This window comes from Bos mutus, chromosome 3 (assembly GCF_027580195.1).
Source record: "Bos mutus isolate GX-2022 chromosome 3, NWIPB_WYAK_1.1, whole genome shotgun sequence".
In the NCBI taxonomy this organism is placed as follows: Eukaryota; Metazoa; Chordata; class Mammalia; order Artiodactyla; family Bovidae; genus Bos; species Bos mutus.
This window is the reverse complement of record NC_091619.1, coordinates 32,051,349-32,121,538: the sequence shown is the minus strand read 5'-3', so window position 1 is coordinate 32,121,538 and position 70,190 is coordinate 32,051,349. Positions and strand designations below refer to the sequence as shown.

Below are 70,190 nucleotides of genomic sequence, written 5' to 3'. Positions count from 1 at the left end.
CAGCTCTCAGGTGACTGGTGGCAGAAGTCCCACCCGACCTTGGCGTAATGCCACCCTCTGGGCACAGTAAAACAGGAACAGTTGGAAGACCTGCTCAGCTCAACGCGGCGTCGCACCGGCACGTAGTGAGGCATTACCTTCCCCGCACGTGTATCTTTTCTCTTCATAGGACGTATCCGTGAACTCCAGGAGCATGCGGATGGCGTGCGCCAGCTGATGGGTCGGGGAAGAGGGGTGGGGGTGGGGAAAGCGCTCGGTCAGCACCTGCGCAGTTTCCCCCCCCAACCCCACCCCACCCCCAACATCCTCCACCCCCAACCCGCCAACGTCCCTGCTAGGGCTGCCGAGACGCCGCATCCCGCCGGGATGGGGTGGTTAAGCAGCTCCCGAGACCTACCCCGGGCTGGCTTGCTGCCCTCAGCCCCTCTCCCCCAAGGCCAGCGTCTCCGCGGCCCCGGAGCTCGCAGGGGGCCGGCCGCGCACCGTTGCGCAGCGCGGCGTAGGAGGTTTGGCCTCGGAGACCGCTGACCAAGAGGACCCCCCACTACCTCCGCGTCAGCCGCCCAGACCGAGTGGCTTAGCCGCTGAGACCGCACTCACCCCGCGAATATCCCAGTAACCTAGAACCATAGACTTTGACGAAGCCATGTCGGTATCGCCTGTGTGCCTTAGCGCACTGGTGGTAGATGGCTACCAGGAGGGGCTTTATACCCGTCGTAGGTAGGTGGTGCCAACGTGCGTGCCCTGACTCCGCCCCCACCGTAGTCTCACCCCCTCACCCCGCCCCCTCCCCACCTTCCGAGTGTCCGCTTGGCCGCGTGCCCGCGCGACTTCTGCAGTTTCTGGCGTTGGGGGAGGATTCTCCCGAGGCCAGACCCGTGAGGAGAATGCCCGGGCCCTGTGATTGAGTCTCTGTACTTTCCGCGCGTGAAGCCGCACTCTGTTTAATAGTTCAGTTAGAGAGGAATGGGGCTGAGCCCTAGCAGTCCAGGCCGTGAGGACCCTGTTACCCTAGTTGCCATAAATATTTATCTAGTGGGGATGGGAGGTTTGGGGGTAAGTGGGCAAGCACCAGGAGTCGACAGAGGCTGACCATCAGGGAATCGCTCTCTTTGGCGTGTGCACAGAGTGTGGATGACGAGGAGTTCTGAGCTACTGGGTAGGTGCCTGGCCTGGCCTCTGCAGCACAGACACTTAGAACACAGAGGCCCTAAACCCCTTAGGCCAGGCGTGGGAAAACACATTTCCCCCTAGTTTGGGTGTAGCAAAGATGAAACTTTTTAAAAGGACAGTTCACTAAAAGAAGAAAGGAAAAAAGTACAAATGCATTGGGACAGATGAATTTATAATGTTTGGATTTCTCCTCCTACGATAACAGGCCAGTCACAAATTAACTTGGGATATAAGACCAATGCTTATTGAAAACCTATGATATGCTAGTCAATAGTCTAGGTACTTCATGTATGCTAACTAATTTATTCCAATTTAAGCTTCACAACAACTTTGTGAAGTAGCTGTTACACCAATTTTATAGATTAGTGAGGCGTAGAGAGGTAGGATGAGTTGCTGTTCTAATTTCAAGTGTCCATGGGTGGCCTAGAATTCAAAACTGCTGCTGCTAAGTCACTTCAGTCGTGTCCGACTCTGTGTGACCCCATAGACATCAGCCCACCAGGCTCTCCTGCCCCTGGGATTCTCCAGGCAAGAACACTGGAGTGGGTTGGCATTTCCTTCTCCAATGCAGGAAAGTGAAAAGTGAAAGTGAAGTCGCTCAGTCATGTCTGACTCTTAGGGACCCCATGGACTGCAGCCTACCAGGCTCCTCCATCCATGGGATTTTCCAGGCAAGAGTACTGGAGTGGGGTGCCATTGCCTTCTCCGAGAATTCAAAACTAGGTCTGTGTAATAGCCCAACGTGTGCTAGATCCTCTGCACTTGGGTATCCAAACAGTCTCACCTCATCTCAGTCTTTGCTGGGAAATCTGGGGAGCCCTGGGTTAAAATACTTTTTTACCTGGTTCTGGAAGTTTTCCCTGTTTGTAGGACTCCTTCAGCTCCTTGAAGCCCCAGAAGACAATATGTCAATATCGCCTCTCCTCATTCCCCCGAATTAACTTTGCTATTTAACTTTTGCTCTTGACAGTCAAACCTTAAGGGTCTCACCTTTGTTCTATTTTGTAAGGGAAACTATTTGCTTTTTTATTCAGTGTTACCAGTTAGGAGAGATGATTTTCTGAGGCCAGGAACTTGAGGGAATGAGATAGGCAGGCAAAAAATAGGATATTTTGGCAGTGTTAGGGTCATGGACAGATTCAACTGAGTGACTGTGGGAAGATCTTGTCTTCTTTTTTTTTATTGCAGCATAATTGCTTTACAATGTTGTGTTAGTTTCTGCGGTAAAACAGGGTGAATCAACTACATGTATATAGATCCCCTCTGTCCTGAGCCTCCCTCCCATCCCACCCCCACCTCACCCCTAGGTCATCACTGAGCACCAGGCTGAGCTCCTGTGTTGTGCAGTAGCTTCCCACTAGCTCTGTTTTACACGTGATAGTGTAAATATGTCAGTGCTACTCTTTCAGTTCGTCCTGCCCTCTCCTCCCCCACTGTGTCACAAGTCCGTTCTCTACATCTGTGTCTCTATCTGTGCCCTGTAAATAGGTTCATCAATACCATTTTTCTAGATTCCACATACATGCATTAATGTGTGATATTTTTCTCTTTCTGCCTTTGTATGACAGACTTTAGGTTCATCCACCTCACTACAACTGACTCAGTTTTGTCCCTTTTTATGACTGACTTATAGTCCTTTCTATCTATGTACTGCAACTTCTTTATCCATTCACCTGTTGATGGACATCTAGGTTTCTTCCATGTTCTGGCTATTGTACTAAGGGAACATCTTAAGGACTCTTAAGGGGCCCTTAATTCACATGTATATCAAACCTTATCTGCAGACTAACTGAATGAAAGTAGAACCTCTGTTATATAAGGAGGGGAGTCTTGTGATGGTTCTGAGATTAAAGAAGGCTGTATATCCTAAATATTAGAAGCCACAGATAGTTCAGACTCTTCACTTAACATATGAGAGGAAAAAGAGAGCCAGAGAGTGAAATGACTTGCCCTGAGTTCACGTAGCCAGTCCAATGTTCCCTATGTTACACCACTAAAGAGACGAGCTGGGGGGGGGCTCAAAATTAGCTCACTGCAACAGGAAGTGACAAAAGTACTAAAAGAGGAAGTTGCCAGGTAGAGCCTGGACATGCTTTTTAGTGTGTCTTTGCATCATTGGCCAGTGTGGCTGATCAAAACCTGCAATTGTCAGCCTCAGTACTCCTTGCTCTGATGTTCTGCCCTCACCTGTACTGGGTGTCTTGGAATATACCAGGAGAAATGTACACAGAAAGATAAAGATGTCGAGTATAGCCTTATTTTCAAATTTATTTAGAAATTAAGGAGAGTTGGGCCATAATCATTGAATTCTGACTCTGCTCCAGTGAATTCCCACTTATAGTCTGGCCCAGTGATGGATGTAGGGCTGCTGCTGTTTCATGCCCAGTGTCCTAGCTCTTCCTGATTCCCTGCCTTTGGCCTCCACCAGGGCCAGAGGAAGCTGCAAGAGAGGCACATGACAAGCTTGAGGATACCTTTATTGGGGAGGAGAGGGTCTAAACAGAGTCCTGACAAATCTAGGCATAAATGTTCTAAGCTCAGGAGAGAGACGCAATAAATAGGTGGCAACTGGGGAGACCTCTCCACACAGGCACGGTTTGTCTCAACCTCTGGTCTTGTTCATCCTCTTTGCTGTGTGAGCTGGGGTGTGGGGTTTGCTGCAACCTAGGGGCTTGGAAGAGGAATTCTCAAGGCTCTAAAGAGTATCAGATCCGCCATCTTGCTTGTGAGAAAGTCTTGGTCTTGGAGGTGTCTGAATTGCTGCCTAAGGGCTCATCTGAGGAAAGAAAAGGTTGAGGTGAGGCCAGTGCCAGATGAGGGACCCCAGAGCTCATGCCAACAGTCAGTCAGGAGCTTCAGGGTGTGCCTGTGCACGTGAAGTCAAGCCCCTGGGGGACGGTCCTGTACCAGACCTGCCACAGTGAGTACCACCCCAGGGTCGGGCCTGCTGGCTTGCCCACCGGGCACTCTCATGCTCACTCAGGGAGCACCCCACATTTCCAGCAGGGCTTGGGACCCCTATGTGTCCTCACCCCCAGCGTCCTTCTGACAGCCTCCAGCCGTGCCAGGACCCGGGGGCCCTCATGTGGACACAGCATCTGTAGCTCTCCAGGTCTCATGTGAAGCAGCTGGCTCCCTGTCATGGACCCAAGGGTCTTCACGGTCCTGGACACAAATAGAGCAGAAACTGTCAGTGGTGGGGTGGAAGGACCCAGCCCTGGATATCTGGGTGGAGAAGGGGGTGTTTGGGCTTGGAGGGCTGGGGTGACAGGAGAATTCACAGAAAGAGTGTTTGGAGGTCAGGGAGTAAGATAAACAAACTGGCTTAAACCAACTCCATAAACTCCTGGGGTTGAAGGGACAAGTGCCCTGGAAGAGACACTTGTGGAGGTGGGGGGCAGTGGTCATTGGTGCCCTTTACAGAGGTAAAGCTGTGGCACTTGGCACTCACACAGTGGAGAAGTTCTCTGCCTGTAGCCAGGCTGTGACCTCCTCAGGCCTTGAGCTAAGTCGAAGCATCGGACCCTAGAACCAGGGGAAGTGGGAGTCAGAAACCATCTCATCTCAGAGCCACCCACAGCCCCTCTCATCAGGATCCCTTCTCTGGGCTTTCATCAAACCATGTGTCTCACTCCATGTTTGCTTGTCCGACAAGCACAAGGCTTGTTCTCTGCTCTGGCCCCACAATAAACGTGATAATACTGATTCAGTTGAACCAGGGCCATCTCCTCCACTTGTCAAAGAATCCTCCCTGCCTCCACCTCTGATTCAGGCTTTATAGCTTCTGAAGTCTAGGCATGGAGGTACCCGAGTGGGTGACTCGCTCTGGCTCCTGGGGGCTCCCGACTCTAGGGGCTCCAGGATGTTGCTGGGGATGTAGCCACTCCGTCCCATTGCATTCTTCACCAGCCACCACCGCTTGCTCTGGTCCAGAACCTGCCAGGGAGTCACTACGTCAGTGACCCGAGCCTCTCTCCAGCCAGCCTTCCCCTCCTCCACCGGACTTTCTCTCTCTGGGCCCTTCCCAACCTTCCTTCACTTTCTCCAGGCCAATCCCTCCACCCCCCATGCTCCCAATAGCTCCCATCAACTGCCAACCACCGCCTCCTTTTCTCAGCTCAAGTCCATGCCTCACCTCCAGTACCTCTCCCTGGACCACCGTCAGTTCCTGTGGGTTCCTAGCTTCAAACTCATAGAGGACTTGCATTTTCAGGGCTGGCTTGACAGGTCCGGGTCTGGAGGGCACAGGGCTGGGGCCATGGTTGTGTGTCTCCTCTTGAGCAAAGTGCGAGGTGCTCCTTAACCTAGGGCTTTCCCTACTGGCCCCCCAGAGACAGAGTCAGGATGGCTGGAGAGTGGGGCCTCAGAGATCCGGCCCCTGTCTCAGCCCAAGACATCTCCCCCTTGGAGTCTAGCAATGACTTTTGGGGTTTCCACAGAGCTTGAGGGCAGGTCACTTTTAGATGGGCTTGGGGTGTGGGTTTCTATAGGCAGAAGGGGTCTAGATGTTGGTGATTTCTCAAGACTCTTCTGGCAGTGGAGTCTTCTGTATCTGAGCACTCCTTTGAGTACTTCATACTCAATCTCTGAAAAATCAGAGCTACATGTGGGGAATACTGAAAGAAGAGGGATTGTATCCTAGGAAGGTAAAAAACTGCTTTTTCACCCAAAGTAGGGGAGAGATGTGCTTGTGCGTGTCTGACTAAAAGAGAGCCTAGAGGTCAGTGAGGCGTAGAATCTGCAGATCCGCAGGATCAGCCTGGTCCTTCCCTCCCCAGAACCACAAGGTCCTGACAAAGCCCAGGGCATACCGGATGGAAGTAGGGTCTTGGTAACTTGAGAGCGCCTGTGGGGGCAGAACAAAGTGAGAGCAGGACGTCAGCTGCATGGTGGTGGAGAGCAGGGGTGTGAGGCCACAGGCCCGCCCGCGCACAGCTGCCTCACGTCCCTTCGCCTGCCTGCTTTCCACACAGAACCCACCTACCACTTAGGAGTCACGTGACCATGGCTGGACTGAGACGGTGGAAACTAGCCAGAGTCTAGGGCTTTGATTCGGGCTCTGTGCTAAGCTCCCCTTACCTGGTAGGAAGTTTCTGGAAGTCGCCAACCATCATAGAATGTGGGTTTGTAGGGCAGGGGCTCGATGCCTGTCCAGTTGGCCCTAGGGAAAGAACAGGGCTGAGTCCACTCCGTGCCAGACTGTGGGATGTGGAGAAGGCGGAGAGGACAGCAGCTGGCCTGGGGGATCTTCTAGGTAATGGAGAAAGTGGCCCGTGTGCACAGATGAAAGGCCCCAGGACACAGGAGCCCACAGCTAAGCACGTACAGGTCCCACGGCACAGGTATCTGTGGGCCAGCCTCACCTCTGCCCACGAATGTGCAGACATATCAACACCCTAAGAGATGAGTACTTTAACTCACTGATGGGGAGTTTGAATGAAAGTGGCAGAACTGCAGTGTTAGGGCTGGAAGACACTCCTGGGGTCTAACCTATTTCGGTTCCCCAGCAGCATATCTTTCTTTCTAGCTGGTTCGTGTGTGGACCTCCCCCTTGTGATCACCACAGGGCACTCTGGCTGGCTCTAGGGCGGGGGCTGGCACTTGCCTCTCGGCCTGCCCCCTCACCCATTGCCCGGGACGCCAGAGGAGCAGCACTGCCTGTGGCCTCCAGGCTGGCTCTGCTTGCCTGCCTGGGGAACGCGGAGGCCCTCCTGGAGGAAGTGTCTCCCTGCCTCCCAGAGACTGATGGGAATGCTGCTTCTTTGCACTGTGCACACACATTCTGAATTGCGCATGATTCTCACTTATCCGTGTTTCTTTCTATGTTGATCTCCTTGATAGCTGTCTCTAGAGTATAGTGCAGAAGGGACAGAGGAGGCAGTGAAAGTGAAAGTCACTCAGTCATTTCCGACTCTTTGAGACCCTATGGACTGCCTATACAATCCATGGAATTCTCCCGGCCAGAATACTGGAGTGGGTAGCCTTTCCCTTCTCCAGGACATCTTCTCAAGTCAGGGATCGAACCCAGGTCTCCCAAATTGCAGGTGGATTCTTTACCAGCTGAGCTAAAAGGGAACCCCTAATAAATATGTATTCAATGGGAACAAATTATTCCCTCTTCTGAATCTTTTTTATTGGCTCATTTTCTTTCTTTCTTTCCTTTTTTGATACGGGCCCTTTAAAAAACCTTTATTGAATTTGTTATAATATTGCTTCTGTTTTATATTTTGATTTTTTGACCGGGAGGCAAGTGGGATCTTAGCTTCTGGACCAGGGATAGAACCCTTTCCTCCGTGCATCAGAAGGTGAAGTCAACCACTGGACTGCAAGGGAAGTCCTCACTGGCTCCTTTTCTTTGCCTTAAAAACATGCTCAAGTCTTCCCTTGACTATGCTTTTAAAGATGCCATCCTATTATCTTATCTTTATCAAATTTTTTGAGGATGTGTCCATAGGCCCTGCCTACATTTTCTTACCTTTGGATCTTTCTTTATTCCTTACCACATGACTTTTACCTCTGCCATTACTCTGTTGAAACTAGTTCTTCTAAAGCCCTGATGATTTCTGATTGCCAAATCCAAATGGCCTTGTGTGATCTGTATCCTTCTAGTCTATTACCACAGAATTTAGTGTCATTTATAGTTTTGGGTTGGAGAAGGCAATAGCACCCCACTCCAGTACTCTTGCCTGGAAAATCCCATGGATGGAGGAGCCTGGTAGGCTGCAGTCCATGGGGTCGCTAGGAGTCGGACACAACTGAGCAACTTCACTTTCACTTTTCACTTTCATGCATTGGAGAAAGAAATGGCAACCCACTCCAGTGTTCTTGCCTGGAGAATCCCAGGGACAGCGGAGCCTGGTGGGCTGCCGTCTATGGGGTCGCAAAGAGTCAGACACGACTGAAGCGACTTAGCAGCAGCAGCAGCAGCATAGTTTTGGGTGAATTTGCTTCAAGCCAGATAGTTTGAATAAAATTTGCCTGAAATTGAACTCTTTTGAAGGTTTTTACATCTCTTTAGTTAATTCTGTTCTCTGTGTTTCTGTCTTTCATTTCATTCATTCCTTAATTTTTGGTTGTTTTAAGAAATGAGAAAACATGTCAGGGCACACCTGACGTCAATCTTATATTTAAAATGATAAGCAGAAACAGAAAATAGAATAGAGGTTACCAGGGGCTGGGGAAAGAAAGGAATGGGTAAAGAGTTTTGTTTGGTTGTTTAATGGGTATAGAGTTCCCATTTGGGATGCTGAGAAAGTTCTGGAAATGAATAGGAGTGATGGTTGCTCAATATTGTTAATGTACTTAAAGGCATTGACTTATACACTTAAAAATAGTTAAAATAAATTTTATTCTATGTATATTCTACCACAATAAAATAAATAGATTATGTTAAGTTATATTTTATGTCTTTAGATGAACTGGACACAGATGTCCTTTAATGGGGCTGAACTGAAAAGCAAAACAAAACTGCTCATTAGGCAAAAAGACTCCTGGAACCATTGGCTTTTCCCCCAGTTGATTTCTCTTTCTAAAACCCTCTTCTCTCTTGGTTTTCATGCTTCTGCTTTTTTGTTTCTCCTTTTAAACTCTCCGGAATTTCTCTTTGCCTCCTTTACCTCCTTATCCGTTTCTTTTTGCCACCTCAAAGTTTTCCGAGGCCTGTTTCTCGTGGGGAGAGCAGGCCATGCTTATTAAAGTGGGCTCTGCTTACTTTACTGCAGTGCTTACCTCCAGGGGGTCCCAACTATTACATCTGTACTGACTGTTGTCAAACCCTCGTAGCCAGGTTAGACCTCTCCTTGCAGGGCCAGGCCACCCAGTCTCTGCAGACACCTCACTCGGGGTGTGCTAACTGATTTCGCATCCCACCCGCTGCGCTCATCAGCTTGCCTTGCTGCCCAACTGCCTGTGTCACTGTTCCACCCACATGAAATATCGCTTCTCTTAGCTCCTCTGCCAGTTGGTTGCAAATCTTATTGATGTTACATTTGCAACATCTCTTATGTCCGTAATTGTTAAAATCTGGGCTACATTGAGACAAAGTTTTTACTTCGTCCTTGACAAAAATGAGAAAAATTTTAGTAGAAGGTTGCCAGTGCTCCTTTCTTGGGAAGAACTGTTCTATTTTCTGAGATAATGCTTTCCTGCAATGGTGGGCGATGGTAAGTGTATTGGTTTTTTTTTTTTTCCCATTGTGCTTAGCCTAATTAAATGTTGGGAACTCAAGGTAGATTTCCCTGATTTGTTTTTAGAAATTTCGTAGAGTAGAGGTTACCAGGAGCTGGGGAGTGGAGGAATGGGTATAGTTTTAACGGGTATAGAATTCGTTTTAAGATACAATGTAGAGCTTGTCACCTCCTGCCCTACACCCCCATGTTGCTTGCCTCCAATTCATTCAGGCCTTATTGTCACTTACTGGCTGGTGGTCCAGGCTGTGCCCAGCCCTTCCCAGAGGTTATTCTCTGACGGGCTTAGACAGGACTGCAGCAGCTCGATGGCCTTGGTGGTGAGGAGGGGTGAGATCACTCGGGCTGCTAAGTCAGACTCAGGGCACTGGGTCTGGATCTGGGGAAGGATGAAAGGTGTCAGGAAGCCTGAGCTTCTTCGGGGCCAGGCAGGAGTGGGAAAGGGCTCGGGGTCCCTGGCTTCCTACTTTGCCCCAGGCCTGCTCCTTCCTGCCCTCACTGGTGTCCTTGGCTCCAACCCCAGCGCACCTAGTCTGCTGAGAGGTGCTTGCTGTGCACAGTGGGGTAGTGTCTTGGGGTCAAGGAAGAGGGTATGCTGGCGGTGAGCAAGGAGCAGACCCGTACCTCCCTCTGCCCCCTCCCTCCCACCCTGGCCTGTCTCATCTTAACTTCAGCACGTCCCTCTGTACCACCCTGTTCCCCCTACCCCCACCAGCCCTGCCCTGACTCACGGAGTCCAGAATTTTGAAGATGATGTGTACAAACTCAGGGGCACTTGTATCCTGCAGCCTGGTGGCCAGCCTTCCCTGAAGACACAGGGTGAAGCCTGTCACCAGCCTTCCTCCCACCCCACCTTCACTAGGATCCCAGGGCCCCATAACTGTTCTGGGCCCTGGTGGGGAGCCTGGCATTCTCCCAAAGTAACCCAAGAGTGGGGTGGGGCAGTTCCAGGGGGAGAAGCTGGAGCAGCATGGGATGTCCATGGAGAGAAGAGAGAACAGGATTGCTCGGTGGTGGTGGGGGGGTGGTGGTAGGGAGAGGGGAGGGAGAGGAGGGGATTGCTGAGGTAGGGGAGGGGAGGGAGGGGGCGAAAAGAGCTGGGAAACTTGTGGGGAGTCACGTACCAGGAGGTTGAAGCTATACTTGATCTTCTGGAAGCAGTCGATGTAATGTACCTCTGTTATCTCTATAGCAAGAAGGGGATAGATGGTGGGTCATGTATCATCCCAAGACTTCCCCCCCTCCCCCGAACCCCGACTCCTCTCCCCTGGCCCTCCTCACTCACCTTCCTTATTCTTTTTCTTTTTCTTCCTGTGACTCTTCTTCTTACGACTGGTCTTAGACTGGGCCTCATCCAGCTTCCCCACAAACAGCTCGATGTCCCTTAGGACATGGTCCAGCACCTCCTGGGGCCCAAACAACCCCTGGCTGAGTGGGCAGTTAGACCCACCCTGGAACTCCCAATCCTGCCTCCCTCCACCACAAGCCTGAGCCTCAGGCCCAGCCCAGGGCTGACCAAGCCTCTGTGTCCCCTCTTAGGCCAGGCCCTGCCTTGGTGGACCTGGGGCCTGGCTCCTTGAGGCGAGGGAGACAACTGGTGTCTTCCCTTTGGCTAGACCACAAAAGCCTCAACAAGCCCAAGACAGTCTGCAGTTACCTTATCCCATTTTGGGTCCTCAGGGGATGGGGACCTCCTTGAAGGAGACAGCGAGAAGATGCTTGGCTCTCGGATGCTGGTGCGGTGTGGCAGGGGCCTCGGAGACGGTGGTGGAGTGTCTGTAGAGGAAGGGGACCATGGCCCAGAACTTCTTTGATGGGAACCTTTCCTCCCACTGGCCCCCACGCCCAAACTCACTGTGCTCTGGGCTCATCAAGTAGTGCTGTTCTGGAGGGGGTCCCCACTCCAGAGGACGTGCCTGCTCCTTAGGGAGCGGCCTTTCCAGAGAAGACCCCCTCCATCGGTCCTGGTCTGGGCGAAGGGCTCCCAACTGGGGCCTGTCAAGCACATGACAAGGACACAGCTTTGACTGGGTTCTTGGGGCAGAGGCTCTGCCCACACTTCTGCCCCAGAACCCAGGGGGTACCACTGCCCCTCTCCAGGAGCCCCACCAGCCTTGCCCCCTAGTCTCCATCCAAACCCTTCCCTGACTCTCCCCAGCATCATCGGCCTGCCCTCCGGGACCAGTTGGTCCCACATCAGTCTCTGAGGATAGTCTCCAGTGGCCCCTGGGCCCAGCACTCATTTGCGCCCTGCTTCCAGCCTCGCTACTCCCCAGGTCAATGTCTGTGTTATTGGGTCACAGGCCCCTGAGCTCCGCCAGGTATGCGGCAGAGTCTAGCCCACCCAGACCTGAGCTCGAGGGTTCTGCAGGTGGGCGGGGGCACAGGCTGCCTACCTTTGCTCTACCTCCTCCTCCAGAGCCTTCTCCAGGCTGGTCTTCAGTCGCTCTGCCTGGAGGAACCGGCAATCAGACAGGCTTGGGGGATGGGGGAGGGGAGGGGTTAGGTTGGGGGTGGTGATGGTTGTTAGATCTCACCCCCACTTCCTGGCACTGGAAAAGCAGAGTGCTAGTGCTTCGCAGGTCTGAATCCTGCACGGTGATGGACAGGACAGAGTTGTAGGAGCCGGTGTTGAGCGCCACGTCCATGACCTTGATGCGGTCCAGGCGGTAGGACTCTAGCTCCTCCTGGGCCAAGCAGACAGACTGGCTGTGAAGTCCGTGAGAGCCCGACAGGCCCCTAGGAGCTCCTGACCTGGGTTGCTCCACCCTTCCAATGGCTTGGGATGGGGTGTCCTTTCCCCTGACCCCTGTGCCTCTATCTCCTGTTTCTTCCTAGTCCTGGGTGTGTATTGTGTGGGGAAGGGTGCTTGCCATGTGGGGCATAGTGGGATGGTGTTCATGCCCTGGGGCTTGCTTTCCCACAGCCCAGGTTAGCTATGACCCCTTGCAGGGAATGGTGGGAGGCTGACCTTAGTCTCGATGTCCAGCAGTTGGAGCCAGCCATCCCTGACCTGCAGGAGCAAGTCCTGGCTCCACACCCGGCCCTGAGCGTCCATCTCCTGCAGCTTCTGCAGAGCATCCTTGGGCTCCTGGATTCTCTGTGTCCCCAGCTTACATGTCATCAGGTGCTGAGGGGACAGGAGGAGATGGGCTGGGAGAAGATTTGGAGAGGGGGCTCACAGGTGGGGATGGACAGGGGTGGGGGTGGGGGAAGGGCAGCAGAAGGGGATGACATGTCTCTGGCCTCCTCACTGGGGAGGCCCCAGGCAATCCCCATAAAGTAGACTTCAAGAGACAATGTGAGGTCTGGAGGCAGTCGGGCAAGGTGGGGACTGACGGGCTGTAGGAGGGGATTTAGAACTCTGGAGGAAGGACAATCATGGCCTGTAACAGTCTAGATGGTGGTAAATGTGGGGAGGGGGCGTGGGCTTCAGCTATCCAACATATAAGTCTCAGCTTCTCCAGGTAGGTTACAGGATGCTCAAATTCTGTCCCCTACTTTTCTTTGCTCTCTTTGAGAATCGCCCACCCAGCCTGGTCCGTCTCTTCCCTGACCTAGCCTTTCTGACCCCATGCATGCTGCGCCCCACGCCCAGCATGCATGTCCCCCTTCTGATAATCCATTACCTCCCAGCCTCTCAGGAATAAGTCAAGCCCACCGCCCTTCTCCCTGATTCTTTCCCAGAGAGGTTCATACTGACCTCAGTCTCCACTTAGGCCCTTGTCCCCTGCTAGTCTGATCACTACAGCAGGGTTTTGCTGTTATTCTCTCTTCTCAAGGATACTCTTCGCTTCTACCATCCATGTTCAAAAGTCACAGTCCTGTCCCTTGTGCTCACCTCTAGGCCCTTGCTGGGAGGATGCCATCTGCCTCCTGCCCCTTGACCCCACTGCCCTGTCCTCTGCATAGCTCCCAGCTCTTCTTCAAGTTCACTCGGCCAGCATATTCAGGAGCCCTGATATCATGGGCAAATGCCCTGGCACCCTGGACATACCTCCCCTGCTCTTGCCTCCTAGACCTAAACAAAGCCAGTTCCCAATCCTCATTCCCTCCATGAAGCCCAGGGATCTTAGTCCCAGCTCAGCTGACTGGGGAAGGCTGACTTCTTCCAGACGGTTGCTCCAGCATCCCTCCCTGCCTTTTCTCGGGGTGAGTGCTAAATCTACTGCTGTCTGGGGGTGGCTTCTACTCAGACCTTCAGCCTGATGCAGTGTCTGCTCTTCCCTGCCACACCCTTCCAATCTGAGCTTTCACGTGGTGTCAACAGCTGTCCTGGCAACTAGATCTGGCAGTGCCAGTGTCATTCTCCCAGGCAGTGCCAGAGCCTCCATTCCAGGCTCCAAGCCGTGCACAGGAAGCTCAAGCCCAGATGGCTCCCCTCTCAGATAGTGGTCCTTTCAAGTCCCTGCACAAGGACCGCTGGCTGACCTCACACATTCTGTCCTCCAGCTGTACCAGATCCTGGGCAAAAAGCAATTTCTTGGGGCAAGCGATGAGCTGAGAGACAGGAAGGGGCAGGATCGAGTGGTGGATCCTGGCCCATCCCTCTGCTACTTGGGGATGGGATGCCCACTGGCTTAGCTTCCTCTGCCCATGCCCAGCTGCCCCATCCTCCTCCCCTGCACTTAGCAAATGCTCAGGTAGGCTTGCTGGACCTGAGCCCACCTATTCTGGCCGGGTCAGGCCATTGGCTTCTATGGCAGACTTATCTCAGATATCTGCTTTTTGTCAGGGTTGGGGGCACGTAGGAGAACTTGGCTTGAATCAGGAAATTGTATGGGGCCCTAGGGTTACTCACCTCCACCCTGTGCTGCAGGTGAGTGGGCTCTAAGGCGATTTTCTGCAAGTACTCCTTCCGGTGCACTGCCATGGCATGAAGCAAGGGGGTGAGGGCAGAAGAAGGAGTTGAGACAGGCACAACTATAGGAGGTGGTCAGTGTGGGGAGGGAGAGACTGGACGCAGGGGTTCAGGGAACCCAGAGGGAGAGAAGGGGACCACTTACAATAAATGGCTCTGCTGCTTGGCCGGGACATTCTGATGCTGCTGAGATGACTCCCTAAAACCCAAACTGAGCAGAAGAGACAGCGATCAGGACTGGGGAGAGGGATGAGCAGGCAGAGCTGGGTGGAAGAGCTGCTGTCGCAGCCCATCCCTGACCTGGGTCTGGGGCTCAAACCACCGTTCCTTCTGGATCCGTCTCCAGCCGAGACCTCTGCAAGGAGCCCTCCATCTTGGCTGGGCCTCGGAGGCCCCCAGGCAGGCTCCCAACTTCCCATTATTTGGCCAATAACGCTCATCCTGATGGCCCCAGGGAAGCTGTGTGGACAGGTACCTGGGACCAGATCCCACCCTGGGCCTGAGTGTAAAAGGTGCTGGATGGGTGTGCCTGGCTTCTGGAGGGGAGGCATGAGGGTCAGCAGCCTTCCCTGTCACAGCAAGCCTCTTGTCCAAGCCTGTTTCAACTCTTCAAATTGGGAGGAGGCCAGTGTTGGCTCTTATGCGGGGGAGCCACTCAAGAGGGGTGTACATGTGTGCGTATGCACACACATATGTTTGCACGTTTATGATGGAGCTCTGTAGGATGTGTTAGTGACTTGAACTTCCCTAAATGTCTTACTAAATCTCCTCTCTTTGCCTTTCCATACTTGGAACCCTCTGCCCAGAGCCCCTCCCCACCCAACCCTGTAAATTCCAGCTCAAGGGAATAGATGTTTTTTCAAAAGAAGACATACAGATGCCCAACAGGCACATAAAAAGATGTTTAACATCACTAATTCTTAGAGAAATGCAAGTCAAAAATCACAATAAGCTATCATCTCACACCTGTCAGAATGGCTATTATCAAAAAAGCAAGAAATAAAAATGTTGGTAAAGAAGAAAAGGGAATCCTTGTGCACTGTTGATAAGTTAAATGCGATGTAAAATGGTGCAGCCACTGTGTAAGATGGTACGGAGACTCCTCAGAAAGCTAAGGACAGAACAATCATATGACCCAGCAATCCCACTTCTGGTTATTTATCTAAAGAACATGAAAATATTCATTGAAAAAGATATCCACACCCCTCCATTCATCATGGGGGCTTCCCAAGGGGCACCTTGGTAAAGAATCTACCTGCCAGTGCAGGAGTCCCAAGAGACGAGGGTTGATCTCTGGGTGGGGAAGATCCCCTGGAGAAGGAAACGGCAACCCACTCCAGTATTCTTGCCTGGAGAATCCCATGGACAGAGGAGCCTGGGGGGCTACAATCTATGGGGTCCCAAAGAGCTGGTTGTGACTGAGCACACTCACAGGCATGTTCATCCGGGCCTTTACAATAGCCAAAATATGGTAACAACTTAAATGCCCATCCACACGTGAATGGATAAAGAAGATGTAGTATATACAAAGGAATATTAGCCTTTCATTTGCAATAACATGCATGGACCTTGAGGGTGTTATGCAAAATGAAATAAGACAGAAAAAGAAACACAAATATCGTATGACTCCACACTTATGTAGAATATAAGAAATAAAACAAAATAAATGAATAGACTAAACCAAATGAAAATAGAGATAATAGGTACAGAGAACAGAGTAGAGGTTACCACAGGGGAAGGGGCAGGAAGGAAGGTGAAACGGGTTAAGGGGATCAACTGTGTGATGACGGACAAAGTAAATTTCGATGGTGAGCATGTTATAGTGTGTACAGAATTAGAAATATAATGTTGTACACATGAAACTTATATAGTGTTATAAACCAAGGTTAACACAATAAAAAAATAAGTTAAATATATTACAGTTTAAGGATCACCTCCTCATTGAAGCCCTCCTTGACCACCCCACTCAACCCTGCCCATCTGCCTAATGCCACACCGAGTCTTATAAGTTCCTCTCTAACAACAGCACCACCCTGGTTAGTGCTGTGAGCCTAGTGTCAAGTGCCTATGAACTTTATGTCATTTAGTTTTCACTACCATCACTTATGCTTCCCTGGTGGTTTAGGTAAAGAATCTGCCTGCAATGTGGGAGACCTGGGTTCGATCCCGGGTTGGGAAGATCTCCTGGAGGAGGGCATGGAAACTCACTCTAGTATTCTTGCCTGGAGAATCCCCATGGAGAGAGGAACCTGACTGGCCAAAGTCCATAAGGGTCGCAGAGAGTCAGACATGACTGAGCAACTAAGCGCAGCACAGCACAGCACCGTCACTTATACTTCCTTCATCCTATGTGCTGAGTGCTCTTCTACAGATGTTACACCCAACAACTCATTTAATCCTCAGAACAACCTTGCTGGGTGGGTCCTGTTATTACCCCTCTGACCAGATGAGGATGATGTGGCAGTTCAAAGAGGATAACAGGTCTGAGATCACAAGTAAATATTTTATAGAGAATGAACTCAGCCTGGGTCTGACTACAAGCTCCATGCTTTAACTGTTTATGTATGCGCCTCTGTCACTGGGCTGTGCCCTCCTGAGAGTGGACTTATGTTGCTCCTGCTGTTCCCCCAGTACCTTCCTAGCATAGAGGGAGTCTAGAATATATACATATATTGAAGTGGAATGGAGGTAAATGAGATGTGTGGGGGTGTGGCAGGAGTTAGCTGAGTGTGTGGGTCAAGGGTATGTGCTAATGATGTGTGTATGCATCATGGACAGGTGTCAGTTCTGTGATGTCCTTGCATTTCCGTGATGCATCCGAGTTGTACAGAAACCCTGGAATATCCTGGGCAAAGTATCAGAGAGCAGCCCACGCCCCTGTAACTAGGCCTGCTATGAAAATAGCAGAAGATCTGATAAGATGACTCAGTGTTGGGGAAATGAGTTGCTAGTAAACAAGGGATTGTCTATGGGTCTGTGTTTTCCACGTTTGGAAGGATCCCTTTCCTCTCCAAGGGTAAGGGGTTCTAAAAGCCTGCTCCCTCTCTCCCCAGCTGCACCCCACAGGCTGCAACACTTCCTGCTTCTAGAGCCAGAAGATAAAGAAGAGAAAATGAACTTTGTTTCTTTAGCACCCCTCCCTACCTGCCAGCCCCTTCACACAGGATGGTCCCTGTGGGTCTTATTGCAGCAAAACAGAAATGAGTGAGCAGCCTGTGGCACATTCCAGCCGAACAGGCCTACAAGAGTTAAACAATGTTGGTTATTCTTTAGCTGTTACTAGTAACAAACACTTGTAGCTGGACTTGTCCTCCACAAGGCTGATTACTCTCTGACTCCATATAGATTATACTCAGCACCTGGCATTCCTCTCCCCCTCCACTCTCATGTAGCATTCTGCATTTCAGAAAGAAGGTCAAGGGCTGATAACTTCAGGAACACAAGACCCGGTTGCTGAGTTGCCTGATGGCAACTGTGGCCGTTTTGAAATGTTGCAAAAGAAAAAGAAAATGCAAGGCCTTCAAGAGGATATAAAACCTCTCCCTATTCCCAAGAAAGGGGGGCATAGTTCTTGAGACGCTAGCCTGCTGTATTTCCCTTTTGCCTGGCAAAAATAATGAAGCTCTTCTTTTCTACTTCCTCCAAACTCTGTCTCCTTATTTCTATCTGGCATCGGTAGACAGGGAGCCAGGATTTTGGCAACAGTCTCTCTTGGCAGGTCCAAGCAACATCTCCTGCTCCACATCACAACAACGAGGTGGGATGGGGATGGGGGATGAAAGGTAGGGGTGGAGGAACGGGGGCTGACTTTGGTCTGTCTTGCCTCTGGTGGGGGGTAAGAGAATCTGTGGCAGCCCAGTTTCCCCATTTATCCCCCAAGTTTAGGGAGCTGAAGCAGGGAAGAAGTTCATGTCTGCATCACGGGCCCTGGAGAGAAGCAGCCCAGAGGTGCTGCTGGAGCCCGGCCTGCCCCACGCTCTGCTCCCTGGCCCGCTAGCCTTCAGCTGAGTCCCAAGCCCTCCTTAGGGCCACCACGTCGAGAATGGGCTGGAGACCTTGGCCTGGGAAGCCACCGAGCTGTCCCCACTATGTCGGGACCTCCTGCGGCTTGGCTGGGCCCTGATCTTCCTGAGGGCCAGGCCCTTACCTGGGCTCCAGTGAGGCCTGGAGGCTGGTGCCTCCGAAGGGGCAGGTGTCTGAGCTGGTGGCCTGGCGCTGGTGGTGGGAAGACGGTGGCTTCTCTGCTAGTGGCGCAGTCCCGGGCAGGCGCCCTGTGGTCAGTTGAGCCCTGAAGCAGACCAGTCTTATGGTGCGGAGGCCGGGAGGCAGCCACACCTGTGCTCTTTGGACTCTTAGTGGGTGGGGCGGCCTACCTGCCCAGTGCCAGAACCCAGGCCTGTGCCATGCCTGCGCCGACAGGTGTCCCTAGCTTAGACAGAGCCCCTTGCTTCCAGGCTTCCTGCTTGACTTGCCTCTGCCATTAGCGTAACCCTCTTCCCTCTGCCTGTGGGTGCCTCCCCTGAGGCCCCAGGTCAGCATCAGGCACTGGGGCAGGGAGCAGGAGAGGGCACCCCGGGCACAGGTGGGTGGAGGTGGACCCAGGCTTGGGGGCAGTGTGGGCTGGCACGTGTGCCTGTGTGTGCTGCCCATGGGGGTGTGTGGTTATGGGTGCCCAAGTGGTGCCTGTGAGCAGGATGTGGGGCTCATAAGAGTTGATGGCGGTTGGGAGCTGGGACCACTATGGGCATTAGGTGGAGGACTGAGATTTCTTCGCAGCAGGGCCCCCCTCATCCTGCCTTTTCTTCTTTCCCCTCTGACCCAGCAGGGAGCCCTTCCCTCACCATTCTCCCTCTTCCACTCTTTGCTCCCCACCTGACCCCATGCCCTCAGACTTCTGGTTGAGCCTGGGCAGCTTCAACAGAGATGTGAAACTGAGACCCTACCTCTGTCCCTGTATGTGATCCAGTCTTCATGCTTCATGATATTTAAGAGCCTTCCTTGGCATCCAGGCTGCCTGCCCTCTGGGGGCTCACAGTCTAACAAGGGAGGTAGGACAGAAACAGGGAGTGAGGCAGGAGGGGAGAGTCAGTCAGTCAGTTCAGTCGCTCAGTTGTGTCTGACTCTTTGTGACTGCATGGACCGCAGCATGCCAGGCTTCCCTGTCCATCACCAACTCCCGGAACTTACTCAAACTCATGTCCTTTGAGTCAGTGATGTCATCTAACCATCTCATTCTCTGTTGTCCCCTTCTCCTCCCGCCTTCGATCTTTCCCAGTATGAGGGTCTTTTCCAATGAGTCAGTTCTTCACATCAGATGGTCGAAGTATTGGAGCTTCAGCATCAGTCCTTCCAGTGAATAGTCAGGACTGATTTCTTTAGGATGGACTGGTTGGATCTCCTTCCAGTCCAAGGGACTCTAAAGAGTCTTCTCCAACACCACAGTTCAAAAGCATCAATTCTTTGGTGCTCAGCTTTCTTTATAGTCCAACTCTCACGTCCATACATGACCACTGGAAAAACCATAGCTTTGACTAGACAGACCTTTGTTGGCAAAGTAATGTCTCTGCTATTTAATATGCTGTCTAGGTTGGTCACAGCTTTTCTTCCAAGAAGCAAGCATCTTTTAATTTCATGGCTGCAGTCACCATCTGCAGTGGTTTTGGAGCCCAGGAAGATAAAATCTCTCACTGTTTTCATTGTTTCCCCATCTATTTGCCATGAAGTGATGGGACAGGATGCCATGATCTTTGTTTTCTGAACGTTGGGTTTTAAGCCAACTTTTTTTCACTCTCCTCTTTCACTTTCATCAAGAGGCTCTTTAGTTCTTCACTTTCTGCCATAAGGGTGGTGTCATCTGCATATCTGAGGTTATTGATATTTCTTCTGGCAGTCTTGATTCCAGCTCATGCTTCATCCAGCCTGGCATTTCACATGATGTACTCTGCATATAAGTTAAATAAGCAGGACACAATATGCAACCTTGATGTACTCCTTTCTCAATTTGGAACCAGTCTGTTGTTCCATGTCTGGTTCTAACTGTTGCTTCTTGACCTGCATACAGATTTCTCAAGAGGCAGGTCAGGTGGTCTGGTATTCCCATCTCTTTAAGAATTTTCCACAGTTTGTTGTGACCCACACAGTCAAAGGCTTTGGTGTAGTCAATAAAGCAAAAGTAGATGTTTTTCTGGAATGCTCTTGCTTTTTTGATGATCAAGAGGATATTGGCAGTTTGATATCTGGCTCCTCTGCCTTTTCTAAATCCAGCTTGAACATCTGTAAGTTCATGGTTCACATATTTTTGAAGCCTGGCATGGAGAATTTTGAGCATTACTTTGCTAGCATGTGAGATGAGAGCAATTGTGCGGTAGTTTGAACATTCTTTGGCATTGGCTTTCTATGGGATTGGAATGAAAACTGACCTTTTCCAGTCCCGTGGGCCACTGCTGAGTTTTCCAGATTTGCTGGCATATTGAGTGCAGCACTTTCACAGCATCATCTTTTAGGATTTGAAATAGCTCAACTGGAATTCCATTACCCCCACTAGCTTTGTTGGTTGTGATGCTTCCTAACGCCCGCCCGCTTGACTTTGCATTCCAGGAAGTCTGGCTCTGGGGAGGGTGTCGTGAAGGAGGAGAAGTTTCCACACAGTAGGAAACTGTCTCACAGAGGGGTCTGTGGGGAGTTTTAGAATCTCAGAAGGCAACATAACTGGGAGGAAAAAAACCCCAAACCCACAGAATACACGCCTAACTGCAACTGCAGAAGAGAGAACTTTCCCGTGAAAGGCTCTAACCTAACTGCCTAACGCGCAGCCTCGCCGGCTCAGAGAACAAAGGATTGAGCAAATACCAAAGGAGAGCTAGCTGCATACAGGTCCCTCGCTACCTGGAGGCAGAGAGGCAGGCTTTCGACAGCCAGAGCCAGAGGGCAAGGGGCTGCTGCAATCTTGTCCCCAGAGAAGGCTGTGAGCAGGCTCCCAGCTGCTAACCACATCTTCCTGAGATCCTGGATGGTTGACATCCGCCAGGAGGGTCACAGCCTGAGATTAGCTCTCCATAGGAGACATACGGCACATCTGAGATGGTGCTCTTGCAGCACACCCAGGAAACTGAGTGACTGGGACCAGGGAGGTGATTAAGACACACAGCCCACCTGGGACAGTGTGCTCAGCAAGCACCTGATCGCCTGAGCTGCTCAACCTGGACAGGGCACAAAACGCATGCCCAAACCACAGAGACTGAGCCAGAACTGTGTCTGAGTGTCTCCCGTGGAGGTACGGGTCAGCAGAGGCCTGCTGCAGGGGCAGGGGCTCTGGGTGCAGCAGACCTGGGTATGGCATAAGCCCTCTTGGAGGAGGTCTCTATTAATCCCACCATAAAACCACCAGAACTTACACAGGACTGGGGAAACAGATTCTTGGAGGACAAAGCCTTGTGTACACCAGGACCCAGGAGAAAGGAGCAGTAGTAACCCCACAAATTGACCCAGATACGCCCCTGAGTGTCCAGGAGTCTCCGGCGGAGACATGGGTCGGTGGTGGCCTGCTGCTGGGTCGAGGGCACTGAGTGTAGTAGTTCTGCAAGGGACCTTTTGAGGAAGTTGCCATTATCTTCACTACCTCCATCATAGTTTGGCTCAGGTCAAGCAACAGGGAGGGAACACAGCCCCGCCCATCAACAGAAAATTGGATTGAAGATTTACTAAGCATGGCCCTGCCCATCAGAATAAGACCCAGTTTCCCCCTCAGTCAGTCTCTCCCATCAGGAAGCTTCTATAAGCCTCTTATCCTTATCCACCAGAGGGCAAACAGAATGAAAACCACAATCACAGAAAACTAACCAAACTGATTACATGGACCACTGCCTTGTCTAGCTCAATTAAACTATGAGCCATGCCATGAAGGGCCACCCAAGATGGACGAGTCATGGCGGAGAGTTCTGACAAAACGTGGTCCACTGGAGAAGGGAATGGCAAACCACTTCAGTATTCTTGCCTTGAGAACCCCATGAACAGTATGAATAGGCAAAATGTTAGGATACTGAAAGATGAACTCCCCAGGTCAGTAGGTGCCCAGATGCTACTAGAGAAGAATGGAGAAATAACTCCAGAAAGAATGAAGGTATGGAGCCAAAGCAAAAACAACACCCAGTTGTGGATGTGACTGGTGATGGAAGTAAAGTCTGATGCTGTAAAGAGCAATATTGTATAGGAACCTGGAATGTTAGGTCCATGAATCAAGGCAAATTGGAAGTGGTCAAACAGGAGATGGCAAGAGTGAACACTGACATTTTAGAAATCAGTGAACTAAGATGGACTGGAATGGGTGAATGACCATTGTATCTATTACTGTGGGCAGGAATCCCTTAGAAGAAATGGAGTAGCCATCATAGTCAACAAAAGAGTCCAAAATACAGTACTTGGATTCAGTCTCAAAAACAATAGAATGATCTCTGTTCATTTCCAAGGCAAACCATTCAACATCACAGTAATCCAAGTCTATGCCTCGACCAGTAATGCTGAAGAAGCTGAAGCTGAACGTTTCTATGAAGATCTACAAGACCTTCTAGAACTAACACCCAAAAAAGATGTCCTCTTCATTATAGGGGACTGGAGTGCAAAAGTAGGAGGGGAAAGAAGGGAGGGAAATACCTGTGTTTGTGTGGTGGTGGTCTCATGGTCAGAGACCCGGCTTTGTAGGGTTAAGATCTGTGTTTGGAGAGTCCTGTGGTCTGGGAGCAGAGCCTGTGTCTAGCTCCCACCCTTGGCTTCCTTGGGGCCATCCCAGGAGATCTCAGCCTACTCCCCTACCCCTACCCCGGCCAACAGAGCCCTAGCTGGCCTGGAGTCCAGGGATAGGATCTTGTCCACAGGCCTTCCAGCGGAGACAGTCCATTGGGCAGCCAGCGTTAGAGGCCCAGGGGTCACAGGGCTGCTGAGCCAGCCCTAGCCGTGGCCTCATGGATCCAGCTCTCCTGACCTCCCCTGCTGCTCTGTTCCATGGGTCTGAGGTTCTTGGTCCTTCAGCTTCTCTCAGGACAGGATAGCCTGTCCCTTCCTTGCCTCCCCCAATCCCAGCGCCAGCCCTGATCAGAATGCCCCACCAAGACTGTGTTCCTGTCCAGCTCAGGCTGGACCCTGTCCTTCCCACAGGTCTCTCCATGCGTTTTAGGGGCAAGCACTGCAGGTACTCTCACAGAGCCTGGGAGCGGAGGCTGGGAGAGGGGCCTGGCCCACTGCAGATATCCCTGTGAAATCTTCAGGTGGAGAAACAAGGAGCTCCGCTTGCATCCTCAGCATCTTGCTCCTTCAGGGCCCTGTAGGAGTGCCCTTAGGAGCAGGGCAGGTCTCCTCAGACAGGATCCCTTGGCAGCTTGGGTGGGGCTGGGCCTGGGGCTGCTTCAGTGCCAAGCATGGTGGAACCACTCCAGGGAAGGGGGCTTTTGGAGCGATGGCGAGGCCAAGCCCCTCATCCCTGGGGACCAGGGGGACATAACTGATGCTTCCACAAAGAAAGCTCCAGGTGTCAAAGAAATTCTTTGGCAGAGTAATCCTGACTGGGACACCAGGAGCCCAGACACAGGTGTGAGGGGAAGGGATTAGAGGCTCAGAGGCATCTCCTTGAATTACAAGGCTGTGAAGCCTGGAAGACCATATTCATTCATTCATTTATTCACTTATATATTCACTCCACAGCTATATACTGAGGACTTCCTGTCTGCCAGACACTGTGTTACATGCTAGGGGACACCTTGGAACTCAGCTTGAGTTCAGTATCTCCCTCCAAACCACCCAGCCTCTCCTCCCATGTTGCTAGCTCAGCAAAGGCACTATCACTGGTCAGGTGTCCAAGCAGGGCACAACCTCTGCACCTGGCCCATCACCCCTCCTGCGAGTCCCATCTCCTTAGCAACTTCTTAAGCAACCAAAACAACAACACCAACAACAGGTCCACCTTCCTCCCATCCCGCCTCCGCGTCCTGAGTCCTGCCCACTGTCAGACTGTCTGCCTGTGAGGGCACCGTAGTCTCCTACACCCCCTGCCTCCAATCTTGTTCTTATTAGTCCCCCTCATCCTTGCAGGCAGGGGATCTTCCTTAGCTGGAAATTTGATCATCCACTCCTCTGTATAAAACCCATCACTAACTCCCCACTGATCTCAGGACAAGATCCAAATTCCTTATCACAGCGCTTAAAAAAGATGCAGAAATTTATTAAAACTTTGGAGATATCTAACAAGTTATTGGACAAATTCTTATTATCTCTAGGAAATCTAGAATCTGAGGGATTGGATTTCAGAAGATTTAGAAAGAATTCCTTCTAAAAGCTTTCAATATTATATTCTTCATTAAAATGGGACTTGGACCCACTTTAGGCATCCTTTTGACTCTGAACCATCGCTTTGATAAACTAGTCCGCAGCAGCACATGAAATGGTGGCTAGATGAGAGACTGGCATTCTCTCTTACCCAGATATAGCAAACAGCGCCATAGTTCCAACTTAACGGAGTAGGAGCTTTGTGAACTTGAGGCTCCAGCCTCTGGGTTCAGCCCTTATCTCCCCTCACTTCGTGCTGCTTGTACTTTACACTCAGCTTAGAGACTGACTCATGATTGGTTCCTAGATGCGTCATGACTCGGTAGGCAGGCTGTTCTCTCTGCCCTTGGGAAACGCCCACTGTCCTTCCTGTCTACCTGTAAGCCCCACCTTCTCTAGCAGCCTTCCCACTGCCTGAGACTGGTGGGGACCAGGCCCTGGTTCACACGTCCTCCACTACTGCATGTGGCACACTGAGGGAAAGTCCACATCAGAGACCTCAGGGGAGAGGAGGACCTGTGGACAAATTCATGAACTGTGGCCCCCCAGGCACAAAAGACCACATACTGTTTTGGGGGCATCAGGGAAAATTTCCCAGAGGAGGGGATGCTGGGGCCAGAGCTTAAAAATCACACATGAGTCAGGCCCAGAGACAAAGTGGGAAGGGAATGCCAGGTGGAGGGAGTAAAAATCCTGTTGGATGCATGAGTGAAATGGAGTGGTAGACATTGGGAGTGGCCAGTGTGTGTGTGTGTGTGTGTGTGTGTGTGTGTGTGTGTGAGTGAAGATGGTGATGGCAGGTGATAGGGAATATCTGTGTCTTTATCACCTGGTGGTAAGTGGAGTCACTGAGTGCTTTGAGTCACTGAGTGTCACAAAGATGTGACAAGGATGTCGCTGTTCCCTGCCCCAACCCCCCCCTCCCCATGCTCCCGACCCCTGGGAGAACCTTGCCACTTGCTGGTTCTCAGGGCCTAGAGAGAGGCTACTGAGGCACCAGGTAGAAATGGACCCAGCTGCACAGGGTTTAGGCTGAAGGGGCCAAGGAGCCCCTCCAGGCTACCCTGGCCTGGCCATGGAAGCAGTCCTGGGCTTCTTGGAAACTCCAGAGCAGACCCTGGTCAACAGGGGGCAACTCTGGAGGACTCTGGGGAGCGAGGGCTCTGGTTTCATGAAGGGCGGAGCCTTTCCGTCGCTGAAAGGCTCCGGGGGTGGAATGTCAACTAGGAGCGTCTCAGGCTCACGGAATGGATGCCACAAGCAGAGTCCAGCCAGAGGTCTGACTGGCGCCCTGCACAGACAAGGCACGGCCTCCACGTCAGATCAGGGGTGGGGCCCGAGTCATGGTGGTCCTGGCTGGGGCTGATGGGTGGTCCCGGGGCTGCCAGGCAGTCACAGAAGCAGTGCATCTCAGCTGCCCCCAGCACTGGCACGCAGGGCGAGTTGCTTCTGTGAGCCAGACAGAGGAGTCAGCAAGAGCCATGATGTCCCTGTACTTGGCGCTTACCTTCTGGGGGTCAGAAGAAACAAGCATGCTCAGCGTGGGGTCCAGAGTGTAGAGGGAGGAGCTGGCCTCCCTGGGAGAGGAGGGGTCTGAGCCGGCCCGGGATTTCTGCACATACACGGCCTCTGGCCTGGTTCCCAAGAGCAGCTCTGTTGTGTTCCCTGCCTCCACCTTCACCTTCCTGCTCCACAGACGCAGAGGAAAGGGGTCTGCAGCTGGGGGAGGCTGGGAGCGGGTGGCTTGAGGGTAAGCACTGTGCAGCCAGGGTGGTGTTGGAGGATTAGATTTTCTGGAGACAAGGCTGGGCTTCAGGTACTCCTGGAAACAGCTCCATTCAGGGGCTGGGAGGCTGGGGTCGGAATCCCAGGGCCCACCCTCATCTGCCCTGTTCGCCCTGAGTTCCTCAGTCTCCTAAGCCCCCACACCCCTAGCCAGTTCTCAGGCCTTGTTTCTCCATCCTTCTCCTAACTGTCCCTGGCAGCAGGATGGCCCTCTAGATGACATTCTCAGTGTCCCTCCCCCACTTCTGGGCAATGGGTTCGGCCTTCGTCCAGCCTTAGATGGGGTGGGTGACTCCCACACATACCTCCTCATCCCACCCCTCTGTTTTGCATCCCACCCCTCATCCAGGGAGATCCGTGGTCCCAAGGGACGAGATTCCTCCAGCCTCCTCTCACCCAGACAGCCCTGGCAGAAAGGCTGACAGGACGCCTGGAAACCTCTTCACCAGAGGCCTGACCCTTGGACGGTGATTCAGAGCAGGCATCCAGAGAGGCTGGGGTGGAGAGGAACCTCAGGCCAGGCTGGGGAGGGCTGCTTAGCAAGCGGAGCCTCAAAGAAGGGCCTATCCTCGGTGATCTTAAGGGAGGGGATGGATATATGCCTGGCTCACTGTCCCACAAGGGGCAGCGCCCTGGGTCATCCTCCCTGGGCCTGGTCTGGCTGCCTGCTATGGGTGTGCAGGGGAGGGCACTCATCCAGCGCCTCCATCATGCACTTCCGTTCCTGTCCGCGTTTCAATCCGCTGCCCGGGCGAGCACAATGCAGCCATTCATAGTCTATTATTCAGTGAAGGGGTTGGGGGGGGGCGGGGAGTTCATGGCGCAGCACAAGAAGGCAGGCCACACAGTAGTAGATACTGTGTAGATACTAGTTTAGTTGAATAAACAAATAAACACATAAATTGAGATCATATAAATAAAAACATAGAAAAAAATCTAAAAACACACATAACCTTATAAATAGAAACAAAGCATTTCAATCATGTAAATCTTAAATATAGCTAATGTTTGTGATGTATTAGGTGAAAAAAGCTTGTTATGAAATGGTAATATTCAGTTTTATAAACAATTTTAATCACGAAAATCTAAACATAAAAATAAACATCAGTGTTTGAATCTAAACACTTTCTTGGCATCTAGTCTGTGACAGGCACCGATGTGCTGATGCTCACACCAACATTTTGAAGTAGGCTCTGTTATTTTCATCTCCAGGTTAGATATGAAGAAACTGAGGTGCAAAGAGGGGAGAGGCCATTTATGCCGCGTCACACCCCTGAGACGACAGGACAGCCATTTGAACCTGAGCAGCTTGTCTAGGGTCGCACAGAGTCAGACACGACAGAAGCGACTTAGCAGCAGCAGCTTGGCTTGAAGAAAAGGTACTGAAAGAAACAATGTCAGATCTCTTTAGGGTTTTGGGGGTGGGGGGCGGCTTCTATGTGATTTCTTCTCTGTGCTTTTCTATATTTTTCAACTTTTTCCCAAAAAGCATGTTATTTTTTAATCAGTGCCTCTCCTTTCCCTCTCCACCCCACACAAAATAAATGGGAGTTTTAAAAGTAACAAAACAAGACAAAATTGTCCCAGGAAAGTGCTGCTCCTGCAGCCCTGGGACTCAGTCCTGCCCAGAGCTGGCTGTTGGAGGGTGAGATCAGTGTCCTGGGACCCCCACCAGACCCTGGGAAGGCCAGTGGGAGGGCTCAACCCTCCCCTCTGTGCCACGTGGTCCCTGAGGGTCCCAAAGGCCTTGGGCTGTGCCCCTGAGGAATCTCGGGTCTCTTCATGGAGGCCACCCAGAGCGTGGGCTGGGTCCAGGCCACACCCTGGTTGCCCTTGAGAGGCACTGGACAGATCGTGCTGTCCTTCCCGAGCCCTGGGGAAGGGCCCTGAGCGTGTGGGGGTGGGGTGGGGGACTGGTGGGGGAGTCTGGAAGCCTCTCTGTGGTTTCCTGGCCCTCCCACCCCCACTACATATTCCCACCCCACGTGGTTCCTCCACAGGGAGCAAGGCTCCCTTCTGCAGCACCCAGCTGCTGTTGGGACCCTCTTAGTGACCAGTCCCCATTACCTCACCAGCAATGTAGGCTGTGTGGGACCCTATACAGTCCAGAGCAAGGGACTCAGGGCCAGAAACACTTAGTTTGACCCTAGTTCTGGCTCTTAGCTGTGTGGCCTTGGAACCTGAGTTTTCTGAGCTTTGTCAGAAGTTTGTCAGAAGAGCCGGTGATGACTAAGGATTACATAAGATATCGTAGGTCACAAGTCTGGAGCAGGAAGGGGCTCTGTAAATCTGCCTCCCAACTCGGGCCTCCCTGTAAGTGCTGCTGCTCCCAGCTCTCCCTGCGGAGCCATGCAGAGTAGACTCCACGCGTCCAAGGGGTGTCTCCCCCAGCAGGCCTCCCCAAGCTCCCGCAGCCACCCCAGAAAAGCACGGCACAGCGCCAGGCAGGCTGCCACCTCGGTCTCTCTAGAGCAGTGTCTCACATACCTGGTCTGTGGGGATCCCTGGGCAGCATGATTGAACACTCCAGCCATGGAGAGTCCAGGAACAAGTCCCAGAATCCAGTTTTACAATCTCCCCAGTGGTTCTCATGGGAACCAATTGGTGAGACCCTTCCTTAAGCGTGTCACCTGGAAGAGGCCCGTGCTGGGCTGCTGCTGTCTGACTTGGACCTGAGAGGCTGTCCTGTCTGCTTCCCCTCTTCCCCCTCAGTCCCCTGGGTGTGCCCCGTGGGGTGTGCTTGTGCCACAGACAGGGAGCATCCTTTCAGAGAAATAATCCACCATGCTCTGCTCTGAAACTGGATAGTGGCTCAGGTCAGGAACCCTGGCCTCCCCATCTTGGACCCAGAATACTTGTCCAAAGAGAGGCCTGAGCCATAGCCTCGCAGGGTTCTCAGAATAAGCCTGCTGACTGTGGCAGGCTGCCCTCCCCAGCAGACTGGCAGGGCCACAGCCCTGTGAAAAGAGCACAGAACTCAGGCCAGCAGAGACCCTGCCCTGAGAGGCCTGCCCTGGATTCCAGAACAAGCCTCAGAGGAGGGGCCAGCTGTGGGGCAGCCAGGAGTGGGGGTGGGGTGGGGGGAGGGAGTGGGGCTGCCCCTGGGCTCGTGACTGGGATCCAGAGCCTGCAGAGAAGGTCCTGGGCCTCTCTGGCCCTGAGGCTGAGTGTGTCCTGGGGAGAGTGTGGACATCTGCAAGGCACCGGAGACAGCTGAGCCCCCAGAGGGGCAGTGGCTTCCTTGACTCAGGACAGGCACCCATTGCACTAGGCCCTTCAGTCCTCTCAGAATGTGGTCCTCTAGGCTGGAGGGGGCTTTAGAGAGACCCACCACCCCTTAATTCCTGGCTGCCTAAAACATTCCCTCAGAGACCGTGCTCACCGTCAAGGCAGTCCCTGTCCCAGCCAGCCAACCCTGACCATTGGAACATTCTTTCCTAAGCCGGTGTCAGGCCTGTATTCCTGGAACATTCACCCAGGGTGTTCCCTCTTTTAAGGTAAGTTCTTCACACGTTAAGAGTGTGTTATCATGCTTTCCTGGAGCTGCCTAAATAGTCATCGGTGCCTGAACCCTTGGGTTCAAATGTAACTCTTGGAATCCCAGTTTCCTCATCTGCAAAATGTAGACTATGGCTCCTACTTATTGAATGAGTGTCCCAGGCTTGCTGCTGCTGCTGCTGCTAAGTCGCTTCAGTCGTGTCCGACTCTGTGTGACCCCATAGACAGCAGCCCACCAGGCTCCCCCGCCCTGGGATTCTCCAGGCAAGAATACTGGAGTGGGTTGCCATTGCCTTCTCCAATGCATGAAAGTGAAAAGTGAAAGTGAAGTCCCTCAGTCGTGTCTGACTCCTAGCGACCCCATGGACTGCAGCCCACCAGGCTCCCAGGCCTAGTGCTGCACTAAGCAAGTCACATGCTCCACACAGCGGTGATTTAGTCAGGTTTCCTGTCTCTTTGCCAGCCTTCCTGGCCGGGCTCCAGGTTGGCTGGGAAGGGGTGTGGGCCCCCTCTGCTGGCTAGTAGGTGAATTGCAGACAGGACAGGGTGGAATCATAGGCAGTTATTGTGGGTGGGACCTCGAAGGTGGCCTGACCCCGCTGAGCAGTTTTGTTGTTGTTGTTCAGTCACTAAGAAGTGTCCGACTCTTTGTGATCCCATGGACTTCCCTGTCCTTCTCAATCTTCCGGAGTTTGCTCAAACTCATCCACTGAGTTGGTGATGCCATTCAACCATCTCAGCCTCTGTTGTCCACCTCTCCTGCCTTCAGCCTTTCCCAGCATCGGGGTCTTTTCCAATGCGTCCTGCCTGTGAGTGTTTGAGGGTCTTCTGTGGAGGTGTGAGCTAGCAGTGGCCTGCCACAGGGACAGGGGGACTGGCAGCAGCAGTCTTGGGAGGCACAGCGTGTTGGCATAAGTCCTCTTGGAGGAGGTCGCCATTAGTCCCACCACACAGCCGGTAGCCCTACCGTAGAGCTGGGCATTTTACAGCTGAGGAAACTGAAGCCGGGGCTGCCACCTCATTGGGTAGAATTTGCCTTCATGGCTCCTGGCCTGGGGAGCTTCCCACCCCCAACCTCTCTTGCAGGGGAGCTGAACGGTTCAGTCCTAGTGGGCTCCCTAGCTCCTTCACCTCCATTTTTTTTTTTTAAATCCCATCCACCCAACTCCTTTGGGGCTGCAAAGAGGAAGGGCAGGAACCCCTGTGGTGGGGAGGACACAGGGCAGAGGCCAAGGTTCCTGCTATGTCCTTCCACCAGCAAGGTGCAGTTCCAGGGAAGGTCTTGAAGGGCAAGGCAGGGGTCATGCGGGCTGCGGCATCCATGCAGGGAACACTATCCTTGGGGAGGACAGAGGCCCCAGAGATTGGGCTCCAAACTGAGCCTGTTCCTTCTCCAGTGTCCCCATCTCAGTCTGTGGTCCCCCCATCTACTCCCCACATCTAGGACTGAGTCGTATGTTTTCTTGCTTGAAACTCCAGAATCTGCTATGATTTTCCATCCCTGCTGCTATTGCCTTAATTCAGACCCACCCCCACCCCCTTTATTTCACCACAGCCTCCCAAACCTCCCTACGGATGCTCCCTTCGCTGCTTGCCAAACTTTGCCTAACAGATCTGCCTAAAATTCAGATGTACACACGTCACTTCCCTGCTTATAAATCCTTCAGTTGCTCCCTTTGCTTTAAGGGAAAAAAAAAAAAAAAAAATCAAAGTCCTTATCTTTGCCCGTGGCACTTGAGATTTGCTTTCTGCAAATCTCCTCTTCCCACCCTGAATCCATGTGTAAAGAAGAGCCCAGAAATCCAGACCTGGCTTCACTTTCTGTCTCCCCACCTTTGCTGCCTGGTTAATGACTGGGTGCCTCCTTCCCATCTCACCTTCAACACGCCCACATCCTGGCAGGGTCCCTGGATTCCCCTTGCCTCTCAGCTGGTTCAGCTGTGGTCTGGGAGGACACACAGCTTCTTCTATCTCTGTCAGAACCCTTAACGCGAGATACTGGTGAAGACCTTCATTTTCTCTTCTACTAGACAAAGTACTTCTTGAGGACAGGGTTTTGTGTCTTTTTCTGTGTAAGCCAAACCCGTGTCTGCCACCTAACAGAGGATCACGGAGTGAGTGAGTGAAGATAGACAGGAACCAGAAGTCAGGAGAGCAGAAGTGACTGGGAGAGGAGGGAGTGACCTGGAGGAGGGTAATCAGCATCCCCTGCACACACATTTCTCCCAGGTCCAGCTGCACGTCAGGGGGCCTCCCCTTTCCCGCCTCTCCTTGACAGCTGGTGCCGTCCAGATACTAGTTTTGTGAGGGCAAGGGGCCTGGAGGATGATCAGGGACCTACACTTTAAACTGAGAGCACCCTTCCCCTCCCGGGGGACCCTGCCAGCCTCCCCGCAGCCCTTGGGGCTGGTGGGAGAAATGGAAACATGAGGTGCTGGGACTGATCACCTATCCCACCAGCACTGAGTATATGCACTGGCTGTGTGCACGGCCTTGTGCTGAAGCCCTGAGTCTGTGCACATTCGATGTGACTATCCTTCGTCTAGCTGCAGATGGAACGAGGGTGGGCACAAGCCACAGGGGACAGGGATGGGCTCTGGCTGAGTGCTGGAGCGTGTCTGGAGCTGGGGTGCTCAGCCAGGAGGTGAGACTTGACTGGATCTTGAAGCAGAGAGAAAAGGGCCATAGCATTGCTGGAAAGGGATAACCTGCATCAAGGCCAGCAGTCAGAACACACTGGAGAGTGTATTCCAGGGGCAAAAAAACAGATGCTTTGCTGGCACCAGGGTTTGGGGAGGGAGTGGTAGGAAGTCAGATGGGAAAGGGACTTTGGAATCAGGTCCTGAAGGACTTTGCCCAGCCAAAGAGTTTGGACTTGAACAGTAACTAAGGTCAAATGGTGAGACCCACAGGACAGCGGGAAGGTTGGGGCTGGGGTGGTCGTTGTCTTCAGGAATAACGCCTGGCAGAGTGGCCAGGCAGCGCCCTGCACTTTCCTCAGGGCTATTTTCTCCGAGGCCAGCAGGGGGCAGGACAGACCCACGATGTTTCCTGAGGTCTGGGGTGGGGTGGCCCTTCTGAGAGTGGGGAGGAACACCAGGTTCAGAGAGTTCAGAGGGAACAATCCAGCTGTGCACAGCTGTGTGTGCTTGTGTGTGTGTGTGTGTGTGTGTTGTGGGGGTCAGGGCAGGCCAGCTCTTTCCCTCAAAAGGCCCGTGCGTGGCCTCTGAAGCCACCGAGTTCGGGTGACCTAACAGGACAGCCCTGCCTTGGGCATCCACCCTTCTAGGGCACGTGTCCCAGCCGAGTCCAGCTCTCCAGCTGTGCCCCTTGCTTTTGGTATCCCCAGCTCCTCCCCATAATGAGGGAGCCCCAACCTCAAGAGTATCTGAATTGGGCCCCCACTGAGGGCACCCCAACTTCTTTGGAATCAACCCAAATCCAGGAAAGTACCTACGGAAAAGGAAGGCCCATTCCCAAAAAGGAGTGGGGAAGGTTGTTAGGAGACAAGCAGAAGTCATTCTGTGGGCATCTGACAAAGGTTTGCCCAGTGGCTTCTATGTTAGACAGGACACGAAAGGGCAGCATCCCAGCCCAGAGTTCCTGGTGCACAGGGTCAGTGACTCCCAAGACCTAGCTGGTAAGGGCTGAGGGGGTAGGAGTAAAGTGCCCAGAAGTCCTGAGGAGCAGAGGATGCTTCTGCTCATCTAGCACTTCAAAAGTTTTGACAAAGGAGGTGATACTGGTGTGTATGCTCGATCTCTGTTGTGTCCGACTATTGCCCTGGACTATAGTCTGCCAGGCTCCTCTGCCAATGAAATTTTCCAGGCAAGAAATACTGGAGTGGGTTGTCATTTCCTTCTCCAGGGGATTTCCCAACCCAGGGATCACACTCGCATCTCCTGCGCCTCCTGCATTGGCGGGTGGATTCAAAGGAGGTGATACTGGAGGTAGGTCTTAAAATAGTAAGATTTTGCCAGATGGAGAAAAAGGAAGGGCATCCGGAACAGGGAAACCAGCATAGCAAAGACACAGAGGTGAGGCTGTGATAAGAGAACACTGATGAACAGTTATATATGCTCCCACCCCCAGCTCTATTGAGATGTAATTGACATGTAACATGGTATAAATTTAAGATGCACAACACAATGAATTGATATAGGTATATATTGTAAAATGATTACAGTGGCAATTGCAATTAATAATTATTATTGCAAAATTACTACCACATAAAGGTAGTTAACCATATGCTTTTTGTGTGGCACTCCTCCTGCTATAATATTTATTTATGTTTCTAATCCTCACATCAACCCTCAGGGTGCCATGATGCCCACTTTATGGATGAAGAGACTGATGGCCAGGGAAGCAAAGTGAGAGCCCTGATAAGAAACTTAGGAGCTGACCTACCAGTCAAGAACCATGTGACCCTACTCTGCCTCTGTGGGACTGGAGTTAAGATGGGGGTGAGTGGGTTGCAGGAATATCACAAAGACGAGAAAAGTCTTCCTCCTCCAGAGGACCCCACCCTTGGTCTTAGCATCCCTGGCCAGGCTGTGAGACCTTCCGGTCAAACACTCTGCTCTCAAACAGCTATGTATCTGATCGTCTTGTAGCTTTTGCTTTTCCTTTTAAAAAAAGTTGTTGTTCTAATTGTATTCTTGTGGGTTGGAGATTTTGTCCAGGCCTGGGTCAGAAAGAGAAGGAGGAGCCCTGGGGTGGAGGGAGAGGAGAGGGGGCTGAACCATACCCCAGGGCAAGTCAACCTGCCCCTTCAAGGCTTGTCTCCCTGCCTGAGAGGGTAAGGTACTGAAAGAGCAGAGCTCCCTCCACTGACATCTTCTTCCAGATGAGAGACAGGCCTGCTCCTACGGGCCTCCCCTCCTCTGTAGGGGCCCCTCCAAGCCTCTGCTCTGGACCTTGGGACAGCCATCCTCACATCCTCTGAAGGGCCCTTCTTAGAAATCACCCAGAGCTTCTAAACTGGGAGCTCGAATCTTTTCCTTGCCAAGTGAAAGAGAAAGTCACTCAGTTGTGTCTGATTCTTTGTGACTCCACGGACTGTAGCCTGCCAGGCTCCTCTGTCCGGGGAATTCTCTAGGCAAGAATACTGGAGTGGGTAGGCATTCCTCAAAAATCAATTTACATACATATATTAAATCATTATGTTGTACACCTGAAACTGTGTCATATGTCAATTATACTGAATAAAAATCATTAAAAGTTATAAAAATTTTGATAAATACTATAAGATCAAGGGAAGGCACATAAAAATTAAGAGTGTTCTGTCCACCCCTGCTCCTGCTCCCATCCTATTCCCCAGGGAACCACTCTTAACAATTTCTTTTTATCCCTAAGGCATGTTCCTTATAAACAAGCATATATAGATACACATCACTGTATTTTTTTAACACAGTTGAATCATAACTATATTATTTTATGGCTAGCTTTTTTTCTCATTTAATGTCATATTTTGGGCCTCCTTTTTATGTCAATGTCTGTATATCCACCCATTTTTTGTACTGACTGCAAAGTCCTTGTAAAGACTCAAGTAACCAGTTCGTTTTTTTGCTGGACATTTAAGATGCTTCCAGTTTTTACTATTACAGATAGTGCTGAGATGAACAGCTATATTTGTAGATTAATTGCCTGCTGATTAAAATTTGAATATTTGTTACCAAATTGACTTCCCAAAACACTGTAACAACCTACAATACCATCAGTAGTGTATGAGAATACCCATTTTCTTGCATCTTTACCAATATGAGTATTGCTGCTGCTGCTAAGTCGCTTCAGTCATGTCTGACTCTGTGCGACCCCATAGACGGCAGCCCACCAGGCTCCCCCATCCCTGGGATTCTCCAGGCAAGAACACTGGAGTGGGTTGCCATTTCCTTCTCCAATGCATGAAAGTGAAAAGTGAAAGAGTAGTCGCTCAGTCGTGCCTGACTCTTAGCGACCTCATGGACTGCAGCCCACCAGGCTCCTCCATCCATGGGACTCTCCAGGCAATAGTACTGGAGTGGGTTGCCATTAAATCTTTATTGATTTGATAGGTGAAAAATAATATCTCATTAAAAATTAAGTACCTTTTAGAGTGAGTTTGAGCATATTTTCCTATATTTGTTGACTATTTTAATTTCTTCTTCTCTTTTTGTGAATCCCATGTTATTGATGTTTGACCATTTCAAGGGAGGTCTATGCATCATTTTCTCATTGATTTGCAGGAGCTCTTTGTATATTAAGGAAATAAGCATATAAGATCCATTTTATTATCTGCTATATACTCCATATTTAGAAAAAATTTGTTAAATAAAGATTGCTAATTTATGACTTCTTTCTCTATTTTCTCAATCTAATTCTGGTACATGGACCCTCAGAATGCTTATCAGCATGAAATGGTCTGCATTGAGTTGATATGACTCTGGCTAAAGCAAAGTCAGAGTCCCAGAAGCCTCACTGTTAATCCCAGAAGCCTCGCTGTGGCTAAATGTAGGCTGTCTGTTGGCTTTCTGAAATATTTTAAGTGGCTTGAGGCACCGTCGGGCTGGGGGCCCCGGCGTGGGAGCCGCAGCCGCAGCCCTGGACCCGGCAGCGCAGCTCATTTGATCAGCAGTGTGGTCTGCACCTGTGCACATCCCTCGGTCCAGCTGTGAATTCTTGTGTTCTTGTGAGTGGGCTGAGTGTTTGCATATTTTCCTCTTTGTTTACAGGCAGTTAGGGGTGTGGGTCCCTCTTCCCTTAGCAGAAAGTCCCTGAGCCTGCTCCCAGGCCAGACTCAGTGGGACATTACTGGTGCTGAGTCCTGGGGATGGAGGAGAGCATGTGGAAAGCAGGAAGGCGAGCAGGAGGAGGCTCCCAGCTGGCCCCAACCTCTCTGGCTTCTCCGCATTCTTGGGGGAATCTTCCCAGGGACACATTCCATTCCTTTGAGGGACCCAGGCAGGATAAGAGCTGGTTTGCAGGGCCTGAGATTGGGAAGTGGGGCTGCTAGACACCAAATATGAAGGAGTAAGGGGCAGAGATTGTGGAGGATAGAGCAGGTGGTGACGGGAGGCCCTGGGCAGGGGGAGGTGGGTTTCAGGCTTCTGGGCAGCCCCTCCCTGCTCAGCCTAAAGGTGGTTTCACTGGGGTTGTGCTGTTCCCTCCTGGTCCTGGGGTATGTGGGAGGAGGCTCTGAGATCCCAGTGGGAGCAGGGGCTGGGGGTGGGCAAGGGTGGCAGGCAGAGCAGGGAAGGAGAAGCTTGGTAGAGCCTCACAGCTGACTTAGAAGCCTCCAGGTTGGTTTGTTTGTTTAACCCAGGGCTGACTTTTATGAGACCGCCACATTCCTGGGGATTGGCGAGAGCGAAGGTGATTAATGGGGTTGGCTATGGTAGCGGGAGCAGCAGAAGGCGGAAGAGGCAGCCAAGAAGAACCTGAGTTGACACCCTAAAGCCCCAGATTCCCAGTGCTGTGGTGGACACCCCGGAGGGTAGTGGTGGTTCTGTGGAACCCAGCATCCCATCGCGTCCCTCCAGGGCTGGAGAAGGAGAGATGTCCCTTCTCTTCCAGGGCACAAGGCTGGGCCCTGTTCTCTGCCTGGCGAGCTGACCTGAGGTTGGGAGGGGACAGAGCCAGGGCAGGGCCAGGGGCAGGTCTACCCGCGTTCTGTCCTGGAAAAGCGCCTGAGGCATGTGACTCATCCCGTGGAGCCTGAGCTTCCTCTGAAAACAGGGCCAAGAGGTAGCTAGCTTATAGATAGTGCCTGGCTGCGCTTTCCTTAACCCTCCTTATCTTGTGAGTGCCCTCAACCAATAAGACCTGGACCCAAACGGAGTCTCTGGGGAGACATTGAGAAAGTACCACCCTTTGTTCGACATGGTTTATGTTGGCCTGCAGAAGATTATTCACTGAGTAAATATACAGATCTACCATGATGACAAATTTGAATGCTGCTCTGGTGTACAATGCAAGTCAGTAGGCGTATCAGCTGGTTTCCCTTTCATGCCTGTCAACAGCCAGTGAAAATGTTAGCAGATAGGGTAGGGGGCCCTGGAGAAAGAGAACCAGGCATGGCTTTCTTGACATAAGAGAAGCCATTTTTGTCCTAAGCCATTTTGGTTGATCTAAGTCTGACCACAGTGCTTGCCCTTAAACAGGTCTTGGTAATGAATGATCTTAAGGGAAGTGAGGAAATGCAGGAACAAAGGGAAAGCAGTCAAGAAATAATAGTTCAGCCATAAAACAGAGTCCTGGATCTTCCTCAAGGATATACATCGCTATCTGATGTCCGTCTTTGAGTTCTGCAGGAACTAAGGCCCCCACGCACGTGGAGGGCAGAGTGAGCATGCTGACTCTCCTGACTTCAATCAACTAAAGCTTTGATTCTGTCCATCTTTGCCCTAATTCTACACTGGATTGTTCTCTTCTCAAGACCCTTCATCAACATACATGTACCCTTAGCTTAAAAAACTTCCGCAATTTGCTGTTCAGGGAGACACTGCTTTGGGAAAGATCTCCAGTGTTCTTGTTGTTCAGTCACTAAGTTGTGTCTGACCCTTCACCCGTGGACTGCAGCATGCCAGGCTTCCCTGTCCTTCACTATCTCCTTGAGTTTGTTCAAATTCATGTCTGTTGAGTCAGAGATGCCATCCAACCATCTCATCCTCTGTCACCCCCTTCTCCTTGGTTGCTGCAAGTAATAAATCCTTCCTTCTCCAAGTCTTTGGCTTGGTTGTATCCTTTGGTTTGACACCTACCAAGAGGTGAACCCAGTTTTAGGTAATAGTGACACTCAGAATATGGTGGTGAAGAACAGGGCACCAGAGCCGGAACCAGAGAGATTAGGAGAGGGCCTGCCTCACTGGAGCTGACTGTGCGTTGGTTCTGCCTCTGCGAACGGGGCCTGGCAGGATGCCCTGCTCCTCTGGGGACTGGGTGACCCTGGTGTGTTGGCTCAGCAGAGGGCTGAGGGGCCCTTCTTCTCCCAGCCAGGCTCTGCCCATCTGAGAAGGGCTGGGAGAAGGAGTCTGACTGTAGGCTGGTTGTTCTCACCCAGAACATGGGTGGGTCTTGAAATCCCTTTCAGTTCTCCAGTCTGACACCTGAATCTGCCACTAGATCTGGGTCTGGGCTGTCCAACTCTACAGTCAACTTAGCGGGCTGGGTTCAAAGAGTAGGCCTAGGACATAGCTGCTGTAGGGGGAGAAGGTGGGTCCTTCAGGGTTTCAGCAAAGGCCTAGAACCTGAAGTAGACACAGGGCCCCCAGCTGGAGGTGAGAGAGGAGGTAGTTGAGGGTCATTGACATGGCACATGTGTGTGTATATGTGTAGTGGTGTGCACGCATGCATCTGCATGTGTGTTTTTATGTGGATTTGTGTGTGTACATCTTTAAAAATAACATTTGTCCCATTTTCCTGTTTTTCTAGAGCCGGCCTGCTTGGGGCAGTCTGTCCTGGAACTGCCAGGGCAGTGTGTGCGTGTGTGTGTGTGTGTGTGTGTGTGTGTGTGTGTTGGGGTAGATGTCATCACTGTGGTTCTTGGTAAAGTCACAGCAAAGCCTTCTCAATTTCTTTGGTGTTGTTTGGGGAATTTGTATGCCTCTGCCACCCATGAAATTAAGGACTTCTATTTAATGCATTTCCTCAAAGAATGCATGCCCTGAAGACTTGTCTAGGTCAGAGATGGCCTGTGGGTCCCAGAGATAGAGGGAGAATAAGACATGACTCCCACAGCCCCAAGTCCACGGCCGGCGGTACAATGCAGAAAACAGGGAGGCACTTTGAGGGAGCCTCCCTCAGGCTGCAGAGGGAGCAGGGGATGCTTGCTCTTCCTGGGATGGGCAGCAGGAGGCGCCACCTCCTACACTGTATAGTGGATGAACATCAGCAAGGTCCCCATGAAGGGAAGAGGCACCGTGGCTGGAGATCCCACTTGCACCAGAGGTGTGAAAGAGCCTGGGCTGTCAGAGAACTAGAGGGAGCGTGGTGGCCAGACCGTGGGGACAAAGACCGTGGAGACAGAGATGCTTGTCTTGAGGGTCACTTCTCAGTGTTTCCAGGGCCTGGCTGAGGGATTGGGACTTTAGTCTGTGGCAGGGGACCCCCACTCAGCTGCCTGCAGGGCCCGGATAGGGGGTTGGGGTGTGAAGATGCTTGTGCAAATCATTGCTCTGAAGTGGGCAGGTCTTTTCCCCAAGGTGAGCCAACAGGCACAGTCAACATGTCGCCGAACTCAGTCTTCAGAGAAGCTGGAAACTGAGATTTTTATGTGGTTTCTTTTATTTTTAGATGTTAGTAATTAATCCAGATTTAACACTAAGCAAAACAATAACACACATGCAAGCCTAACAGGAAAGGTCTGCCAGCTGGATTTGGCTCAGAGGCCACAAGTGTGACCTCAGGCTGGGGTGGGAGGGGAGGTACCGGAGGTTCGGGGTGGGAGTGAGGGGCCAGGGTCTGCTCCCCGTGGGGGCATCTTGGAACTGCTATAAGGAGGGCAGGCTGCAGGGAGGCCAAGAGATCAACTGAGAAGCTGAGAGAAAAAAATCTTCCTCTTTATTCATTCATTTACTGAATGTTGATTGGGCACGTGTTCCAGGCAGACACTGTTCTGGGCAGTGCTGCTAAGGGGATACCCAGAGGTGGAACTCCATCTTTGTTAAATATATATATTTATGGGTGTCCCCTTAGCAGCACTGCCCAGAACAGTGCCTGCCTGGAACACGTGCCCAGTATGTGTGTGTGTGTGTGTGTGTGTGTGTGTGTGTATGGAGAAGGCAATGGAACCCCACTCCAGTACTCTTGCCTGGAAAATCCCATGGACGGAGGAGCCTGGTAGGCTGCAGTCCTTGGTGTCGCTAAGAGTCGGGGACGACTGAGAGACTTCATTTTCACTTTTCACTTTCATGTGTTGGAGAAGGAAATGGCAACCCACTCCAGTATTCTTGCCTGGAGAATCCCAGGGACAGAGGAGCCTAGTGGGCTGCCGTCTATGGGGTCGCACAGAGTCGGACACGACTGAAGTGACTTAGCAGCATATATATATATATATACAGGCTTCCCTTGTGGCTCAGCTGGTAAAGAATCTGCCTGCAATACAAGGGACCTGGGTTTGATCCCTGGGTTGGGAAGATCCCCTGGAGAAGGGAAAGACTACGTACTCCAGTATTCTGGCCCGGAGAATTCCATGGGCTGTACAGTTCATGGGATTGCAGAGAGTCAGACACGACTGAGCGACTTTTCCTTTTTCATATATATATATATATATATATATATATATATGTATGTATGTATGTATGTATATTACGGGCACTCCCCTGGGCAGGGGCTCCAGCATTCAAGCTTGCACGCTGATGTCTTTGCTTTTTGGGTTCCTCTGCCTCCTTTAGCTGGATTTCTCCACCAGCTGGCTGAGGTCTAGGGTGTCTCCTGTTCCCTCCCAGGCATTCTCTCCTGTCTTTGGGGGCCCCGGGGTTTATACTTTGGGTCCCAGGCCAAAACCACCTCCATCGCAACCTCTTTTCTGGATTGTGCCCCCTCTCCAGTGGGTAATCCCCACTTCCCTTCTGGAGTTTACTGCGGCCTCTTTTGGAAACTGCAGGTTCTCTGAAAGCTCCTGTTGTGCTATGGCTCTGCCCTCCACACGCATCCTCCAGCCGCTAGATCCCAGAGGGAGAGGAGCCTCCTCCCAGTCCCCGGCCCTCTCATCAGCAGGACAATAGCAGAACTTCTCCTCTGGACCCAAGCAGAAACTCTCATATCCATGCAGCTGGCTGAGCAGCCAGCCTGGGCCTGTGCTAGTCTAGCAATGTCCACATGGGACCTGGCGTCTGTCCTCCAGTCACTCCCAGGAGAGGAGAGTAAGGCCTGGCCACCACCCACAGAAAAACCACTTAATGCCTTTAAGATGGTCCCCAGAAGCCAATGAGGGCTATGCGACAGCAGAGACCCAATTCTTAGGGCAAGGCACTTGACCTTCATGAGCTCATGGAATCTCACCACAACCCGTTAAGCCTTGTTATTGTACCATTTTACAGGTGAGGAGACTGAGGCTCTGAGAAGTGAATAACCAGCCTGATATGGCATAGCTGCTTTTTTTTGTTTTTTGTTTTTTTTTGACCAGGGGGATTGACTGCCAAGACCACTTCCTTCATGGGGTTGAGGCATGCCCCTCAGTCTTGGGGGTCGGCTAAGGACCAGCCTGAGGTGGTGGTGGAGGCTATTTCAGGGATGGGGTGTGAGAGCTGGGGGGCTGCCAAGGCATATCCCCATTGGCTTCTGTTGGACTTTCTCTGGAAACGGGGAGCACTTCAAGCTGACTTATGTATTATTTGTGGGCAGGCCTGACTGCTGGAGGGGTCTGGCAGTACCCCCACCCTCCTCAGGCCCTCGCCCAGCCCTCTCTCTGATATCTGAGTCCATGGCTCATGCCTCCACTGTCTCCTTCTAGACAAAGGATAAGCACTGGATTAGGAGCCAGGGGCCAGGAATTCACCTGTGACCTTGACTTTGGGTCTGCAAAATAGGCATAAGCACTGATTATCCTGCAGGGACTTAGTAGAGATCAAAAAATTGAAGGTTACAAAAGGAAACTGCTAGAAAAATTTCATGGCATGATTCATTCATTCATTCTCCAGGTATTTATTGAGCACATAACCTATGCCAGGCCATGCATTAGATTTTAGGGATACAGTCCCAAAGAAGACAATTCTTATCTGCATGGGGCTTAGCATCTAGAGGGGAGACAGGCATGAAATAGCAGCACAGACAAATACTTAAGTACCAGATGAATTGTGCCTTACGAGATTATTTAACAGGATCAAACGTGGGATCAGGGACATTTTCCCGAGGAAATAAGATTTAAACTGAGGGAAGCCTTGTACAGGGCAGGTAAGGGCCTCTGGGTACAGGGCATGAGAGCAAAGTCCTGGAGCGGGGAGTAAGCCAGAGGCTTGTGACGGGACATGGAGGGAGGCGGATGTGGACTGACAACTGATTAGGCATGGCCTTGTGAGGTATCAGGTGAAGGCGTTTAAGTGACCTAACAACAATTAACCTTATCTCCAACCCCTGTCTCCTTGTCCTGGGTCCCTGGAGCTTCTCCCTGCCTTCTTTGCCCGGAGTATCTCCACTCCAAGTGATGAGAAATTGGGCTTGAGGAAGAGGTCTCAGGCCCCTACCCCCCTCCCTGAGCCAAGGGGCAGCTGATTGAAAGCAGACGCCTTGCCCCGGTGGGGCCCTGGCGGGAGCGGCGAAGCTGGCTCCCCACTGCTGACCTCAGACCTGCACCGCTGGCATGTCCTGGCCGCAGACTCTCTGTCAGCAAAGCCGCATCCGTCCTGCCTGGAGACGGTCACTGTGGCTGCCCACACCCCCAACCCAGCAATTTCTCTGCCACGGTGAGAAACCTCCTGTGCTCCTGGGCCAAGGCCCAGCCTCCTCTAATTGGGCCTGGAGCCCTGGCTGGAGGAGGAAGAGATGCCAAGAAGGTTCTTAGAAAGGCACGAGCCTGGGAGAGGTCCCTATCACCCCTACCCGCTTCCTCGGCACACCTGTCTCAGGGTCATGCCAAGTGGGGGCTCCATTATTCTTTGTGCCTTGGGCTACGCTCTGTGCTAAATGCTTTACATCCTCACTAAATCCTCACAAACAGCTCCATGAGGCACGTGACAGGCTCACAGAGGGTACTTGTCACATAGCTGGTAAGTGGCAGAACTGGGGTTTGGACCCAGGTGAAGTGAAGTGAAAGTCAGTCAGTTGTGTCTGACTCTGTGACCCCAAGGACTGTATAGTCCATGGAGTTCTCTAGGCCAGAATTCTGTAGTGGGTAGCCTTTCCCTTCTCCAGGGGATCTTCCCAACCCAGGGATCGAACCCATGTCCCCTGAATTGCAGGCAGATTCTTTACCAGCTGAGCCACAAGGGAAGCCCAGGTACTGGGTTCTAAAGGCGATGACTCCAGTGGGCCAGTGGGCCCTGGCTCTTCCTGTCCCCCTCAGACATTCCTTGTGTCTGCTGCTCCCGAGGGAGTCCAGCTCAGGTCCAAGCTGCTCAAGGCCCAGAGGTCCCTGAGGATCTTAGCACAGGGCACTGAAATGGACCCAGAGAATGCTGGAGCCACCTCTGGGCCGTGGGAGCCCCTCTCTTGAGCAACCTGAGCTCTGGACATTGTTGAGGGCAGTGTGCCCGAATCACAGTTTGAACCATGCCCAGCCGTCCCTTCTGGGAGAGGAATTACAATTTGATGGTTGCCCCTGAATCCCGCTGCCCAGGAGCAGGTCCTGCTCACCTAGCTTCTGAGGCTGCTGCCTCCCCAGGTCCTGCTATCGCGTTCCCCAGCTCCTGTTGTGTACCTGGAGGAGTCTGGAATCTCCAGAGATGCCTCCTAGGTCCCTCAGCAAACCCGGTGCCACCCTGACTGCCCCGCGCCCTTAGGCAGCCCTAGAAGTGCACCCTCTTTCCTTGACCCCCACAAGGAGCCCACCCCCCCTCACAGACCCACATGCTCTCCCGTTACCCTGGTGTCCCTGGTCCATTTAGCCCTCTTTTGTCCAAGCCAGCACCTCTGCCTGACCCCCTCCTTCAGATAGGTCTTTTTGCTCTCCGTTGGTCAGTCTGTCAGTCAACAAGCATTCACTGAACCTTATGGACATATTGGCAAGAGCTCAGGAGCTGGAGCCAGCTGCTAGGGATACTGTAATGCAACTCTCTTGCATCCCTGGTTCCAGGAGCTCACATCTGTGGCTTCCAGGGTGTGAAGAGAAAAGGCTCCCCTGCTGCCCTGGCCTCAAGATTGGCTTCTCCCTGCTGCCAGTTACTGAAAAAAACATTGATCTGGCAGGATGCCCCACAGAGACCAATTTTTTTCTGTTCCATGTGAAAGTTACCAAGTTGGTGGTCTGTGGGCAGGTGAATCGGCACTGAGGCTAACCGTGGAAGGTGGCCGAGGTGTGCGGCTTTTGGGGATGCTCAAACACAGAGGAGTAGTGAGATTGTTTGTGTTTTAGGGTAGGAAAAGGAGAAGTAGCCCCAACCCCAGCAGGGATCCTGGGGAAGGAAAAGGGACTGAACTCCCGTCTGCAGGGAGTGGACCCAGAAGTCCTGCAGATGCAGCACGGGATGCCCACGTGTAAGCGTGAGCAGCATGAGTGTGGGGAGCACCTCAGCAGGCAGGGCTGGCGGCACCTGGGCCCATATGTGGAGTCGCACCCCTGGGAGATCCATGTGGCCTGAGAGTATAGGACGGGCTTCTCCTTCTGCCATGGGGGGATAGTGTCACCAGGCACCGGACTGGTCAGGATCCCAGTGCTCCTGGCCCCCTTTGGGGAGTTGGACCTTCCACCTCTCCCTTTGGAGCACGTAAGACTTGGGGTTCTTGGACAACGCAAAGGGAGAGGAAGCTTCCAGAGGAAGGCACAGACTTCCTTCAAGTATAGCAGGTTGGGTCTAGATGGTTTTAAGTAAAATTCAAAAATCAAAGAAATGCAATAGTATTTGCATTCTGTTGCCACACATAGCGGTTACTAACGTAGCAGCTTCTGTGGTCCAAAAGCTTACAATGTGCCAGATACTGTGCCAAACCTTCCATATACATTATTCTAGTTAATTCTCAAAACAAGATAGCTGCTTTTTTTTTATTGCCATTTTACACAAGAGGAAACAGAGGCACAGAGAGGTTAATCAACTTGCTCAAAATGACACAGCTAGCAAAGCTATGAGCTGGTTCATAATCCACATTATCTCTCACTCCAAAGTCTTTCAATCACAGATCCCCCTGCATCTGGGTCTAAGGGTTCCGTGCATCTGTGGAGGCCCGGGAGATCTGGGCCTGCAGGGAAGAACGCTGGCATCCGGAGGCCTTGGGGCCTAACGAGAAGGGGCCCCTCTCAGGTGCCTGTCTCCTGCAGCAGCTGGATCCCATTTCAGTGAGGAGGGCCATCTTTAGAAAGCCACCTTCTCCTGGGCCGCGAAGGAACAGGGTGACCACAGCCCGTGAACCCTGGGGGCCCTTGAGTTCCCACTGCCTGCCCGGCAGGGTTTCACAAACCCGTTGACGTTGACAGGGCAGCCTGTGAGGAGGGAGCAGGAAGCCTGGGGGCCCTGTGGTCTGCCAGCATGGCTCAGAGTTTCCTGGGCTGAGCCCTTCCTGCGGGGCCCTCTTCAGGGCTCTGCCAGCAAGTGCCCCCTGTCCTGCGGCTCTCTGTGGCCCTGTCTGGCTCTGAGAGACAAAGCCCACTGACCCCAGAGTCCCTGAAGGGCCAAGAAGGTCCTGTCCTCTGCATGCTGAGCCTTGGGGAGCTTTGCTATCCTGGCCCTGGCCTCAGGGTGTCTGAAGCTTCCTGGGGACCAACATTGTGAGGCTGGGGCAAGGACTGTACTACATGCAGTCAGGAGTCCCAGCCTCCACCCTCAGCTCCAGTGCTGACGAGGGCTGTGACCTCGGGCAGGTGTCAACATCCCTGAGCCCCCTTCCCTCATCTGCTTCACAGGGTGTAAAACCCTTGTTGAACAGGAAAATGCTCCTCAAGTTTTAAGGGCTCTCTCACCTGGCTGTGGCCTGATCTCAGGATCTAATGGTTCTCCCTTATGGAAACTCTGCCAAGTCTGAATCCCCAAGTTTCCACAGAAAAGGGAGGAAGCATTCCAGATAGTGGACAGCCTGAGCAAACACTCAAGGTCAGGAATGCAGACACACTCACACGCGCGCACACACGCACACATACACACACTAAGCTCTTCGTGCCAGGCCCTGTCTTAAATATTTTACATATGTAAACTCATTTAAACCCACTCCAGTGTTCTTGCCTGGAGAATCCCAGCGACAGGGGAGCTTGGTGGGCTGCTGTCTATGGGGTCGCACAGAGTCGGACACGACTGAATCGACTTAGCAGCAGCAGCAGCAGCAACAGCAGCAAACTCATTTATCTCTTGTTGCTGCTGCTGCTGCTGCTAAGTCACTTCAGTCGTGTCCGACTCTGTGCGACCCCATAGACAGCAGCCCACCAAGCTCCCCTGTCCCTGGGATTCTCCAGGCAAGAACACTGGAGTGGGTTGCCATCTCCTTCTCCAATGCATGCAAGTGAAAAGTGAAAGTGAAGTCGCTCAGTCGTGTCCGACTCCTAAGTGACCCCATGGACTGCAGCCTACCAGCCTCCTCTGTCCATGGGATTTTCCAAGCAAGAGTACTGGAGTGGGTTGCCATTGCCTTCTCCCTTATCTCTTGTAATATCCCTATAAAGTAGGTACTAGCTTGCCTCCATTTTACAGATGAGGCAATGGAGGCTTGGAGAAGTAAAGTAACTTGCTCAAGATCGCACAGCTGAAAGTGGGGAACCCAGATTGTAACCCAAGCAGTCTGCAATGAGAGCATGAGTGGAGGTGAGGGCAGTGGGCCTGGAAAAGATGGGAGAGACATCATGGATTTGGCCGCATCTATCTTGTCCTCTCTAGTAGGGCCAGTGCTTGGTATGGAGTCTAGCACACAGTGGGTACTCAAAGATGTTCCTAAAACCTGGGCTCCGCAGAAGGTGCTTATCTGGGGAACCTGAAGTTCTGCACGATCGGGGGATGCTGGACTTGCTGGGTGGGGGGCAGTATGGGCCCAGGGCTGAAGCCTAGACTGTCTCATTGCTTCTTGGCTTGAAATGGGGTTCCTGCCCAGGCCTGTCCTTCTCAAAGTGGCTGCTGGACCCGCATTGACATGAGGGCCCACCAAGTGGACAGGCAGGAATTTTAGCTTAAGTAGCTCCTCAGTCCCCCTCTGGGCTCCTCCCCTTGGGCCCTGCCTCTCCTCCCTTCCCTCCTGCACTGGCACACTTGCTGCCTTCCTCCCTGTGGGATGTTCTTTGCTCCTGGAGCTCAGGGTCCAGGGTGGGCCGGAGCCCTGGGGGGACACACACAGACTTGGTGGAGGGTGTTTATTGCCGGCAGAGGCTGCTGAGAGACCAGCCTGTGTGCGGGGCTGGAGAGCCAAGGGGCTGGTGAGAAAGGAAGTTTCTGTATTCTGTGGCACTCAGACCCCACCAGGAATGTGGCTTTGGGCCAGGATCCCTCTGGGCAAGAAAGGATGACTCAGCAGAAACAGCATCCTGACCCCACAGGATAACTGGAGCCGCTGTGTTGGGGGTGGGTGCCAAGTGGCAGGGCTGGTGAATTCATGATCCCACCACTTCAGCCTGCATCTCCACCCTCCACCCAGCCCGCCTTCAGATGCCCTTCTCTGGGCTGGAGTTTTAAGACTCTCAGAGTAAAAACCTTCAGAAAGACTTGTGTGTGTGTGGGGGGTTACCCCAGCTCTTCCCATTCCTAGGGATGGAATTAAGAAATGATGGGTACGATGCAATCTGCGATTGAGGCCCCTAGGTCTGGTCGTGGGAAGATGCCCAGCACGATTCAGGGTGGGGGGCACTGGGCAGCGGAGAGAGCTGGCCTGGGCCGGGCACCGGGGAATTCCAGCCCGAGAGCCAATTGGAAGCACATGTGTTTAGACAGCCATGGAAACCCGCAAAGCTACTTCTCTGTTCCTTGAGTCTAGCTTGTGAAAAACGAAGCATCTATTGCCAGGAACCCTGAGAAATGTCTCCCTTTGTCAGCGGAGGCCTTCATAGCACAGGCCGGTCACTACTGGGGACTGTAATGGGACTCTAATTGGTGCCATCCTCCTACCCACTTGCACCCCAAGTCCTGAGCAGAAGTGGATGATGGTGGCAGTGAAAGTGAGGGTATTGTTACAGCCCCAGATGCTGCTGCTGTTAGCATTTATTGTTTCCCATACATACTGCTAACCATCTTTACCTGTTTAATCTCATGCATTCCTCATAAATTCCATACGAAGTAGATATGTCCTGAGCTCCTAATTTTAAGAAAGCAAACAGCTTTGCAAAAGATTAACTTGCCTGGGGTCACCCAGGTACCGAGTGGCAGGATAAGCTTCTGAGGCTGGGATGTTAATGATTTGCTTGGTTTGTGACCCCCTTCTTCTGTCCCTTGGGGGAAAGAGGAAGTCAGAGTGCTGGCGGCTCTGCCCCCTCCCCTGGGTGCCACATAGTGACAGAGGGTCACCAGGGTTGACCCGTGGAAACACTGACCCCTTTCTGGGTGCGTTGCAACACTCGGCGGTTTCCTGCGCAAAGCATCACGGGTCTTGGGGTCTGGCAAGCAGTGAGGATCCTGGGATTTGGGGCTAGACGACATGGGTCTGCCCTTGACTTACTAGCTCTGTGCTTTGACACTTTATTCTGTCCCTCTGTGACCCTGGCTGTCACACCTGTAAAGTGAGAAAGAAGAACACAACAATTTGCCCTCCATTTATCTGCCCAGTGAGATGAAATGTAGACCATTAGGCCATTGCAGCCAGAGTAACCAGCCAGACAGCAAGCACAGGGGCTCCTTTGGGGTCCAGCGGGTGGCGGTGAGGGCGGGGATGAAAGAGGGGGGAAGTGGGCGGGGCTGGCATCACACTGCTCAGCTCCTTGGTCAGGAGAGAGGCGGGCAGAGATCAGGAGTTACTTTCTTAACAGATAACACCTGTTTTGCACTCATCCACCTGCCTCACAGAGGTCTCCCGGAGGTGAGGACCTGCAGTGGAATGGCTGCATCTTCCCAGGAAAATCCCATGGGTAGCACTGGTCTAGGCACCAATGACAATAATCAGTCCCTTACAAGTGCCCTGTTTGCTGACTACCCTGTGGATGGAATCTCTTGTCCTGCTGTAACGTGGGCTTCTGTTAGTAGACTGGTTCCTGTTGCCCCAGCAACACAGCAATAGTGGAGGTGGCAGCAAACGGCTGTTAAATCACTTAATCAGTTGTGGCCCATGGGCACTGTGCCAACCAGGGGTGGTTACAGCTTTGCCAGACTTAGTCACCACCGCCTGTAACTTAGAGAAGGCAATGGCACCCCATTCCAGTACTCTTGCCTGGAAAATCCCATGGGTGGAGGAGCCTGGTGGGCTGCAGTCCATGGGGTAGCGAAGAGTCGGACACGACTGAGCGACTTCACTTTCACTTTTCACTTTCATGCACTGGAGAAGGAAATGGCAACCCACTCCAGTGTTCTTGCCTGGAGAATCCCAGGGACAGGGGAGCCTGGTGGGCTGCTGTCTATGGGGTCGCACAGAGTCGGACACGACTGAAGCGACTTAGCAGCAGCCTGTAACTTAATGTGGCTGACATTGTTGTAAACACACACAAAACAGGCAAATAATAAGTTCCCAACAAATACATCTTGCTTGCTTGATTTCAGAATCATGAGGGCATTATATTATGTCCCTTACAGTTTTATCCCTGAGTCTATTTTGTTATACTCAAGACCTTGGCAAACCAGTAATTTCCATAGGATGTGTTTGGCCAGGCTTCCCCCCAGTCACCCCTTTCCTTGGCTCTTCATAAGGATTTATCAATAACAACATACCCATTCTGTTTAGGCTGTTATTATGGTTCTATCCTGAAACATCCTGTAGTGGTTATTTTTTGGAAACATCATTTGGTTCATAATCTCTTAGCAACAGAACTTGAGGGCTAACGGCCGATGCAACTCCAGGCGAGATGATTGTGCCTCCTGCGTGGGCAAACAAACCCACAGCAGCCAAGTCAGTGCACCCTCTGATTATGGGTTTCGTTGTTTTAGGTCATCGAACGTCACCGACACCCACCATGAGCCAGGCTTGCTTTGTGACATGGCTGAGAGCATATGCTGTGACAGCCATGCGCCCAGGGCCTTGGAGAACTTTCAGTCACCAGGTGCCCAAGGCTGTAGTCATAGACGTGTCTCCTCCTGGTGCAGGTCCCAGAGTGTGTATTTGACTGGGAAGAGGAGGGAGCAGGAACAGTGACCCCTCGCTCTGTGCATGTCTGCACTTTATGTCATCACAACCCTTCTGCCCAGCATTGTCAGGACTGTCCTGCCGTGTGACAGCTGAGGAAGTGGCAGCTCGAGCATATGAAGCCACCAGCCATGGTCACAGGTTGTCAGAGGCAGAGGTAGGATTGTAATCCAGACCTGCCCAAGCTCCCAGCCTCCATCCTTTCTTTCTCTCCTTCCATCTTGCTTTTTATTTTTTATTTTGATAATTAATACTCCTAGAGCAAGGGCTCCTATTGCAAACATTAAACCACAAGCATGGCCTTTGATTCTTTGAGCCCAAATTCACACATCTAGGAAGAGAAAAAGAAAACTGTGATCCATATACATGGATGAAAACCAAAGGCTCATGGATAATCACATTGGAGTGTTTTTGTTTCTATTTTCATTTTTATGTTTTGGCCACTCCACGCAGTATGCAGGATCTTATTTCCCTGACCCAGAATCGAATTCGTGATCTCTGCAGTGGAAGCTCAGAGTCTGAAGCATGGAGCCACGAGGGAATTCCCTCACATAGGAGTTTTAAAATGTCTACAGCTTAGAACCCAGAAGCCACAGGCCTTGCAGGTCCTTCTGGATGTCCCTCAGTGTATCTGCACTTTTCTTGAGTTGAGCAACCTTATCAGCCTTCAGCTTTTGGTTGATTACACTGGTTAACCCCTGAGCATTAAGGACACACGGACAATTGAGGAAGACTTAATTCTAAATGCCACGCATCTCCTTCACCATTGTGACACCAGATGAATCCTGGATAGATTTTTCATCATGGATTCAATGAGATCAGTCACATGTCATCCAACAGACCAGTTGGTTACCCTTTTAGCTTGGTGATTTCACAGGCACTTTCCACTACCACCTTACATGCTGCTGCTGCTGCTAAGTTGCTTCAGTCGTGTCTGACTCTGTGCGACTCCATAGACGGCAGCCCACCAGGCTCCCCCATTCCTGGGATTCTCCAGGAAAGAACACTGGGGTGGGTTGCCATTTCCTTCTCCAATGCATGAAAGGAAAAGTGAAAGTGAAGTTGCTCAGTCGTGTCTGACTCTTAGCGACCCCATGGACTACAGCCTACCAGGCTCCTCCGTCCATGGAACTCTCCAGGCAAGAGTACTGGAGTGAGGTGCCGTTGCCTTCTCTGACCACCTTACATTCTTCCTTCCAATTTTCACTATTATTGTTCTTTCCCATTTCTGGGCTCAGTTCCCAAACAGAAATGCTGGCCACATATATTCTACTCCAAACAGCTACACTTGAGTCACCGTGTTCTCCCCAAATCCATCCATGACAGCTGCTGGAATGAATGCCAAGTTTTCAGCCATAAAATAGTGAAACCTTTGACACCCACTTTCAATCACATGGTGCTTGAGTCATCCACTTAGTTTCCAGGTAATATATATGAGGATATCCACTGGGTTGGAAGCCTCACTTATGATGCAATTGGGACTGTACTTGATGATTGCAGGGATAATGAATTTGAAGAAAACATTCCTCCGCACCGGACTGAGATGACTCTCTCTCTCTCTCTCGCTGGTGGACTCCTGCGGTTATCCCCATAGTCACAGGGTGATCTGTTCTCTGCTGCAATTTTAAGTGTCTGAAGAAAGATGTTCCCATGCTGCAGATGCATTTCCAAGCATTCACAAGGGCAAGTTCATCAGCCAGGGACTTTCCCAGAATGCTGCTGGCACATGCCATACCTACTTGTCCAACACCCACTGCAATGATTCTATTGTTTGCGACTGTTGCCTCCTCTCCTGCAGCCATGCAATCAGTTTTCCCTTAAGAGTTGCCCTTGTTCACAGGAGAGAGAAGGCTCAGGAGACAGTTGTAATTGTTGTGCAGAGGATGACTATTGTGCAATGTTAGCCGTGTGCTCAGCCTCCCCTCTTTCTGTTCATCTTGTTCATGCATTCAAGTCCCTAGGGGCAGCTAGGACTTCATTCGACGTGTGGTCTCCCTAAGGCTGTTCTCCAATAGGCAGCACACGAGGGCCATTGCCACATACCAGTTCCACAGGTCAAAACCACGCACAGAGTGTGAACCTCCTGCAGCCACTGACCCCAGCCTTCACAGGCAGTGTGGGGCTCATAATCCTTCTTTCATTTTGCTTACTTCCCACAGCCCAGACCATGGTTCTCCCTCTGTGTCAGATAAAAATAAAAATTAAAATAATTAGCTACCACATATTACACTGAGCTGGAAATTTGATTTACATGCTTTTATTTACTCTTTAAAACCTTATAAGGACATTTACAGTTCAGGAAATTGGGTGTCAGAGTAGTTGAGTGACTTACTGTAAGTCACATAAAGCAGGTTCTTTGGCGACACCCACAGTCACCCTCCACCCTTCCTACGGCTCTGTTACTCATGAGCAGAGGTGGAATTACTGAGAAAACTCTTGATGCCTATGCTCTGGGCCCCCTTACTCATACCTACCCCTTCCAAGCCCTAGAAGTCTATTCATAGAGCCATGTGTTTTGTGAAATTTGAAAAAATAAGATGTTTTAATGTTTATTTTCCAGAGGAAAGCCTCACTCAGGTTCCACAGGTCCTGGACACCCTGTTCATGAGTGTATGGCTTAAACATCTTATCTAAAACTTCGCTCCTCCTCTGTCTCCTTTCCTGACTTTACTTGCTCTCCTTGGCACAGTCACTAGCACACCATGCACTTTATGTGTTTATCTTGTTTACTGCACATCGCAGGCACCACTCACGAAGTGTTTTGGGGTGAATGAAGGCAGCCATTGTCCTTACGAAAAAGCTGTTCTGTGTAGTAAGTTGTTCTCATGTTATAGACAGTTTATAAAGATGGAGGAAATGGCTTGCTCAAAGGCACCCACCACCAAGTCCAATCCCCACTCTCCTGATCTGAGCTACCTTTGGGCTTGGCCCTGTCTAGGTTGCCTCTGTCTAGGCCATGACATCATAACTTACTTATAGACCAGACATCATTTTATTGGTGTTTCATCCTTGACTCAACTCTCTTGCAACCATCTCCCCCTACCCTCCAAGCCCTACCAACCACCTCCCAAATATCCATCAGACCCAATCACTTCTCCCCACAGCCCCCACCATAGACAGGGTCTTCATCTACCTCCCACTGGTCTCCCTGCCTCCGTGTCTTCCCCTCAGCTTCCAGAGGCTGATCCAATCAAGTCACTCTCCTGCTGGAACTATCCCATGAATTCGTATTTCTTAGAGGTCAGATTTGAAATCCTCAGCATGACCCATGAGGCCCACGGTGGTTTTTATTTTTTCCAGTTCCTCAAACTCACCATCTCCTTCCTGACTCAGAGCCCTTGTACATGTTCCACCCACTTTTGGTGCCTTAGCAGTCTTCCTCTCTTCCCTCTCCATCTTTCTACTTAATTTCTACTCACCCTTTGGGTCTCAAAGCAGCATCATTTCCTCAGGGCTACCTTCCTTGTCCACCCACACTGGGCGAGAGCCCTTGGAATGGTTTTCACAGCTCCCTGTATATCTCTGCAAAGAACTGATTGCAACTATCATTAAATAAACAACTGTATTCTCTTGCTGGGTTTGATCTGTCCTTGTGACCCCCGCCTCCATCCTCTTCTCCAGACACGGTGTGCCTTGCTCACTGCTGTATCTTTGCATTGTTTGTTTCATGTTGGAGTGTAGTTGATGAACAATGTTGTGTTCGTTTCCTGTGTACAGCATGCATTGTTTGTTTGGCTTAAGGCAGGGATCCCCAACCTCTGGGCTGCGGAGAGGTACCTCCTGTCAGGTCAGTGTGGCATTAGATAAGAAATAAAGTACACAATAAATATGATATGCTCGAATCATCCTGAAACCATCCCCTCATCCCCTCTGGTCTGTGGGAAAATTGTCTTCCATGAAACTGGTGTCTGGTGCCAAAAAGTTTGGGGACTGCTGGCTTAAAGGTTAAAGACAAGTGTTCCTCTCTCACATATACCCCTCAAGGTGAGTTTTTCTTATCAGCTGGCAACAGTGCTCCATGTGATCCTTCGGGACCCGGGTCCTTCCTCCAATGGCTCTGTCATCCTAGGAATTGTCACCTGCATTGTGGGGGCTGGATCATTGCCACATCTGGGTTGGAGTCAGCAGGAAGGGAAAGAGTTTTCTTGGTCTTGGTTTGGTTCCAGATATCTATTACTGGATAACAAACCACTCTGAAATAGTGCTATAAAACATCAACTATTTCATTATTCTCATTGATTCTGTGGGTCTGTGAGGAACGCTGGGAGTTGGGGCAGAATTCCTGGACCGTGGCTTGTGTCTGTACTCTACAATGTCTGGGGCCTCATCTGGGAAGACTCAGATGGCTAGGGGTGACTCAAGTGGTAGGGGTTGAATTGTCTGGGGGTGTCTTCACTCACCTGGTGCTTGGCTAGAAGACTGGGCTCAGTGGGGCCTGTTCCAGGGCACTTACATGTGGCCTCTCTAACTTGGGGTCCTCACAGGAGTTGGACTTCTTTTACTGAGACTTGGGGCATTAAGAGCAAGTCTTCCCACAAGGTAGAAGCTGCCCAGTCTTCTATGCCGTAGCCTCAACAATCACATGACTTTCCACTTTCTTCTGGGATGAAGACCACCCAGGTTCAGGCAGAGCGGTCATAGACACCTGTCACTTGGTAGTTGAGAGTCAAAGAATTTTAAAACCATTATAGCCAGAGGGGCTAATACCAGCTCCACTCACATTCCCCTGGTGAGAATGTAGTCACATGAGTGCATGTGTGCTTGTGTGTGCTCAGTTATGCCCGACTCTTTGCAACCCCACAGGCTGTAGCCCACTAGGCTCCTCTGCCCATGGGATTTTCCAGGCAAGAATACTGGAGTGGGTTGCCATTTCCTTCTCCAGAGGACCTTCTTGACCCAGGGATCAAACCCACATCTCTTGTATCTCCTGCATTGGCAGGTGGATTCTTTACCAATTGAGCCACCAGGGAAGCCCGTGCAGTCATATGGCCCTTTCTAAATGCACGGAGGTGGGAAATACTATCCCCAGATGGGCAGCCATGTTCAGCTTCAAGTTCATCATAGTGGTAGAGGGAGAATGGATTTGGTGGACTGTTTCCTCTCTGCCACGGTCTGTTCCTCTGACCAACCAAGCGTGTGTACACCCCTCTTCCCACATGCAATACATATCTCTTCAGGAAAAAAACCAAAATTCCAGTGATTGAATCCACTGCTGCTTGTTTATAGAACAAATCACTGACTGGATGTCTGTAGTGCCTCTGTGTTCACTCCTCCATTAGGGATGGTCCACTTCTTAGCCTAGAGCCTCGACATGAGCTAGTTCTAAGTGGGAAGGCAAAATCAGCTAGTTGTGGCCTGTTGAATGGAGCGAAATCTGCTTTCACCTTTATCTCAGTACTTCATTCAATCTATTTACAGAGTGGGAACATCAATAGATGTTCATTGAAAAGAATATCAACTAAAATTAATTCCAGATGGATCAAAGATTCAAGTGTAAAAAGCCAGCCCATAAAATGCTAGGGTTCAAAGAGGGTAAGATCAGACAGCTTACAGAAGAAAATAAACAGAAGGCCAAAAGTGGTATGAAAAGGCATGTTCTCGAGGATGTGGGGAGAGAGAAACTCTCACATGCAGTTTGTTGGTGTTTGAGTTGATCATTTTTAGACGGGGGTTGGCAATATCTTTCGAGGTGTCAAATGTTCAATATTTTTTACTTAGAAGCTCCACTTTCATGTATGTATTATACAGATACACAGTATTCCCACAAGTGAGCAAAACTATATGTCAAGAATGTTCCGTGTAGGCTTGTTTAGAATAGCTAAGCCTCTGGAAACCACCTAAATACCCTTGCATGGGAAACTATCAAATAAAGTAGAATCTCATGCAGCTGTTAAAAAGAACACAGGAGAATTAGCAGTACTAACACAGAAAAATTCCAAGGAACAGTGATAACTGGAAACGAAAGGCATGTTGGATAACATTATGCATAGTGTAAGCTCACATGTATAAAGAAAGAAAACAAACTAATATATTCATTTGTATTAAAAGATACCTGGAAAGATTCATAGAAAGTTTTAACAATGGTTACTTCAAGGGGGAAGTGAGTTTAAGGCTGGGGGAAGCAGGAGAAAGTTTACTTTTGGCTCTGTATCTTCTCCACTACATGGATTATTTTACAACATCCATGCATCACTTCTATAGGAGAATCAAATTCAGAATAGTGGGATTTCTGGTGGCTCACACGGTAAAGAGTCTGCCTGCGATGCAGGAGACCTGGGTTCGATCCCTGTGTCGGGAAGATCCCCTGGAGAAGGAAATGCTACCCATTCCAGTATTCTTGCCTGGAGAAGTCCAGTGACAGAGGAGCCTGGCAGGCTACAGTCCATGGGGTTGCAGAGTTGAAGATGACTGAGCCACTTCACTTTTCTAGGGAAGAAGGGAAGGGCATGGTGGAGAGGCCGTAAAGGCTCTTTAGCTGTATGTATAATGTTATGTTTCTAAAAGAGATTGAAATGGTTAATATGGTAAATTTTGTGTTAGTATATTGTACCACAGCAAAAAGAGGAAAAAAATGTGACAATCTGTTCATAACAACTGATAAAGCTGGATACTAGGATGCTCATTATATAATCCCTCTGCTTTTTCACATTTTAAAAACATTTCACAACTTTTTTTTCTAAAAAGATTCACTCAATAAACAAGATAAAATAAAGGGAAAGAAAACCAGAAAAGTGAAGCGAAAGGGACGTCTAAGCAGTAAAAGAAACAATCTCATGGTGCACACTTTTAATAATCAGCTTGGTGAATTCAATGACAGTCTCAGCAGAGACGTGCACACTAGCATTTCCTGTTCTGAGCTCAGGATGCTGAGATGTCAAGAACACAAGAAACATGGCTGGCATTGCTCAGAAAAAGGAAATTTGCCACTGTGTTGCAGAGACTTAAGAGACTGTCACAGGCACAGGCAAGAGCTGGCGAGGACCTGGGCCGTATGAGCTGTCTCCTCTCAACCTACAAAGCTGTGTGGCAGCCCTGCTGTCGTTTCCCAGTTGCCCCCGCTCCTTGCCCCTTCGCCCGCTCCTACCCTGGGGGTCTGGGCAAGCAGTGGACTCCCCTGCAGGTGGGCACACTCTTCCTTGCCCTCGGCCCCTGCCCACCCTGCAGGGCCTAAATCTGCTGCACCTGCAGTTCTTTGATCCTTTTTGGTTTCCTTTCTTTTGAAAAAATTGACCACAGTGCCGTTCTGTGATGTTTTGAAAACCCTCTTCCTGTGAACTTGAAACGCGGGTGATAAAGAAGTAAAGGGCAGAGGGCTGCGGGTTTCACCAGAGGCCTTTGTTCTGGGCACGGAAGCGATATCTCAGGTAGACAGAGGTGGGGTGAGGGCCTGGAGTCTGACCTTGAGGTTCCAAGGGCTGCCTCGGAGGGGCATTGACATCCAGGGGCAGGTGGCTGCCCAGGGTGCCCTGTGAGGTGGTGAGCTCCCTCTCCATTGCTGCCAGAGGGCTGTGTGCTCAGTCACTCAGCCGTGGCCGACTCTTTACGACTCCATGGACTGTAGGCTAGGAGTCCTAGGCTCCGAGTTCTAGGCTCCTAATCCTAGGCTCCCGCTAGGCTCCTCAGTCCATGGAATTTTCCAGGCAAGAATATTGGAGTGGGTTGCCATTGTCCCACCTAGATGACACGTGTCTAGGGTGCCTGGGAGGATTTCTTCACAAGGAGGTGGTCTAGTGCCACCAAGTTTTCCTTCTAGCTGGGCCCATGATTCTGGGCAGGGCTAGGAGGCCCGGTCCTGCTGTCTGTCCCTCCACTGACCTCAGCCATGCAGAGAGCAGACCTGGGCTGTGACAAGCCTGTTGCTGCTTCTCTCCAGAGGGGCCGAGGTGAGACACTGCCCTTCCTACAGCTCCACTGTGTGTGTGTGTGTGTGTGTGTGTGTGTGTGTGCGTCGCGCACCCCTCAGAGTCCTGCAGAGAGAGAGACTGCTTCTGGGTTCCAGTCCTGGCGGGCCTCCACGAGCTGCTGAGCAAGCCTCTCATTGGTGTGGTGTTCAGATGTCCAGGGTTTCTGGGCTGGATGTCCGGGGAGTCTGGCTCCTTAGTGGCCTCGATTTTGTGTTCTCGTTGCTGACTCTTGGAAACCAAGTGCTGGCAGCCAGTCAGTGTACTTGGGGCTCCAAGCTGGAGCCTTAAATTCATCACTGAACTTCAAACTTGGAACAGCATAAGCACACTCACTGTCCTTTTTACAGAGAAGGAAACTGAGGCCCAGGAAAGTTGAGGGGCTTGTCCAGAGTTGCTGTCTGGGAAGGGGGGGGAGTTGGAACTGGGTGTCCTCTCACTTCCAGGTCTGGTCCCCAACTTCTCCATCCTGCTCTGTGGTGCCCTGGGATGCTCACTTGTGGAGTCACTTTGATGGGTACCCTTCCCCTCTGCTTTGACCAGTGGGGAGCATTGCCAGCTGATGGGAGGCAGAGAGGAGAGGGAATTAAGGCACTTATTCCCACTAATGTTCCCTGTGGGGTTGCCACAGTCTGGCTGCGGCCCGAAACCGAGGCCACAGAGATGCTCAAGCAGCCTCTCCATTCAAAACCATTCTGGTCACCTCCCCAGGCCAGCAGGCCTAGCAGTGGAATAGATGGCTACTCTTGGTCAAGGTTCCTGCAATCCTTTCCTACACCCTGGTCTTACCTTTGAAAAGAATCTCTTTACTGAATGCTCCTCTAATGGTCCAACTGAAGTATGCTGCCTGTTTCCTGCTAGGATCTTCCTGATCCATACCATCCTGCCAGCTCATCAGCAAGGACCCCTGGGTCTGCTGAGTCATCACTGAGCATGGGCCCCGCCCTGAGATGGGGGCCCATGGGGGCTGGAGGTGGGCTTTCTAATTCCTACTCTTTTCTCTGCCTCTGCTCACACCTCACTCCTCTCCTAACTTACTGCTTTGCCTCCAGCCCTCACCTGTCATTCTTCCCCTGCCAGATATCTGAGGATGTTTAAGGGATGAGAGTGAGAATTAAGCAACTTTCACCCCTACCCTGTCCAACCATGATACATCCGGGAAGTGATGCTCTGAAGTCTTGGACATCACCGGCCAGTCAGAGAGACCCTGGGTCCTTGGGACAAGGTGTCTTGGAAGCCAGTGCACAGAGACAGGGTGATTTCACATTGCTGGAAGAAGCCTCTTCCCTGGGGACTCTCATTCAGGAAAGTTCACCCACCCACTCACTCACTTGCAATGCAGAGGCACACTTCTTACCAAGCCCACCCTCGAGGGACCTGAGCGTCACTTCCTCAAGGAGACTCTCCCTAGCCCTTGGCTGAAGCTGGCTGTCCCATGACGTGTTCCCAGCACACCCTATCCCTCCTTGTTTTGTAACTTTCATCGCGCCAACATCACTTGTCCATTGTCTATGTCCTCTAGTGCTCCATCCTCTCCCTAAGAGCAGCCCCCGTGTCTGTGCTGCTGACCTCTCTACCCCTGGCACGGTGCAGGGCACACTGTAGGGGTTCAGCAAACTGGTGAACTGAAATGGAAAAGCAACACTACAATCCACACCGTGCAGATTACCCCTCTTGTCTCTTGGTAGAAACTGACAGAACAATGACAAGCCATGGCAGGCTGAAGAAAACATCAGCCTGAAGAGGCTGGAGGTGGGGCTCTGGTCCTGCTGTGCCTTGGAGACTCCAATCAGTCTCTGGGCTTTAGGTTCTTTAGTAAGATGTGATAATACTTATGTTAATGTTTTCTGGGACTTCATAACAAATTATTATAAACTTCACAATTTAAGACAGCACATGTTTGTTATCTACAGTGTCCATGGGTTGGGAGCTGGGTCCTTTACAAAGCTGCAGTCAAGATGCTGGACAGGGGGGCATATGTATACCTGTGGCTGATTCATGTTGATCTATGGCAGAACCCAGCACAATACTGTAAAAACAAATATCTTGCAATAAAAAATTAAAGAAAAGAAAAGATGACAAGCAGGGCTGCATTCATATCTGGAGACTCTAGTGAGGATGGATTCACTTTCAGACTCACACAGGTTGTTGGCAAAATTCATCTCCTTATGGTTAAAAAACTGGAATTTTGGTGGCTATTGGCAGGGGGCTGCTCTCAGCACTTAGAGGCCACCCACAGTTCCTTGCCATAAGAACTTCTGTATAGGCCCTCCCCGGACAAGGGAGCTTATGTCTTCAGAGTCAGTGAGAGAGGAAGTCTCTAGCACCAGCCTGCTGGTGAGACTGGATCTTTGTAACATGCTGTAATCATGGAAGGGACATCCAATCCTCTTTGCCAATATTGGTTAGATATTGGCATAATGGTTATTCCATTGATTGGAAACAAATCCCAGGTCCTGTCCACACTCGAGGGAAGGGGATTACACAAGGGCATGAACATGAGGATATGGGGATCACCTTAGAATCTGTCTCCTATGACACTAATCTGTCAAAATTCTTGAGTGAGTTAAATGAAAGCACAACAGCACTTCATACAGTACTTGGCACTTAGTGAAAACTCAGAAAATGCCATAAAAGGCAGCTAGAGGCAGCTGTTTCTTCTTTGGCCAGCATGGGAATAGCAAATGTTGATCCGTTATTGGCCCCCAGGCCCTACTATGTCCATCAACTGCTTCAGCCATTTGTAAAATCTGTTTGGCTCTTGAAGGCATTTGAATTTGCCAAATGGCATTAGATAGTATGATCAATAGCTGTTCTTTTTATTGTAGCTTAAAGATCTTCGAAGATCAGTAGTGTATCTTATTAACTTTTCTAGCCTCTGGTGCTTAGCTTGTTGGGCTTAGGATGTTGAATTCAGTCTGAATGTGTCAAGTGTTGAGCTACATCACTCACCAGAACAATTTGGATCTGGAGCTATATAGACCCAGAGGGCACATGGTGGGGGTGGGAGGGAGGGAACCAGAATAGGTTGAGTGGCCGAGTCAGGGAGGACAAGGAGCCACCTGTCGGGCCCTGCTATGGGGAGACTCCAGCTCCTGCTGTCATGCGTGCGCACCTGCCTCCACCCCTAGCTTCCTCCCCTTCTTAGTGTTCAACTCCCCTCCCCACCCCACCTCGCCCACTCCAAGCAGGGTCTCTTTGGGATCTGGGTGTGTTGAGCCTGCCAGTGTTAATGGGGGAAGAAAAGAGGGATTCCTTCAGAGACATGGACTATCTGGGCTGCAAAGTGCCTTAGTTAGACCTGGAGAGGGATCAACAGCCGTGTTCAGGATAAGGGAAGAGAACTCATGTCTATTGAGCACCTACTCCTGCCTCTGGGCTCCATGCTTTACATATTTCATTTCCTCTGTTTTTTCAAACTTCAAGGTAGATAAACAGAAGCCCAGAGAAGGAAAGCGGCTTCCTCTTGTCACACAGCCTCTGGGAGGTAGAATTAGAACAGAACCTTGGTATCCTGGGCTGCTGGTCCAGGGTTTTCTCTCAACAGGTTTTTCTTCTCCCCCTTGGGGGGGCCTTGGTGTTGTAGCGCACTCCTGGCCTGGCCCAGTTCTCTCTATAGAGCCCTGGTTCCCACCTTCAATTCTTCTTCCCCTCTACCTCTACTTCCAGGACTTTCTCTGCTTGGTGTGCTCCAGACTCCTGCTGACTCAGGAGGTGGCACCTTGCTCAACCTCAGCCTGGCATTGGAGCAGCCACTCAGCCCATCCAATGCAGAGTGCAAACATTCTTTCCAGCAGGGGCAGAAGCAGTTTGAGGCTCACACACCTGGGCACCTGTTGCCCAACTTGGATCTGTAGAAGACAAACCAGAGAGGTCATGTCGTCATTTCTGGGCAGAGCCATGGCCCCAAGAGCTGAAGTCTCTGCAGAAGGCCCATCTGCAGAGGGTGGAAGGTGGTGGGCGAGGTCACCCGTCCTGGGGCCGGTTAGACGGGAGGTTCACCCACCCTCCTTAGTAGAAAAGTGGAGGCCAGAAGCCACAGGCAGCAGCCTGGGGGCTAGGACTGTCAGGGCCTGTGAGAGTCTGAAACACTCAGTCCCTCATTTGAGTTGCTTTAGATCCCCCTCCACTTTTCCTGAAGGAGTCTGTGTGTGGGGGGTGAATTCCTTAAAGGCAGGTCTTCAGGGTAAGGAGAGAAAGACAGCTGGGTACCAATGTTACTTTTGCACTCAAAATAGGTCTGCGGAGAGCTAGGGACAGCTGTCCGGGCTGAGAGAAGCCGGCTGTGCCCCTGCAGGGGGAGCTGCCGGGGCCTGAGCCAGGGCTGCGCTGGGAGCACTGGGAGCTGCCGTGAGGGCTCAGACAGGCTGGCGCTGCTCCTGAGCCTGGCCTGTTCCGAGAAAACACTCTAGGACCAGTCAGTGACCCAGGGAAGAACATCCTGAACCTAGTTATACTTCTTTTCAAAAGTTATAGGAGTAGAACCTAGAAAAAGAGAAAGCACACAACATACACCACACACACACACACACACACACACACACACACACACACACCTCTTCCTCACCTACCATGAAATATGGGCTTCAGACCTCTCACCTCCCTGGGCCTGCAGAATCATACGAAGCCCACCTAGTCACACACAACCGTCCACAAACACACACTGTCACACACCATGACTGTCAGCAGCACACAGCCACGTAGAGTCACACGTCACCAAAGGCGACCATGCGTTCACACACCATGACACACAAGCACGTGAGAACACACAGTGCACAGGGAGACTTAACCGCAGGCACCGATGCTCACCCGTTCGTCTGCATGTAATCACACAATTAACGGCAGGCACTGATGCTCACCCGTTCGTCTGCGTGTAATCACACAACTGGACGCCGTGGCATGCAGGGATTCTGAATCCGCACGGTCACGCACAGACTCATACCACCTTATACAACCACAGACGCACTTAGCCACACTCACAGGCAGGTGAGGACACACACTCGTAGGCAACTGGGCACAACCACACACCGTCGCCGGCAATCAGAGGAATCACCTGGCAGGTCCCAAATGTGCTTAACACAAGCGGCAGGGCAGGGGGCTGGGGGCACCTTGTTCTCGAAATGGGGGTCGGCGAGGGCCTGGCTGTGACTGAGTCAGGGACAGAGGAGTCCACTCAACCCTCCAGATGGCCCATTTTCTGGTCACCCCTCAGAGCAGCAGAAACTGGGAAGGAAGTTGGCCGTCTTTGCTTCCCGTCCAGTGGAGCATTCCTGGGTCCTGATGCAGTGTCCACAGCCTCCTCCCCCTCTCCCCTCCAGTCCACTGGGCTCCTGGCAGGAAGCTCGGACCCAGGGGGACTGCGGTGAGTCAGCAGGAAAGGGCTCAGGGAATTGGACTTGCAGTTGCTGAAGCTTCTGAGCGAGAAATGGCTGCCGTTCTTATGAGGGGCTATCCGTTGGAGGTCACTGTTCCAGGGAAGAGAAGGTTATGGCCTCAGGACTTGGTAGCAATGGCATTTCTCAGCCAACCCTGTGTGTGAAGCAGCAGAGGTAAGGTGCCATGCTCCCTCACAGGCTGCACTCGGACATCCATTGCCTGCCACGGGCTCTGTCTCTGCATGGTCCTCAGCTGGGCTTGGCCCACTGGCAGTGCCACCTGCTCTCCACTGTCATGGACTCATTAGTTTATTCAACCATTCATGGAGCACTGACCACACTGAGATGCATGAACTGTGCCTTCCAATTGGGAGGGTGACCTAAAAGATGATTCCAGGTCAATGTGGGGACAGAGATGTACACAGGCTTTTGTGAAAGCTGCTGGGGCTGGCTGCTTGGAGCCCTTGACCTCCAGCCCCTGCAACGGAGACCAGGATGGCTGCGGATGGTGGTGTCCTTCCCTTCGGGTGTTCTTGACCTCTGACCTCTCCCAAACGAGGCAGGTAGCACACCTGGACGGCTCTTTCAGGAAAGGCATGAGTGTTCACAAGTGTTAATAATATGGCCCTTTTCATTTTCCCAGGAGTCAGGGAAATACTTTTTCAGATCTGAAGGACAACATTTTAAATACCACATCCAAAGGAAATTTTTGTAAAATGACTTCCTGCCTCCTGCAACTCAGAAGAGTCCCCGCAAGCATTCTCCTTGCTGTCTCAGGGTTATATCATAAACTTCCGTTCATACCAGACCAGATATAGCGGTTCTTTCTTGGATTCAGAGGAGGTGGTCAAAAATACTCATGGAAGAAACAAACACACACTAATGAGCTCAGACCTCTGGGTGGAAAGATTGGAAAGAGGCAGCAAAATTTCCAAAGACTTCTAGGTATGGGTATGGGGCTTAAAGGGTGGTGGACGCTGCAGGGGTCATTCTCGTGGTCCCTGAACTCTTCTCAAGAGGAGACTGACTCTTCATGCCCTCCTTTCTTTTTCACTGCAGAGCTCAGCTGCTTCCCCTCCTCTGGGTACCACATTGCATCCTCCCAGCCTTGTCTGAAGACTGCATCCCAGCCTCATCTCATCCCCCATTCCTGGCTGTCCCTGAGCTTAAAAACAAGCATCAACAAAGTTCCTTTTAACCCCTTCTAATCACTCCATGGAAATTAGAACAGCAGAGAAGTTACGAAAGTTCTGGAATCTCACAGAGTTCTTACATCCCAATCGACTCTCAATTGAAAAAGAGAAAATTCACTCCTGCCTTGGATGTATAATGCTATTTTTAAAACTCCAGATAGGTTAAGTACTTAAATATAAAAAAGAAACCACAGATGTCATTAAGAAAACCACGGTTGACGTTTTATTGTGTGTTATTTTAGGGGGAGTGAGACCTTTTAGGCAGAAAACCAGAAAAGCCTGATATACTGAACCACACAAAATTTGTAAAGTTCTGACAACAAAAGCTCTCTATAAAAAGTCAAAACACAAAGGACAAGCTGGGGAAAATATCTGCAACAGATTAAACAAAGGGCTTATATCCCTAATTTACAAAGAGCTTTCACAAATCAACAGCAGAAAGACAACTCAATAAAAAAATGAACAAAGGCCACGAGCAGGTAATCCATAGAAGAAGAATTATAATTAGTTAATAAATGTGTGCAAAGATGTTCACTCTACCTTATAGTTTTTAAAAAAACAAATTAACTCTTTGTGTGTGTTAGTCACTCAGTCATGTCTGACTCTTTGTGACCCCATGGACTGTAGCCTGCGAGGTTCCTCTGTCCGTGGAATTCTCCAGGCAAGAATACTGGGGGTAGCCATTTCCTTCTCCAAGGGATCTTCCTTACCCAGGGATCGAACCCACATCTCCTGCATTGCAGGCGGATTCTTTTCCACTGAGCCACCAGGGAAGACCCACTGGTATAGCCAACATTAGAAAGATGGGTAATATTTAGTATGTATGAGATGGCTGGATGGCATCACCAACTCGATGGACATGAGTTTGTTTGAACTCCGGGAGTTGGTGATGGACAGAGAGGCCTGGCGTGCTGCAATTCATGGGGTTGCAGAGAGTCGGACACGACTGAGCGACCGAACTGAACTGAACTGAACTGAACACTAACAAGAAGAGGGTTGATGGACCTTTTCATAGACAGTATTGTTGGAAGGAGAAATGGGTAAAACCTTTGTGGAGGGTAATTTAGCAAGGTCTATTAAAGTTTGAATACGCAAGCCCTTGGTCCCAACAGTTCTATTTCTAGGAATTTATCCTTACATTCCGGAGAAGGCAACGGCACCCCACTCCAGTACTCTTGCCTGGAAAATCCCATGGGCGGAGGATCCTGGTGGGCTGCAGTCCATGGGGTCGCGAAGAGTCGGACACGACTGAGCGACTTCACTTTCACTTTTCACTTTCGTGCATTGGAGAAGGAAATGGCAACCCACTCCAGTGTTCTTGCCTGGAGAATCCCAGGGACGGGGGAGCCTGGTAGGCTACCGTCTATGGGGTTGCACAGAGTCAGACATGACTGACGTGACTTAGCATAGCACCCTTACATTCAGGTATATGCTCATATATCAGGATGCTTATGGTGCATTTTAGGGGAAGTGGTATGAATTTGCTCCTCATACACTGTGCTTGCGCTCTACCCCCTTGGGATTCACACCAGGGTGTGGGGTTTATACAGTCCAGAAAACCCACTTGCTTTTCCCTAAGTAGGACCACTTTGAACCCATTCATCCTTATTCATGAACCCCTGTTGGTTACCTCCTCAGTTTCTACTCTCCTGTTTCCCCTTTCCCAACATCCTAATTTTTATTTGAAAAATACCTCTGACTTTGGGAAAACCATCTGCTTCTATAACCTCAGAGGGTTAAACTCTCTGGAAACACATGACCCAGACTAGATCTGTCAGGACATTCCACCTTCCCATCACTGTGATTGGTTCAGTGGTAAGCACACGACCTAAGCTGGTCCAGTCAAGATGCATCTCAGGAGTTTTACTGTACAGAGACTAGGACAGAGACATTTCTTTTCCTGTGAGTAGTGTCATGAGTGAATGTGGGCCCTGAGCTAAGTTTTTTCAATATAAGGGAACAAAATGATTCTGTGGACAAAGCTAACCTACAGAGCAGGACTGAGTCAAGAGAACCACAGGAAAGCAGAACCCGAGCCCGAGGCTACTGAGAACCTCTGAATCAAACCACACCTGAATCCCACTTAGCCCCTAGGTTTCTCTGACACAGGAAGCAATACGTTCTCTCTATTGTCTAAGCCAGATGGAGAGGAGGTGTTTGTGTGCCTACAATGGAAGCTCCCACAAACACAGAGCCCCTTTCCTCTCTGACAGTCTGGTTCTTTGTCTCTGTGATGCTCAGTCTTGGAAAACAAGGGCCGATTAATTCTTCCTAGGAGCTAGGGAAGCCCCAGATTTTTTCACCGAAGGCTTGATTACTTTGAGGTGTGTTGGGGTGGTGTGTGAAGGAGAGCGAAAAATGCCTCCCCATCATTGTGAGCCTCCTGTAGCAATGCTGGCAAGTCAGCTATTAATCTCTCACTGAACTATCTTGCCACATTTATTTCAACTGGAAAATTAAAAACAATCCAAATGCCCACGAATAGGGTAACTACTCATGGTCCTTTGTCAGCAGCCTTTAGAAATAGTGAGGAAACGCTACATGGGCTGCCATGAAAGACACCCCAAATATTTCATTTATTGAAAAAAAAGCAGATTGAAGAATAGGATGAGTAGTATAATCCCACTTTTGCTTTCTAAAATTATAAGTATATGCTTCTATCTGAATAGAAAAAGTTCTAGAAAGAAGATCACTTTACACGGCAATTTTTTTTTAATCTCCAGAAGCTGGCATTCTGAAGGATTAGCATTTTCTATTTTTTTCACGTCCTTATTGAATTCTTACGATCCTGGCATCTGGTCTATAGTTCCCTGTTCCCTTTTGTGGTAACTAGAGGCCTCAAGGGAGCTGTCATTGCCTGGGTGTGCAGTCCAACTCCCCCATTCCTCCCAGAAACTCCAAGCCTGGCCTGTTGGCAGATCTATGCAAAGCACCTCCAGGATGGACATGGCTTCAGATCAGTGCTGAGTTTTCAGTTGTTCTTACCCCGGTGTTTGGTGTAAGGGAGACAGTGATAGGGCAGCACACCAGGGCTGAGTGGCGACCTGCTATCTGATTTGGTTGGTGGAAGACATTGGCTTGGATAATAGGCTGAATGTGTGGTGGTGGTTTAGTCACTAAGTCGTGTCTGACTCTTACAAGCCCATGGACTGTAGCCTACCAGGCTCCTCTGTCCAGTGGATTCTCCAGGCAAGAGTACTGGAATGGGTTGCTGTTTCCTTTTCCAGGGGATCTTCCCAACCCAGGGATCGATCCCGTGTCTCTTGCATTGTAGGCGGTCTCCTGCATTGTAGACAGATTCTTTATCGACTGAGGCAGGGAAGCCCAGTGGCTGGATGATGATCCTCCAAGATATCAGATCTTCATTCCTTGAAATCAATAAATATTACCTTATATGGAAAAAAGTTCTTAGCGGATGTAAGATTAAGTTAAGGGTTCTGAGATGGAGGGATGCCTTTCTGGATTATTCAGGTAGGTTCTGAGTGCAATAACAAGAGAGGCAGAGGGAAATTTGACACATATAGAAAAGGAGAAGGCAATGTGACCATGGAGGCAGAGGCTGGAGTGACGCAGCCAAAAGCCAAGGAATGTCAGCAGCCATGAGAAGCTATAGGAGGCCAAGAACAGATTCTTCCTTGAAGTCTCTGGAGGGAGCATAGCCCAGGGGAAACCTTGATTTGGGCCCAGTGATACTGACTTTGGACTTCTGACCTCTAGGGCTAAAAAATAATAGATTTCTGTCGTTTTAAGCCACCAAGTTCATGACAGTTTGTTACAGCAGCCATAGGAAACCAACATAACTTTTGAAAGAGAGGCATAACTATAACTGTACCAAATGCTCTTCCCTGAGGATCTGCCTGCCTCCCTAGACACTGCTCAGTCTGAAAAGAGTAGGCGATTGCTTTCTCTAGACACCCTTGAGAGAGTCCCAGAAGCATCAGAAGAGCTCTGGCACTCCTGATGAGGGATTGTGGGGGGTTTGCGGAGCCCACCCTTGGCTCTCCACTAGGCCTTAGCTGGGGTGGGAGGCCAGAGGGGTTGCCTAGCAACCCTAGAAGCGCAGTAAGGCTCCCCACTGTGCCCTGGTTTCTAGTCAGAGCCCCTACTTGTCTGTATTGTTAGAGTGCAGAGGCTATTAAAGAAATAACAAACATCAACCCTCTGCTCAAAATAACTTCCCACATTCTAAAAATGGAATTGTGCCCAGTAGTAACATTTCTCACTCCTACAATAGTAAAATTTCTCACCCCCTCGTGCTCTGTGGGTTTGTGACTGGCCCCAGAAGGAACTGCTATTAATGGCAATTTCCACCTGATGTAACCCTGTTGATGACCCACTCGCCCATGGAGGCTGACAGTCCCTTGCATCCGTTGCATAACAGGCCTTTTCCCTTCCTCCCATGGAAACTCTTCAAGGGTGTTACGGTTTTGCTTGCTTTAATATTCATAGTCTCTCTTGGGACATAAAATAGTAAGTTAATAGTAATAATAAATCAACTGCTTTACAATGTGCCTTACAATGTGCCCGGCATTGTCTTAAGCACCTTATGCATATTAACTTATATACTTCTTGTGAGAATCCTATGTGGTAAGTACTGCATTACTGTTCTCAATTTTTTTTTTTTTTTTAATGTTCTCATTTTATAGATGGGAAACCTGAGGCATACAGAGGTTAAGAAATTGCCCAAGGCCACACAGCTATCAGGTAGCTGAGCTGAGGTTTCAGCCCAGGATGAAAGGCTCTAGGCTATGTATTCTCCCCTCGTATTGTATGTTGCTGGCTGGAGCAGCGGTGGGGAGGCTAATCTGACCAGTGACCAAGTCCTTATCTCTGTGTAAAGTGAGCTGTCTCAAGCAGGACCTAGCCTGAGACTTGGGCCTCATCAGCAGAGGAGCCATTCAGCTTTTTCATGGTCGGAGCCACAGTGGCACACAGAGGTCAACGCCCAGCACACTCTTTCCCTTGGTGCCATCCATCTTCTCTATCTGCTGGGGGTTTTGCAAAGGTGGTGACCTTGAGCAGAGTGGGCGAAGAGGACCAGTGCCCACACCAGTTGCATCAGTGCAGGGCCAGCCTGGCTAGTTGAGATGAAAAGAACCTAG

At 50.9% G+C, this 70,190-nt stretch overlaps 2 protein-coding genes and 1 pseudogene across 2 annotated transcripts in view; all 3 read right to left on the bottom strand.

Annotated features, from left to right (window-relative positions):
- GSTM3 (glutathione S-transferase mu 3) overlaps positions 1–743 on the bottom strand; it is a 3,304-nt gene extending 2,561 nt beyond the window's left edge. Inside the window, exons 1-2 of the mRNA XM_005891293.3 lie at positions 601–743; positions 138–213 (exon numbers count right to left, since the gene is read on the bottom strand). Coding sequence (XP_005891355.1) covers positions 138–213; positions 601–648 — 124 coding nt within the window. The 5' untranslated portion in view covers positions 649–743. The remainder of the gene's footprint in view (positions 1–137; positions 214–600) is intronic.
- A 2,851-nt stretch (positions 744–3,594) lies between these two features.
- Positions 3,595–14,396, bottom strand: EPS8L3 (EPS8 signaling adaptor L3). Its single transcript, XM_070364048.1, has 18 exons — positions 14,366–14,396; positions 14,161–14,225; positions 12,331–12,489; positions 11,897–12,046; positions 11,756–11,811; positions 11,215–11,354; positions 11,017–11,135; positions 10,645–10,765; positions 10,484–10,545; positions 10,091–10,165; positions 9,590–9,738; positions 6,253–6,334; positions 5,985–6,019; positions 5,309–5,492; positions 4,981–5,109; positions 4,625–4,698; positions 4,206–4,338; positions 3,595–3,949 (listed from the first exon to the last, which is right to left on the bottom strand). The coding sequence occupies exons 1-18, from the start codon at positions 14,394–14,396 to the stop codon at positions 3,938–3,940; spliced, it is 1,776 nt and encodes a 591-aa protein (XP_070220149.1). The 3' UTR covers positions 3,595–3,937.
- Positions 14,397–25,944: 11,548 nt separating this feature from the next.
- LOC102269986 (L-lactate dehydrogenase B chain-like) lies at positions 25,945–58,112 on the bottom strand (annotated as a pseudogene).
- Positions 58,113–70,190: the final 12,078 nt, after the last annotated feature.

Excerpts from the sequence above, each read along its gene's own strand:
- EPS8L3 (XM_070364048.1), bottom strand. The coding sequence starts at position 14,396 with ATGTCCCGGCCAAGCAGCAGAGCCATTTATT. Across the intron at positions 4,699-4,980 it reads AGAGCGAGTCACCCACTCGG|GGTCCGATGCTTCGACTTAG; the intron begins GTACCTCCATGC and ends CCCTGGTTCTAG. Across the intron at positions 4,339-4,624 it reads GCAGAGAACTTCTCCACTGT|GACCGTGAAGACCCTTGGGT; the intron begins GTGAGTGCCAAG and ends ATTTGTGTCCAG.